The 54996-nt window shown below is 36.3% G+C and overlaps 10 protein-coding genes across 14 annotated transcripts; 5 read left to right on the top strand and 5 right to left on the bottom strand.

Annotated features, from left to right (window-relative positions):
• Positions 1 to 3792: 3792 nt before the first annotated feature.
• LOC133864137 (uncharacterized) lies at positions 3793 to 7098 on the bottom strand. 2 transcript variants are annotated; one of them, XM_062300371.1, is made up of 4 exons: positions 6084 to 7098; positions 5972 to 5990; positions 4832 to 4952; positions 3793 to 4568 (listed from the first exon to the last, which is right to left on the bottom strand). In XM_062300371.1, exons 1-4 carry the CDS (start codon positions 6725 to 6727, stop codon positions 4051 to 4053), a joined length of 1302 nt encoding a protein of 433 aa, XP_062156355.1. In that variant the 5' UTR covers positions 6728 to 7098; the 3' UTR covers positions 3793 to 4050. The 2 variants fall into 2 exon arrangements, with proteins under 2 accessions (XP_062156355.1, XP_062156356.1); XM_062300372.1 differs by lacking the exon at positions 5972 to 5990 and having other exon boundaries at positions 6083 to 7091.
• Positions 7099 to 9334: 2236 nt separating this feature from the next.
• LOC133862365 (flap endonuclease GEN-like 1) lies at positions 9335 to 13985 on the top strand. Of its 2 annotated transcripts, XM_062298150.1 has the most exons (8): positions 9336 to 9707; positions 10074 to 10250; positions 11038 to 11208; positions 11667 to 11848; positions 11995 to 12241; positions 12409 to 12544; positions 12767 to 13239; positions 13596 to 13985. In XM_062298150.1, the coding sequence occupies exons 1-8, from the start codon at positions 9513 to 9515 to the stop codon at positions 13836 to 13838; spliced, it is 1824 nt and encodes a 607-aa protein (XP_062154134.1). In that variant the 5' UTR covers positions 9336 to 9512; the 3' UTR covers positions 13839 to 13985. The 2 variants fall into 2 exon arrangements, with proteins under 2 accessions (XP_062154135.1, XP_062154134.1); XM_062298151.1 differs by lacking the exon at positions 10074 to 10250 and having other exon boundaries at positions 9335 to 9707.
• Positions 13986 to 16175: 2190 nt separating this feature from the next.
• LOC133862609 (two-component response regulator ARR14-like) lies at positions 16176 to 18285 on the top strand. Its single transcript, XM_062298449.1, has 5 exons — positions 16176 to 16317; positions 16613 to 16765; positions 16867 to 17262; positions 17363 to 17439; positions 17701 to 18285. The coding sequence occupies exons 1-5, from the start codon at positions 16176 to 16178 to the stop codon at positions 18283 to 18285; spliced, it is 1353 nt and encodes a 450-aa protein (XP_062154433.1).
• A 2032-nt stretch (positions 18286 to 20317) lies between these two features.
• On the top strand, positions 20318 to 23723 carry LOC133862331 (putative disease resistance protein RGA3). Its single transcript, XM_062298118.1, has 2 exons — positions 20318 to 23399; positions 23525 to 23723. The coding sequence occupies exon 1, from the start codon at positions 20810 to 20812 to the stop codon at positions 23375 to 23377; it is 2568 nt and encodes an 855-aa protein (XP_062154102.1). The 5' UTR covers positions 20318 to 20809; the 3' UTR covers positions 23378 to 23399; positions 23525 to 23723.
• A 2291-nt stretch (positions 23724 to 26014) lies between these two features.
• LOC133864236 (ribosomal RNA small subunit methyltransferase, chloroplastic) lies at positions 26015 to 32047 on the top strand. The gene is made up of 10 exons (XM_062300521.1): positions 26015 to 26325; positions 26496 to 26645; positions 27170 to 27226; positions 28416 to 28517; positions 28906 to 29001; positions 29151 to 29235; positions 29594 to 29646; positions 30898 to 30981; positions 31329 to 31439; positions 31557 to 32047. Exons 1-10 carry the CDS (start codon positions 26077 to 26079, stop codon positions 31620 to 31622), a joined length of 1053 nt encoding a protein of 350 aa, XP_062156505.1. The 5' UTR covers positions 26015 to 26076; the 3' UTR covers positions 31623 to 32047.
• Positions 32048 to 32794: 747 nt separating this feature from the next.
• Positions 32795 to 33838, bottom strand: LOC133864837 (uncharacterized). The gene has a single exon (XM_062301262.1). The coding sequence runs from the start codon at positions 33480 to 33482 to the stop codon at positions 32961 to 32963; it is 522 nt and encodes a 173-aa protein (XP_062157246.1). The 5' UTR covers positions 33483 to 33838; the 3' UTR covers positions 32795 to 32960.
• Positions 33839 to 34834: 996 nt separating this feature from the next.
• Positions 34835 to 38670, bottom strand: LOC133864317 (protein-ribulosamine 3-kinase, chloroplastic). Of its 3 annotated transcripts, none has more exons than XM_062300605.1 (9): positions 38485 to 38670; positions 37479 to 37643; positions 37222 to 37312; positions 37041 to 37115; positions 36864 to 36952; positions 36576 to 36694; positions 35834 to 35974; positions 35273 to 35349; positions 34835 to 35081 (listed from the first exon to the last, which is right to left on the bottom strand). In XM_062300605.1, exons 1-9 carry the CDS (start codon positions 38595 to 38597, stop codon positions 34935 to 34937), a joined length of 1017 nt encoding a protein of 338 aa, XP_062156589.1. In that variant the 5' UTR covers positions 38598 to 38670; the 3' UTR covers positions 34835 to 34934. The 3 variants fall into 3 exon arrangements, with proteins under 3 accessions (XP_062156589.1, XP_062156590.1, XP_062156591.1); XM_062300606.1 differs by having other exon boundaries at positions 37479 to 37632; positions 38501 to 38668; XM_062300607.1 differs by having other exon boundaries at positions 37479 to 37632; positions 38485 to 38619.
• A 1701-nt stretch (positions 38671 to 40371) lies between these two features.
• On the bottom strand, positions 40372 to 42974 carry LOC133863874 (RING-H2 finger protein ATL5-like). The gene is made up of 3 exons (XM_062299998.1): positions 42251 to 42974; positions 41193 to 41290; positions 40372 to 40977 (listed from the first exon to the last, which is right to left on the bottom strand). The coding sequence occupies exons 1-3, from the start codon at positions 42407 to 42409 to the stop codon at positions 40623 to 40625; spliced, it is 612 nt and encodes a 203-aa protein (XP_062155982.1). The 5' UTR covers positions 42410 to 42974; the 3' UTR covers positions 40372 to 40622.
• A 3816-nt stretch (positions 42975 to 46790) lies between these two features.
• Positions 46791 to 47705, bottom strand: LOC133863743 (xyloglucan endotransglucosylase/hydrolase protein 31-like). The gene has a single exon (XM_062299820.1). The coding sequence runs from the start codon at positions 47628 to 47630 to the stop codon at positions 46986 to 46988; it is 645 nt and encodes a 214-aa protein (XP_062155804.1). The 5' UTR covers positions 47631 to 47705; the 3' UTR covers positions 46791 to 46985.
• A 5173-nt stretch (positions 47706 to 52878) lies between these two features.
• On the top strand, positions 52879 to 53730 carry LOC133862608 (ethylene-responsive transcription factor ERF086-like). The gene has a single exon (XM_062298447.1). The coding sequence runs from the start codon at positions 52879 to 52881 to the stop codon at positions 53728 to 53730; it is 852 nt and encodes a 283-aa protein (XP_062154431.1).
• Positions 53731 to 54996: the final 1266 nt, after the last annotated feature.

Raw genomic sequence — 54996 nt, 5'->3', positions numbered from 1 at the left:
TTTTTTTTTTTTTAATTAAAAAAATGGTGCCAAGTCAACACAGAATGACCACGGTAGATGCTCTAGCATTTCTCAATTTTAAAAGCCATCTTATCTTTATGAAAATAAAAATGCCGGACATATTAATATGAGATAATTGTACCGTTGGTCCCTGTGGTATGTCATAATTATTTTTCACTCCCTATGGTTTAAAAAGTTTATGGGAGGTCCCTGTGGTATGCAATAATTACGTTTTACTCTCTGGGTTGATTTTCCGTCCACTATTTTGACAGAATCTGTTAACCCTACACGTCAGCGCCACGTGTCGCCAATAAGATGGCGACACGTGTCTATCTTAATAATAATAAAAAAAATTTATTGAAAAATAAATAAATAAACTTAATTTTTTTTTTTTAAAAAAAAAGAAAAAGAAAAAAAAGGGCAGGTCAGCCACTAGGGCCCATAGTTGATGAATCGCATTTGAATAGATAAACATACAAACAACAAGTACGGCGTCTTCTCAGCCGATCGAAGTGGTCCTCCTTTTCATTAGCTCGAAAAAGAGCGAGCAACCCGGCACGTGCCAAATCCAAAGAATCAAACAAAACCTCCATCGCTGTCTACTTAATCCAATGCAACTCAGCCTGAAATTGCTGAAAGTTTTCGTGTAACTGCACGTCACCGGCCGGCAAACATAGTAAAACCCGTTTTCCCCATTAATTGTTGGCCTCTCCGTCTCCGGCCAGTTTAATTTACACCAATAAAACTCATCCTCATCCGTACCTCTGATATTCGCATAACTATCACAATCAGTGAATCACTGCCCCGAAGATCGATCGAGCAAATCAAGTGGTCCTTTCTTTTTTTCTTTTTTTTCTGATCCTCGGTAAGATATCAAATTAATCACCTTAAGCAACAGTTAGAGACCCAAAATCGCAGCCTAACGGTAACATTTTGAGATTTAAGAGCTGTCAGACAAAGTTGTGCATGCCCATGAAGCAAGAAACGTGGCCACAAATATTATGAGCAGATTGAAAATGTTAGAAAATTAATTGATCGACTAAATTTATTAAATTTTTTTTTTAAAAAAAAAATTAGAACAAATAATAATTTAAAATAATATTATAGCAGAATTCGAGTTTGAAACTATGACATTTCAATTTACCCTGCTTAAACCAAAATTATAAGATTAATATAAGGAAAAAATACAAATTAGCCTCCCAAATTACCTCCATTTTTTTGGATGACCTCCCAATGAAAAAGATTCATTTTGACAAAATATCCTCATAAATTCATAATACCCATGCCATGTGTCATTTTTCAATTCAAAAATTATAAAAAAAATTAAAAAATTAGAAAAAAAAATTAAAAAAATATATTTAATTTTTTAAAAAATATTGCCATTGACATTGGGAAATAACACCACCTCAAATACTCATCTTTTTTTAAAAATAAAAATAAAAATAATAATAAAAATAAAATAAAAAATAAAATTTTAGTTTATTTTTAAAATTTTAAAATTTATAATTTTTCTTAAATTTTTTGAATTGAAAAATGACACGTGGCACGAGTATTATGGAAATATTTTGTCAAAATAAGCATTTTTTAAAAGTTTTGATAATTTGAGGGACCGGAGTGTAAGCATTTGTAATTTAAGGAATAATTGGAGAAAGAGTGATAGTTTGAGGGGCTATATTATATTTATCTCTTAATGTAATTTCATTCACTTGTTAAGGACAAATACCGACCGTTCAAACAACAAATTGCTAAAAATTCGCATCCATTTGAGTGGGGTTCTACTTCTTAATTTGGGGCACATGTGCAAAGAGAGGAGTGGAATGTATTGGGGAAAGAGTTTCGTACTCCTGTACTTGCGTGGAAGTTCTTCTACCTTGATAGAAAATTTAAAAGGCACGAAAATTGAGTTTTTTCTTCACCCCCTCCACCTTTTCCACTGTCGTTATTCAAGGAAAAAAAAATAAAATATATATATATATATATATATATATATAATGTTTATTAGTTATTTGAAAAGGTTTTCTGGTAAATGTCCAACTGTTTACTTCACTCTTTGACCCAAAACTTCAGGGTGGGTTGGGTTGATATAGCCTTCTGGTGCACTTAAAGTGTAATCATACTTCACACACAAACAAGACTACCTATGTGAATAGAAAAAATAAAAAACAAGAATACCCATGTGATCTGTATTTAGAGTATGCAATTCTTCGATTCATTTGCAATTAGTTTTGTGGGGTGCAAAAATTGGCTGGAAACTCATCGTGGTAAACACAAATTATAAATAGGTTTATGCTCTTAACTTCTGTTTAAAATTTTAAAAGAAATTCTTAGAGTGTCACATCAAAACCAATTATATTGCGACATGTGTCATTTACAATGAAAAATTAAGGATGGTCGAGCCACCTTTTTCGGCCAAATGGGGTGTGGCCGAACCACTTCCGATGAATAATTACATGTTCTATGTAAAAATTATATATTCTAAGAATAAATGCCTAATTTAATAGATTGAACTAGAAAATATTTTCCAAACCAAACATGGAAAAAAAATTTAGGCTGATTTCCGAAGGTTTTGAGAATGGATAGTTCCCCAGACCAGACATGTCACATGTTATAAGTTGGGGAGTTATGCCTGTGCACCATGCTTTCCTTGGAGTTGATGTACATGAGCACATGAGGATTGGTAAAGCCTAAAGTATCGATTAAGATTAGACTATGAATTCTAATTTGAAATATTTATGTAACACACCTAGGGGATAGGGCTTCACAAATTCTTTCTTGTATTTGGAAATTTGATTGTAATGGAAATGCTGGAATTTTGTAGAATGAAATGGGGTTACGAATTTGTATAAGAGAAAAAGGCTCCTTTAGATACAAATGGGCTAACAGCCCAACAATTTGAACCCATTACTATTAGATCCCTTACAATTTACTCATGCACAAAGGTTTTGCTAGCTGTGATGATGTGATATAAATATGAGTTTTGGGTTTTGAATTTTGGATTATTTGTTAATATTTTTGTTTTAAAAAAAAGATAACAAAATGGAGAAGGGAGAAGTTTTATCAATAAGTTTGGGGGTTTACTAGAAATCTAGAATGCAAGTGTATGGGCTAATGGGTTGGACATTAAACTGTTATTGGGCCTAACATCAGGGCACTGATTTGCCATGAAGATTGATCCACCACTGTCTAAAATCAAGCCCATTGGCATGGTACAATATTTATTGATGGTGCCATTTTCGGGGTTAAATTAAATCTAAAAATGGTCCTGGTAGTTTAATGTTTATTAAAATGAGTAATGGTACATACTCATCTTATATTCCAGTTTTATATTATTGGGCTGATGTGACAGTGTCCATCAACTTAGTAGTATAGGAGTGGGATGAGAAATAACTATTTAGACTTACAAACTCTTATTAAAACACTTATTGGGGTGGAGGTGGAGGGTAGATCGCAAGAGTTTATCAAAACACCAAATGGGATGGAAGGTGGGTTGCAGGAGTCCCTAGCGACCCATAGTCCAATATGGGAGGAGGTGGACGTTGGGGTAGGGGTCCCTTGCGACCCACTCCAGCACAGAAAATGGTGTTTTGATATACATTAAAACTATAGGGACTGTTTTTGGATTTAATCTTAATTTTTGAATACCTGCTTCTCTTTTTGGTTTTCTAATTATTAATTGTTATTTGTTATAGGACCAACCATAAGCACAATGCTTATTGTACATAGTTCATTTTGAAACTAAAAGGTCCATCTATTGTTCTATACTACCATAAAAAGAGGGCAGGATTTAACCCATTTTCACAATTACAGTCATATTAAGCATTTTGCTGGTCATTTAAAACATGTCTAAAAGAGCTGCCCTTCCTTATTTTTTCACAAATGTCTAGCATCAGAGACCCTACAAAAATGTGCATGAGTTATGCCTCACAAGAGTTTCTTCTCCCAATCCTCCCATGCCAAAATTCAAATGCCCTAAAAGACAAAGCTAGAACTCGATCCTCTCAGAGAGAAACTATTTTATAGTCTAGATTAATTTCACAGCATTTAACGGCGTCAGAAGAAATCAGCTAGAACCTCGTCCACCAAGCACCCTAAAATCCGAGTCTCAATTTCCAAAGCTATCTCCTGTTGCTCCTCCTCAAAGCTGCTCCACCTCTCTCTCCTATCCATTTCACTAACATAAGCCTCCCTCTTATGCTCTACCCCCCATTCATGTAACCCATTATGTTCCCCCTTCATCCATGCTTTTGCCATGCTTACCATCTGGCAATTGAACTCATCATCATCATCATCATGGCATCTCTTGCTACTCAATTCATCACTAAAGAAATCAAACAATAGTTTTTCCGCCTTGGCCTTGCCAATATCTACTGAACTCGTTGCTTTGATAGGATTCAACAGCTCCCTCACTTTCTTTTCAATCTCATTTTCTTCTTCTTCTTCTTCTTCTTCTTCTTCCTCATATTCTTCTTCAAATCTAGTATTTTCTTCCATTGACATCCATTCCTCCAGGTCGAAAGGCTCCAGATTCTCAAACCGCTGGATCTTTTGCATAAGATTTTGTCTTGCCCCTGTTAGAAAATCATGGATTCTTAGCATTCTATTCTCATATATAACCTATACATGATGTATACATGATGCAATGCCAAGGATTTGTGTTTGCATCCCTCCACATATATAGGAGAGAAACCCACAAGCATACACACAAATTTAAGGAAAGCATCATAATTCCCAGAACGTACATAGCTTTTGCTTTGATATATATCATGTTGAGTATTTATAATTATTTTAAAATTTAATTATTTAATTAATATTTTAATAAGATGGAACATACTTTGAATGGTGGCAAGGCTTCGGGTAAAAGAAGAGAATGGCTCCACGTTCTCTCCAACATGAAAATCAAGCACTGAAACTGGGCTTTGCTGTTCTTTCTCATCGCACGTTGTTGTCTTCACCTGTTAGAGTTTTATTAGGCCAATCCAAATCAGCACAATTTAAAACCGCTAATCTGCTACAACAGCATAGAAAAATTAAAGAATAATAATTTCTGTTCAAAGAATTATGAAATATTTTCCCACATTTGTTTTTCAAATTTCTATGTTGATCATCATTTTATTTTTTCTACTTATAAATCTAAAAAAAATCACTTCAAATAGAAATAGACAACCAAAAAAAGTTATGGCCTATTAATATATAGTTCTAAAATTATCCTAAAACATATTGTGATCGAGTAGAAACTTTTTTGATAACATGATTAGATAAAATGGAAACGATTAATTTCATAATTCAAATTAGAGTTTATATATAGATTTAACAGTATATACGTTGTTGCATGGTGAATATTTTACTACATTATTTAAAAGTTTTAAATGACATAACACAATGTATACTATTAAGTGTAAGAAAACAAATATTTTTATATTTTTTAAGGGTTTTTTCTTTTCAATTTTGGATTATATAAAACATGATGGATTTCCTGCTATTTGAGCTCCGACAAGTTGCATGTGCAAGTGGAAACAATATTATTAAACTAATTAGTATCCAATAATACTGAAGGTAAAGGGTCTAATTTTTAACGATCTATAATATGTTTGCTAATTGGTTTAATTTGGAGTATTTTTTTAGAAAATATTTTAATGTAACATAAAGACAAAAATTTATTTTTTTAATTTTAAAAAATATTTTATGTTTTGAGTTAATTATTAATATATTTATTTTAAGAACAGAAAACAAAAACATACAAATAAACATAGCCTATAAACAACTTAATTCCTCTCATTCCTAGTAACTTCTCTTTTGTATAATTTAATATAAACAAGCTTTGTCAATCTGTCACAAAATATGTGCCACGAGGGATCCCATATTTTATTATTATAATATATATATTATATATGTGATTAAAAAAAGTATTCAGAAAAAAATAATAAAAGAAAGAGGAAAAGACATGGGAAACCCAAAGTCAACCGAATCTTACCGGAAGAAAGACAAAGACCAGCACATAAAATAAAAGTAAATCATCCAAGGACCCTCACGAGCGGACACAAACAATATATATATAGATACGACGCAGTAAATAATTGCTCACCTCGGGGCCCACTGCAGCGTAAACCTTTGCCCCTGTTGTCGCCTCCACGTAATCCCTGCCGACACGTGGTAAATGTGTTTTACCAACATGAACCTCGGTTTCACCGCACTCCTGAGAATTACTGCCCCAGGACGGTAAATACTCCGAGGTGAAGTCACTTTCGCACCAACTTGAGCCATTGCTGCTACAAGTGGTAGGGGTGGAACCCGTGGTCGTGGTGCAGTGATGAGGGGAAGAAGCGATATCCAAGGACCGAGATTTCTCCTCCAGCAAGTCCCGGAACGATGCCCACCGCACGATGTCTTTGACTCTGACCGTAATTTTGATTTCACGTGGCTTGCTTGGGCGCCGGTTCTTTTTTGACAGTCTCCGAGACAGGCTTCTTGGGAAAATAGACTGGGATTTGATGGTACTGGTGAAGGGAAGTTTCTTGACGGCGTTAATCACGGCTTGGAAGGCTGAAAATCTGGTTGATGCAGCTTTTGAATTCAAATCTCTAGGAAATGATTTGAACCCAGTTGAGGAGCACGAATCTGGATTGTCATTGAGGAAGTCTTTTAGCTTTCTAGGCCTGTGCTGATCAGTTGGAAAATGATTTCTTTGCTTCAAGTTTGTCTTTGGGTACAAAATGCTCGTTGAAGCCATGGTTAGTTTGAAGGGAAAACAAGGCAATAGATTTGGCTAAGAAAATTCAGAACAAAAAGCTGGGCTGGCCATGAAAGTGTGAGAGGTTTGAGAAAGAGTAGTGATAGTGAGAGTGACCAGTGAGAGATGTGAATTTATAGAGGGTGAAGAAGCTAAAGAAGAAAGGGAGAGGTAGGTTCCAGGGGGAGATCTCCAGGTAGAGAGCTGCTAGCCATGAAAATATAATATGAGGAAGAAGACAAAGGAACGTAGAAGCGTGGATGCTTCTGGTTTATGGCTCGAAAATAGGAAGAGTAGGATTTGGAGATCGATTATCTTAATTTCTGCAGGTCCATGGACTTAATTTGTCACTTGAGAAGCATGTCGTCAGGGGAAAATGGGTTGACTCCTCAGAACTTAACTGTCATCGATCTGTGTCTGCTCACATGCATTTAATTTACTTGAGGGCTGGTTTTTGTGATCCATAATATTGCTTCCTTTTAGGGTGCGTTCTCTCTCTCTGAACATGCACACACCTTTTGTGGAAAGTAATAAATGTAACCATTGCATTATTACCACGTACAACTGCAAATTAACAAGAGCAAAAAAAGTCATTCAATTCCTATATTTAGATGGTACACTCTTATATGGATCGAATCTCCTGCGAGATAAGAAAACGACCGCCAAAATAATGCCGGTTGAGGGTGGGCATAAAGCCGTATGTGGTTAAGTACGTTATTAGAGCATTGATCGAGAGAGATTTTAGGAGAAATAGACTTATTTCATTTGGGTATGGTAACCCTCCTTAATTTAATATTAGACTATTTGTTTATTTGTCATATGGCATGGGCTTGTGAATATGTGATTGCGGAGGCCGTCAGGCTTTTTAGTGTTTTTAGTGAGTAAGCCTTTATGTTAATTTGACCCAAAGTTCTGAACTTATATAAGCACCTTAGGCTTATTTATGGTATCATTAATTTTGATGGAATAAATAGGTCAAGGTTGGACAAAGATCGAATGCAATAAAACTACAAAACAGACAAGTCATTGCACCTATAAAAATCGGTCTAAGTTGTTCAGGCCAGATCGATGAAAGTATTATCACTTTAAAATTTTAAATAGCATGTTGGACTGTTTCTGTTGCTTTATAATTGCATCTATGATTTATTAGATAAAGTTGAAAGAATTATTAATAAAACTTTTTTGTTTTAAAAAAAACTAAGCGTATTATCTTATAATTATAAAAGATAACAACACAAAATAAAAGAAAAAACTAGTCTAATAATATTTTAAATTCTAAATAGATTATGAAAAGTATCATGAGATAATCTTTTATATATGGGTAATCAAACTAATTATGCTTCTATTTATTTTGTCTAATAAATTTGAATCATAATTAATTCGATCAATCTACTAAAAAACAATGAAATTCTTTTGTCCATGGCCAGTAGACAAGTTTTTTTTTTTTTTTTTTTTTTTAACTATGACCTTCGAATTTTTATGCATATTATATTGAAAATTTTAGAAAATACTCACGTTTTACTCATTTTTCACTCTTATTAACCCCGCCAAAAAAAGAAAAATATTATAGATACATATGATATTGCATGGGGTCCTTCCCTCTTTAACATTTTGTGCTTTTTACATTAATGGGGTCCGGCCGGCCGTTTGGATGCTGGTGTAGGTTTACAAGCTTGCAATGAATCAGACAGGTCGAGTACAAGAACTCACAAGATCTTCCCCCATTTTTCGGTTTGTCCACTATCTCCTTTGCCAGGTCATTGAGGGCTTTGCACGTGGCCATTTCTGTTTTTCTTGCGACAAGAGTGCAGTACTTAGTTGCTATTTTCAGACACACGTAGACCCCACTGCTACAAGGGATCCGATGTTGTGATGTTAGAGTAGCATTTTGAGTCCATGGAAAATGATCGTCGGGGGACGAAAAACCGTCCCCAACTCTCCCACCCGGTATTTATTATAAACAAAGACTTTTTTTTATCAAAAGGGGGGCAAGGGGACGGTAACCCGTCCCCTGCCAATCAGCCCTCTTTTTCCATACAGTCGAGCCAATGTGACGGAGTTCTTACAAAACAAGAGAGGAATCGTTAGAAAATCGCCGATCTTTGATGAACGAGAACATTCCGACAACCGAGTTAGTAAAGGCTCGATTTTTTAGAGAAAAACTGAATATAAAGGGTAATGTAAAGGAAATTATCTCTCTAGGAAAGGAAGGACCTTCTTCTCTCCCTACATAGTCCGGTTGGTTCCACTATTGTTCTCTAGGGTGTTAAGGACTCTTGCTAACAATTTGTTATTAACGTCGAGATTTCCTTGCGAGAATATCGTGGGTGATCGCATGGAGTGAGCTGGAAATTAAAAAAATCGACTGCGAAGCGTTTCACTTGAGCAAAGGTATACTCAGGTCCGAGGCTGTTGGGCTGGGCCGTCGGATTTGGTTTTCGACTTGCTAGTCTAGGCATAGGCTTTCTAATTTGAACCAATTTTTAAAAACCAAAATGGGCTTTAATTACATGGGCAGGGCTCAAGAGATAAAAGAATAGGCATCATTTGGACCTAAAAGGATAGCCCAGAAACCACATTTTGCCCATTCAATCACATAACGGCACCAAATGTCTGTCCGACTGTCTGCTTCTCTCTTCGTCTTCTTCTTCTTCTTCTTTTATCCAAAACGATGAAAGCTATGCTGAACCTACTGCCTGTACTATCGCAATCATAGTCCGTACATCCCGAAACCCACCCTTTTGCCTACATTTTCTTAGGACCCAGTTCATTATTTCGAAAAGTAATGGGGGTGGGAGGGCATTTCTGGGACATGCTTAAACCCTATGCCCGACCCGAAGGCTCCGATTTCCTGAGGAACAAATGGGTCGCCGTGGACCTCTCCATCTGGATCGTCCAGCACGAGACCGCTATCAAGACCCATGTCAGAAACCCACACCTCAGGCTCACTTTCTTCCGTACTATCAACCTCTTCTCCAAGGTGCTCTTGAATTTCTATTTTCTTTCGACTGTGTTTTTCTTGCTTGGCTGCCAAGAAAGTTAAAAATTTTGGGCTTCGTGGTGCACGGTGTGTTTAGTATGGCCTTTTACGGAGACCCTTTTGTTTTTTTGTTTAAATACTTTCTGTTTGTTTTGAAAGACTTATCTAGGCCGAGTTAAGTGTTTGTGTTCTTTTTGGGCGTAAATTGTTTTAAATTATTTAAATTTTCTATTTGGCTGCGTTTAAAAAGAAAAATGTGAAAGAAAAATTTGGGTTTTTATCTAGTATCTGTTGTGGTGTTTTGAGGTTGCGAATCATAGTCTTTGATATTTTTTTTTTGAACAATGGCAATCGAGATTTTTGCAGTTTGGAGCTTTTCCAGTCTTTGTCGTTGATGGAACTCCATCGCCGCTGAAATCGCAGGCAAGAATTGCGAGATTCTGTCGCGCTTCTGGCATTGATTTGTCAGACTTGCCGGTGGCCGAAGAGGGTGTTTCGGTTGAGAGGAACAGTGCCTTTTCAAAATGTGTCCTAGAGTGTGTGGTGGGTTGTTTCGTTTATCGTAGTTACTATTGTCAGCTTATAAATGCGGTTGTAATTCTGGTTTTTCCTTTGATGTGCTTCAATCTGTATAGTTTTGGTGATGATTCTCCTTTTGATTGTTGAGGAACCTAGAAAACTGAATGAAGTTGCAACAGTTAAAAAATTTAGTTTGTTTTTATGTGTATATTTTAATGTCTAGAAGAAAGTCTGTGTGAACTAGGGAAGAAGACCTTTATGTATCTTAAAACAAACCCTCTATGGTTGTACTGTTACAAACTAAAAATCAGTAAAATACCTTATGATCAGAGGTTTGAAGGGTATTCTATGAGATTGAGGTTAAGTCACGGTACTTTTGATACAGAAACAGAAGGATGTTAAAAGTTTTCAGATAAGTTTAAAGCACATGTCACGTTTGTTTTCCTTCTTTTTCTTTGTGTGTGCGCTTTGGGTGGCATTATTTGCAAATTTTGCTATAGTTATTGCAGGGTTACTCTGTAAAGAAATTTGGTGATTTTGTTAGTAACCTAGCACACTTTCTCCCTGTCATTTAGTTGCGTACTGGGCAAACCAGCTTTCATATTTGTATTGCTTTATGTGTGTCTTCATGTGAATCATAGTGTAAGATCAGTTTAGCTCTTCTTGGAATTTTCATTTTATTGTAAATCTAGTATGGAGATCTCTTTCTACGACATGCCGAATGGTTGTTGGTTATATAGCTTTCATATTTGATTTGTTAGTGATGCTTTTGGAATCTTTATCCAGTTATTAACTAGTCGTGGCTTTATAGGAACTGCTGGAGCTATTTGGGGTGCCTGTATTGAAAGCAAAGGGAGAGGCCGAAGCACTGTGTGCACAGTTAAACAATGAAGGTTATGTAGATGCTTGCATCACAGCCGACAGTGATGCATTCCTTTTTGGGGCTAAATGTGTCATAAAATGCATTCGGCCCAATTCCAAAGTAAGTACAAGTGCTATAGGAGGTTTATTTGTGCCAATTGAGCATTAGGTTTCATTTTGAAGTGCCTTCCAATCAAGTACTTTTTAATGTGGTAGTTACATCTATGTGCTAATTGTAGTTCATGGATTTCTTTTTGCTTCTATCTATTTGTTTTGTTTTATTTTTAAATTTTTTCAAAATTATGGATACCGAGGAAAAAGGTAGAGACATTATGTTTGAAATGTTGTTTGGGTGATAGTTGTTTTTGAAAAAAATAGAGAAGAAAAGAGAAGAGTTGAGTTGGGTTTGGATCCCAAACATCCCCGTAATCTTTTAACTCTTTAAGTTTTGCAGTATTGTTTTTGTTACTTAGAGAGATTTGACATTGCATTTCCATTCTTTCTTTCCAAATTTTTGAAGCCAGTTGTTTTTTGCCATAGCGTCCTTTTTGGCGAGCATGAGAATCTCATTCTTTGCAGGAACCATTTGAATGCTACCATATGTCAGATATTGAAGCTGGTCTTGGATTGAAGAGGAAACACTTGATAGCCATCTCTCTTTTGGTTGGAAATGACCATAATTTAAGTGGAGTGCAAGGTATTGGGCTTGATACAGCTCTTCGTCTTGTCCAAGCTTTTAACGAGGATGATATATTGAATAGGTGTGCTTCTAACTGTTTTGATATGTCAGTTTGTTTTATTTTTATTTTTATTTTCTGTCGTTAAAAATTCAAGAACGAATATGTTGTGATGATGTTATGTTTAGTTGGGATTGATACCTTATAATGGAAGGTGTTATTTCTTGCAGGTTACGTGAAATAGGCAATGGAGAAACTCCATTGTTTCAAGGTGGTATCAAACCTTTAGATGATTGTGTACCCAGTTCGAGTGAAAGCTCACCTAGGATAAGATGTTCTCATTGTTCTTTCTGCGGACATCCTGGCAGCAAGAGAGCTCATTTTAAGCTTTCATGTGAATACTGCGGTACCAGTAAAAGTGAGGGTTGTATGAAAAAGCCAGAGGGGTTTAAATGTGATTGTGCCTCCTGTGATATGGTATGTCCTTATTGATTTCCATTTGTTTATTAGTCTTTTTGCAATTGTCATAGCAACATTTTGGGATAACTTCTGTTATACTTAAAAGTCCAAGAGTTTCTCTATTGTTCGTGTGCAATTTGAGTTTTGTTTCTTATTAAAAGCATTTGATGGTGCATGAGTGTCAGGTACAGAGAGAAAAGGAACAGAAGAAGCAAGAAAATTGGAGAACAAAAGTTTGCAACAAGATTGCACTGGAGTCAAATTTCCCCAATGAGAAGATTATTGAAATGTATTTGTGCAACAACCATGGTTATTTTACTGGTACGTTGGTTTGGATTGATGAGTCTTTGCTAGCAAGAATTAATTGGATATTTATCAGAAAATTAGTGTTATGATACTGACATGAACTTCCTGGAAGGCATGGACTGAATGTGATTTAGGATACTGAAATAATGCGTGAATTATGTCTCGTTGATGTGCTTTTCTTCTTTTTGTATACTATTTTGGATTATAACTGAGATTCTTGACTTTTTTTTTGTACAGCTAAAGATGGCCCTTGCATATCTTGGGGAAGCCCAGAAACAGAAATGCTGGTTGATTTCTTAGCTTTTCATCAGCTCTGGGAGCCATCTTACAGCAGGCAGATGATGCTTCCTATGTTATCCACCATTTTCTTAAGAGAAATGGCTATAAATCCAGTAAAAACTTTGTTATATGGGCAGTATGAGTTTGACTCTGTACTGCGTGTGAAGATAAGATTTGGACATCAATTCTATGTTGTCAAGTGGAAAAAAGCTGTGACTGCCCTGGACAGTGCTATGGATGCAATCCCTTCTGAGAAGTCTGATACGCAACAAGATGCTATAGAATTAGATGAATCTCTCGATTTATTGGAAGAGCCCGATGGCCCCAAGGTTCATTTTGATGAGGGCTGCTGCTACCTGTTGACAGATGAAAATATGGACCTTGTTCGGGCTGCTTTTCCAGAAAAGGTTGACCGATTTTTGCATGAAAAGGTATGATATTTTCGTATTATATCATGGCCATTTCATCTCCCTTTTTAACCCCCTTATTATTTGGAGTTTTTCTTAGTTATGATTGTAACATAGATATTGTAAAATGAAGCCATTAAAGTGAAGAAGTCTAGTTAAAATGTTGGATTTGATTTTCTGGAATATGTTATCTAGTGGCTTATTCTAGCTAGGAGGTGTAACAAGATGTAATGAAAATTGAGGCCCAAGAAGGATGGAGATGACCATTCCATAATATTTGTTTGATTGTGAAAGGTGGAAAAAAGAAAAAGTGTGATTATATTGATGCATGTGCAAGAAGTTGGTGATAGTTATTTTGTGTAATGAAGGAAATTTTGCAGGAACTTAAAGAATCAAAACGAAGAAAGAGTTCAAGCTTAAGATCTGAAGGGACCAATGAAAAGTCAGAATCAAAAAGATCAAGCAGTGTCCAGCGAAATATTACTGAATTCTACCGTTCAACCAAAGTACAAATTCAGGTAAATCCAGGAGAAGATCAGGGTGCTGGGACCTTGGAAGAGAAGAGGAAAGCATCAAGTCCAAATCTCTCCAAGTCTGTGAGGCGTCGCCTTTTGTTTGACTAGGACATTTTAAGCTTTTGGATCCTTCTCTGTAGTAGATATCGTGAATTAATATATAAAATTTGAGATGTGCTGTACATCATTTTCTGGTCCTTCTATTCTTCTTTGCTGATGTGGCATTATCAGGATACCTTTAGATCAATCATAATTTTTTTTTAAAAAAAAAATCAATGGTGAATTGATAATACCACGTTAGCAAAGAATGAAGAAAGAAGGACAAGAGAATACATAGTAGCATTTCTCATAAATTTTAGGCCGGGATATATTTTTGGAATTAAGGTGATACTTTTTGTAACTATGGATCCCAACTTTTTCCTCTCTTTCTAGTTGTGTAAAGCAATTTTGTTTTCTTTTTTCCTTTGTAAATTGTTATCCTTCTCAACTTTCAATAGCACACCTATGATTGAATCAATTGTGTGAAGTACTCCAGCTTGCGCAAATCCTTGTTGGCAGGGATTGGCTTTGGATGAAACAAACCTAATATCAATTCAATACAAAATTAGCGAGTTAAGGTTAAGAGTTTTGACTCGTTTAATTAAACAGATCGGGTTAAAGTTGACTTATATAATCTTATACTCATAATTCGATACAATCCGACACACTAGCACGAATCCTTATGGACCTTATCCTAAGGACAATTGTGTAATCCAAAATTGTGCTTTGGGTCCGAACTGCCCAACTGAATCCAACTCAATTATAATCAAATCAAATCAAATGCTAGCTTGGACCCAACCTTCAGCTTCTGACTTCAAATCAAACATGGTTTTACAGAAGAATAATATTTGATTCTGCATTTAGTATTGATGCCACTGCACCTCCACACCAAGCAAAGCCAGCTATATTGTGATTCTCGAAGACACTATAGCTGCTTGATTCTATGCATGAAAGGTGGCGTGCCTTGACAACACTTGGCACTGAGCAATGACATTTCAGGTGACATTCTATAAATTATTTCTTTAGTTTGAGGAACACCGTTAATCACATTATCTGTCTTCTACTTTGGTAAGTACATCTATCTCTCAGTATCTGTGAACTATTTTTTTTTTTTTGTTTCCTGCTTGTTTGTGCCCAGTAAATAATATTTTATGCAATATTGGGAAATCAAGTACCAAAATAAAAGTCCTTAGAGATTCATCAATTAAGGAGGATTTAGCAGTAAGGTTTAATCTATGCATGTTTTTTCTAATATAACCATTTTTATCAGTTTCAGGATTTAATTAATTTATAAAAGAGTTTGAACTCAGATACAAGCATGTATTCATCTATTACAGTATCTGTTTGTGTTAGAGCCTTATCAATCACAGTTTATGTAATAGAAATTGGGAAATCAGATGTCAAGATTTTATACACGCCTTTGAGATGGATTAATCACCAGGAAATATCGAAGTAGTTCTGATGATCCAATAATATCATTACTTCAAATCAGAGTTCTTAATTTCATTTTTCACTGTTATGACCTCATCTATGACAGTCTATTGGTTACAAAGTTTTTTCCCCTAATTTCAGGATTAATTAGTAAAGGAGATGTAAGTTAGTCTTTCTGTAATTCAAATATTGAGATAAAAATTTAATTACTTAGGAGAAAAATTTCCCCAGTTATTCTATAACAGAAATATTTAAAACAAAATGTTAATCACATTGGAAGCAGAATTTTCCTTCTAAATTTCAGTGTGGAGGTACATGCAATATCAGGAAATGTAGCTCTTTTGATTCATCTATCCCATCTTTATCATACCTATCTGTTGTTGATTAACTACTGTTGAACAAGTTAAGGTTTTGCCATTATAAAACTAAATGAAACAAATCTTTTAAAGTAAGGAATCTTTATTATTAAGGTATTAAAATAAATGTCGTTATATGTGCAAAATTTTACAATCTTCTTAACATGGAAGCTAATTAAGAACTTGACTCCCTCGTTATATGTAGCAGCAGCTTTCATTAGGATAAATGACATGCTAAATATTCTTTCTACCTTAGAGGACATTGCTTTTGAGAAGGCCTCCACAATCTTCAAAAGAGTTGAAAAACTATGGGTGCTCAAATCACTCACCAACTATTTTACTTTGTTTCTTTGCAGCATAAGAACTTTTTCTTGACTAATGCTTCTAGGTTTTAATTGCAGCTGCTGGCCAATATAACTACCATGCAATAGCACTAGGAAAGTTTTCTTCCATTGTTAACCAAACTGCAAAAACAAACAAGTTCAAAATAAACTTCCAGTTTGTAAGTTAGAATAGTATGTATCAAGTATATACTATATAAGCATCTTAAAGTTTAAGAATCTCTCTCTTTCTGCTCTAAACATTGTGGTTCTCAAATCAAAGATATCTTCCCTATAGCATGAACAGTGAGAAGGCCATCTCAATTGAGTCTATGATAAATGTCTGTCCATTGCCTGAAGCTGTCAGCATTTTGGTTGTGGACAGCGATTCTACGTGTCTTACAATCATATCGAAAATGCTCTATAAATTCGGTTATAAAGGTAATCAGTAGAGATTATTATAGGAAGAAACAATTCTTTCTTTTGTCATTATTTTATATGTTTATGGATTTTTCATTATTTTTTTGCAACCTTGATCACAATTGTTTCTTTTCTTTTTCATAAGTAGATATATTTCATTTTAGTAATATTAATTTTTGGATGTTCCATGACTCTCTCTCTCTCACACTTCCTTTCCTCTGTCTTACTTTGCAACCCAATAAGCATATCAGACTTTAGTAGTATCTGAAACTTACGTCTCATTTAGAGTGATTTTTCCTCATCGTTTCACCACCAGTTTTGACTGCTAAACGAGCCACTGCTGCATTGTCGATTGTACGGGAGAAAGAAGATGACCTTCACCTTGTTCTGGCAGAGGCTCATTTGCCTGACATGGATAAATATGAGTTCCTAGAGAGAATGGGAGAAACGTCCAACTTACCAGTTGTTCGTATGTATCACTCCTGATCCAGCTTTTGATCTCATTTTATTTTACTTTTAATGGGATGCTTTCTTTTCTCTGACAGCATTAGTCTTTTATTCCTATTGTAGTTATGTCGGCTGATGATAATGAGAATGGCATGTTAGGCAGCCTGTTCAAGGGTGCTATGTTCTATCTTGTGAAACCAGTTACCTTGAACAATGTTAAAAACCTATGGCAGTTTGCATCCATGAAGAGTAGAGAGGAAACAGTAGCCACTGATGGAGAAAGCAGTGTTCAGGGGGAATCATCTGAGGAGAATGCATCATCTTATATAGGGATTCAATCATTTGAGAACAAAAGGAAGCAGAGTCACAGAAAGGCGAAAAGAAAAGTGCTGGAAGCAATGGAGAAAGACAAGGAGGAAGACAATGATGATTCAACAGTCTTAAAGAAGCCAAAGCTAATTTGGACAAATGATCTACATAACAGATTCCTGCAAGCTATCAGAGTATTAGGCATTGACAGTAAGCATTTCTTGATTGTAGTTCCTTGGTTGAAATTTACCCTACTTGGTTCTGTCTCTACTCTTGATAATTATGGAAGTTGATTTCGGTCTTGATTTAGGAGCTCATCCAAAGAAGATACTTCAGCATATGAATGTCCAGGGACTACAAAAGGAAAATATTTCAAGCCATTTACAGGTTTGTACTCTATATCAAAGTGAAATATTATGAAAATTTTGTTTTTGATGTGTCTGCAGCTCAATCATTTTAGTACATCAAACAAAGTCCTAAATTGATGAGGAATTCATGTTTTTCCTTGTGACTTCTGCTGTATCATTTTAGAGAGATACAAGAAGTTGTCTAATATATACAATTTTTCCTTACATGTCGGGATCTGCTTATGGCACAATGGTGTGAGTACTGACCCAAAAGAACTTATCATAAATGTTACTGTTGCAGAAATATCGTCTCTCCTTGAAACGGGAACAAGATGCAACCCAAAAGACCATGACTAGAGATTCTACTGGATCAAGTATGGCATCAAACCAGCAAGCACCATTCAATTTAGAAGGACTTCTTCAATTTTCAAATCAGCAATCCGCAGTGACATCATATCAACCAGACTCAAGTTGTAGTGACATATCAAATCCTTTGTATGGGCAACTCATCCCACCAAGCAATCAGCTAGATTCTACTTATCCAAATTCTGGCCATGTTGGAATTTGGATCACTAGCAATGACTTGGCAGGCTTTGGCCAGACGGGAAATTCTAATGGTGAAGAAATCCTCAGAGGGTACACAGATCCCTTCAGTGTGGATAGTATTGGCTTTGGAAATGCTACACATTGCCTGACATTGCCGAGCGATTCCTTGCAGCAACAATTTCTGCAGCCACAGCTACTTCCTCCACCACCACGACCACCACAGGAGCCAGAAGAACATGATATTTTTGGGGTCGAAAGAGGAGAAATATACGAATTGTTTGACACTGCAAAAGACCTTACTAGTCTGTTCCATGATGAGGAATTTAATGATCTCTGGTAATTAAGTTTGAAGGTTTCAGTTTGCAGTTAGTGGTTTGGAGGAAGTAAGTTTATTTGATGTTGATGTACTTGCTTGCATTTACAATGAAAAATTGATTGAAGGATATGTATGAAAAAATCAATGGAACGAAGAAAATGAAGAAGAAAACCTTTAGGAGGAAAATAAGTTTTTGATTGTTGCAGACCGATTGTCCCAGGTGTAGAATTGCAGAAGTAGGAGTGTAAATACGGAGCTAGGTACCCTGGTTAACCGGGAGTTACCCAGTTACCTTGGTGAAATCGGTTATTTGGATCGGGTAGTGAATTTTTTTAAAAAAATTTAATGAGTAATTTGCACTGGATTATTCCATGTTATGATGACGGAGGACTACAATAAGTGCAGGTAAGGTATGCAAAGGTTGTGCTGTATAATTTGCAAGCAGACGCCTTGAGAATTAATACACCATATTTTCATAAGCAATCTTCTCACTCTCCTTGGGCTTGTTTGGCAAGGGAGAGAAAATTCTCCCTCCCTCTCTTTAGGGTGGGCGTCGGTTCGGTAGGCAGTTAAGTCGGTTAATTCGGTCGGTTAATCGACTTTTGTCGGAATGTAGTCGGTGAATTTATTTCGGTTAAGCGGTTAATAGGCGGTCGGTTAAGTCGGTTAACATTCGGTTAAAATGGGTAATTAAACGACGTCGGTTATGTCGATTCGGTTAATCGGTCGAAATAGAATTCGGTTCGGTTACCGCTTAAAAGGCGGTTCGGTTCGGCTGTCGCTTAAAAGGCGGTTCGGTTCGATTCAGCTGCCGATCCGACTTTCGGAATAAAATTTTATACCGACTACCGAACCGAAATTAGTCGGTTAAAGTCAGTAGGCGGTCAATGGCGGTTTGGTTCGGTAAGCGGTCGGTAGGCGGTAGGCGGATAATTTGCCCACCCCTACCTCTCTTCACTTTTTTAAAAAACAGTCAACTTCAAAATATTATAACTTTATATCACATCAATAATTTTTTTATTACTAATTAAATAAAAAAATTCACCATACTACCAAATTTTTTTTTTCTCACTTTTTCATTCAAATTCTTTTTACTTTATATTACATTTATCACTTCTTACTATTACCGCCAACTCACACTTCCTTATCAAACAAGGCCATTGTATCTTGTATGATTGAGTCAAATAAATTACGAACAATTAGCATAAAATATGTACTAATATTTAATGGTCCTCATAGATGTCAAACAATGGGTGTATAGAAATTCAACCAGACATAAAATAAAGAGTTAGAACAAAATCTAACTAGTGTTTGTCAATAATTCATGATGATGCCTCGAGTCCCAGAACCTACAACAGGAAGGTTAATACAATATTCATGATCAAGCATCTATATAAAAATATTCATGATCAAGCATTATATATTTCATGCAATTCCTTGTGCACCAGGAACAGCAGATTGTCCATCCGACAAAACATAGGGGTTTGAGATAACCGGTGAAAATTGCCCAAGTATAGCCACCGGCTCCAACTGCTCGGAATGTCTAGAAAATATATTATTATTGCCCAAGTATATTAATTTTTTGGGTTAAATATATTTTAACCCCCCAAACTACCACTCTTTCTCTGGATAGCCCCCCAAACTACCAATGCTTAGATTCTGGCCCCCCAAACTACCACTTTCTGATTTTTTGGCCCCATCCGTCTATTTATGCCGTTAATTTTAACAGAAATTGGTCAAAAACCCGAAAATACCATTCCCTTAACCGTGGGAATTTCAAAGTGTAAGAGGGGTATTTTCGGGTTTCTGTTTAAAATTGACGGCATAAATGGACGGATGAAGCCAAAAAATCAGAAAGTGGTAGTTTGGGGGGCCAAAATCTAAGCATTGGTAGTTTAGGGGGCCATCCGGAGAAATTGTGGTAGTTTGAAGGGCTAAAATATATTTAACCCTAATTTTTTTTTAATATATTATTATTACACACCTCCGGATACCCAGTTATTCGATTATAAATAATCGGGTATCAAACCGATTTTTCGTACTTGAAATCAATTTTTCAGCCGATTATAACTCGTCTGAAATTACATCCCAACACAGAAACTTCGGTTGAAAACCTTTCAGAAAAAGATGAAGAAGAAAAGAAAGAAAGGATTTGAAAAGAAAAATGTAACCATACCACCTACCTTTTAGTAGGCGGCATATTCTCACGGCCTAGATGATTGAAAGTGTTGCACGGCAATTGCGAGGGAAAGTCAGCCATGATTTCCTGCCATTTATGACATTTTCTATTTATAATATTTCACTGAGAGAGAGAGAGTTTCATCTATAAAGCCGTGCCCAGTCCCAGTCCTGCCCAGTCTTTGCCTACCTCCAGCTGCTCATCCTAGATTTCGAAGCACAGATACAATCGTCTTGTCATCCAGATAACCCAAAATCCCTTTGAATCCCACCCTTTAAGCTAACCAATCGGTTCCTCTCTTTATTTTTCTTTGCAATTTGTGACTTCCACAGACCACGACCATCTTCTTCCACCAAGTCAAGATCTTACATGGCTGAACTTGCCTCTGGCATCGCAGAAAAGATCTTGGAGAAGCTAGGATCCCTTGCTTACGGAGAGTTCAGCTTGGTACTAAACATCAAAAGTGAGCTGACAGAGCTTGAAGGCACCGTGACAACCATTAAAGCCGTGCTCTTGGATGCTGAAGAGAAGCAACCTTACAATCGCGCGCTGAGCATCTGGCTAAGGCACCTCAAAGATATTTTTTATGACGCCGAGGATGTGCTTGATGAAGTTGAGTGCGAAGTTCTAAGGAAGCAAGTGCTCAGAACATATGGGCGCACTAGTAGAGAGGTATGTAGTTTCTTTTCATGTTGTAGCGCCCTTGCATTCCGTTCTCAACTGGGTCACAAAATCAAAGACATTAGAGAGAGGTTGGGTAAGATTGCAGCTGATAAGGATCAATTTAATCTCATACCACGACTTGAAGATGGGCATGTGATGCAGAGGAGGAGGGCCATGACCCACTCATTTGTTCCTCCTTCAGATGTCATCGGTAGGAATGATGATAAAAACAATATAATAGATCTTTTGATGGGCCCAGATGCTGACAGAAACGTCAATGTAATTCCTATAGTTGGAATAGGAGGGTTGGGGAAGACAACAATTGCTAAGTTGGTATACGATGATAAACGTATAGTTGAACATTTCGAATTGAGGATGTGGGTTTGTGTGTCTGAGGATTTTGATGTTGCTACATTAATAAGAGAAATCCTTAAATCTGCAAGTGGTACAATTGATGAGAAGTTGGGTGTAGATTTGTGGCAAACTAGTTTAAGAAACTGTTTAGAGAATAAGAAGTTTCTACTTGTTTTAGATGATGTTTGGAACGAGGATCGTAATAAATGGATTGAGTTGAAAGGGTTGTTAAGTGGTGGTTCAGAGGGAAGTAGAATTGTAGTGACAACACGTAATCACTTGGTTGCATCCATTGTGAGAACTGGTTTCACATACACTTTAGAATGTTTATCCCATGATGATTGTCTGTCTTTATTTGTGAAATGGGCATTTAAGGAAGGGGAAGACAAACAATATCCAAACCTCTTGGAAATTGGGAAAGAAATTGTGAAAAAATGTAAAGGAGTTCCATTGGCAATAAGGACTTTAGGCAGCCTACTTTTCTCAAAGCTTGAGGAAGGGGAGTGGAAATTTGTGAGAGATAATGAGATATGGAAATTAGAACAAAAGGAGGGTGATATTTTACCTGCATTAAAACTAAGTTATGATCAAATGCCATCTCATTTGAAGCAATGCTTTGCCTTTTGTTCTCTTTTCCCAAAGGATTTTTTATTCAATAGTGATTTCTTGATTCAGTTTTGGATGGCGCATGGACTCCTTAATAAAATGCCTAATAATATTCAAAATCTAGAGTTTGAAGATGTTGGCGACATGTATATCAAGGAGTTGTGGTCCAGATCCTTCTTCCAAGATCTCAAGAATGAACTCTGGGACTATAGGTATTGGTTTAAAATGCACGATCTCGTCCATGATCTTGCACTTAAGGTTGCAGAAGAAGAGTGTTCAGTAGTCGACTTTCACACCCAAAACATTGCTCGAACCATTCGCCATTTGTCATTTTCACACAATGCTCTACAAGTTCCAAATTACTTTTACGCGTTAAGTACTGGTGTGCGGACCACTTTGTTCCCGGCCAAACTACAAGTGCTTTCCTTACTTGAGCAACCAATGTCGGCCTTAGTTGAAGCATGCATCTCAAGATTCAAGTACTTGCGGATGCTTGACTTAAGTAATTCGCCTTTTGAGCTGTTGTCAAGCTCTATTGGTAATTTGAAGCATTTGAGATATCTGAACCTAGCTTGGAATTATAATATCAAGAAACTTCCTGATTCAATTTGCAAGCTGTATAATTTGCAAACTTTACTACTTCATGGATGTTGGATGCTTGAGCGGTTGCCCAAAGATACAAGGAAGATGATCAGCCTTAGGTATTTGACGGTAACAACAACTTACACCTGCTTATTTGAGAATGGTGTATGCTGCTTGAATTCTCTTCAATTTTTGCGTATATCTGACTGCATGAGACTTGAAGTTTTGTTTCAAGGGATGGACGGGTGCCTTACCAAACTTCGGACATTGGTTGTTTCACATTGCAAAATGTTGACCTCTTTGACGTATGATACCAAACACCTACCCGCCTTAGAGACCCTGGTCATTGACAATTGTGAAAAGCTTAGTTTGACAGGAGGAGAAGACGATCGGGATCTAAAGTTGAGCCTTCGAAAATTGAAGATTACATATTTACCAAAGTTGGAGGTTTTGCCGCAATGGCTCCAAGGATCTGCTAACACTTTACAGCTCCTAAGTATTGAAGGTTGTGACAACTTCATGGCCTTACCTGAGTGGCTGCCAAGTCTGAAATCACTTCACACACTTGAGATTATTAATTGCTCCAAATTGTCATCTCTTCCGGCGGGAATGAATTGTCTCACTGCGCTAAGAGAATTGACGATCGAATATTGTGATGAATTGATTAGGAAATGCAAAGAGGAAGATCGGTCCAAGATTGCCCATATACCAACGGTTCGACTGGTAGATTAGCCCAAAAATGAAGAAATAGCCGGTAAGATTGCATTTCCTAAATCGTTAATACTATTTGTTTATTCAAGTTATATTTGTAATTTTCGCTTGCTTTGTTCTCATCTTAAGTTTACCTGTCTATATATATATATATATATATATTTGCAGCTTTCATGGCATGACTTCAGCAAGAGATTCAGTAACTATTAAGCCTCAATGCAGCTTAGTCCTAAGATATTTGTTCCTTGATTATGTTGTAAACATTTCAATCATTATAGTTTGTATTAAGAGATGTAGACAAATAAATAATTTTGTAAAAGTTAGAACATAGAACAATAAATAAATTCAGTATCTTCTCTTGTTCGTCGTAGTTATTGTTTTGACAAATTTTGGTTGTTCAATATTTTCATTGGAGATGTCCGTTTATAAAAGTAACTGGATAATTTTTAGCAATTCGGGAGATATTGTCGCAGTCTAAAGTTTGAAAGAACATTGTTAATTAGATAATAGTTCGAGGGGATGTAAACCTTTTTTTAACAAAAAAAAAAAAAAAAAAAGAAATAGAAAAGAAAGGCTCTTCGATAGGCAGGGCTGGGAGTTGGATAACACGGTTACAAAATATGTATTTTCCCATTTCGCACCGCCACGATTGATAAAGTCAACAATATTACCGATTTTTTTGGCCTATGTTTATTTTTCATCACAAGCATGTCAGATAAGGTGGTAGTCTGTAATGGTGGTTAGTAATTTTGGTGGAATGCTTATAGTCATCACAAAACAATGCTGTATTTTATGATAAATAAATAATAATTCAAAACGTCGTTTTGGAAAACAAAGTCGTTTCAATATGTAATAATGTCAGTTTGGTGTCGGTTGAAATATCAACTTTCTAAAAGTTATTCTGCCTACCAAACTGACTTTGTCAAAAATGAAAAAAGTCTATCGCCTATTGGCCACCAATTAAGCTATGTCGGTCAGTTCTTGAAGGATACTCAGCCGGTAAGTGGTTGGCAGTTTTTTTGCACAACCCTACCGATAAGTATGTGATTCTTTCATTTCAATTCTGATGCATGAATTGTCTTCAAGAGATAACTCAATTGGTTGAAGATCATGTCTCATGAAGCAGATGTCACTAGTTCGAATCTATCTCTCCCTCTCCCTCTTGTGTGTACATGTAAAAAAAAAAAAAAAAAAAAACCCACTCTTGATGCATGAATTGAAGTCTTTTTATTCCCTATAGGCTATAACATGCATCGATGGGGACTAGCGCTATACTCCAACGGCTTTCTTTTATTGAGGAATGCTACAGAACCCGAATGTTTTCCCGAATTTTTGTTCCAAACTAACGTGGAACTAGCCACGTCAGTTAAAGAAAAAAAATCAAATGAAATGGCTTTTGGTTTGGTACTACAGTAAAAGTCAAGAAAGTTAGCCTGACGTGATAGAAATGCAGAAGTGAGAAGTGTACTGTTGATTTGATTTTTTTTGTTGTTGTTGCCATTTTCGTATCTCTCTCGCCCCAAGTTGCAGCTACTCCATTTTCACTGATTTTCGTTTCTCTCCAAGTCCAAGCAACTTCATTTTCGTCTCCCTGTCAAAGCTGCTTCATTTTCAATGAAGATAAAAGATGGCAAAAAAAAAGAAAGAAAGCCGTAGCCCACCTCGCACCAACTGCCACTCGAAGAGGGACGGCTGAAATATACTGTAAAGTTAATGAATGGCCCCTGATTATTTTTGGTTTCTTTTAACTTAAACATCAACGTTCTTATACTTAAAGTTGTCTGAAGCACACATTTGATAGGTTTTCTATTTGAAGCCGTAAAAAGAGCAGTGGGTAACGTTTCTTCTCAATGTTATCCAGCTTTCAACCCCTTAAAACCACCATCACTGACCCCACTCCGAGCCCCACAACCACCACAATCACCCCGAACGGACGGCCGGCTGCTCGCCAGGGCAAGATCTAAAAGACTTTCGTCTGGGCCTTCAATATTGTTAAGCTGAGCCTAATATAATACAAGTATCCTGTAATTTCTTTTATAGTTGGTTGTTCTGTATTTTCTGTAGAATGGGTTTGTTGTCATTTTGGGGGGGTTTATTTGTTGCTCTGTTTTCTTGTATGCAAAGTGTTTGTTTTTTTGCTGTAATGGGGGAAAGCTGTTTATTAAGCAGCCAATTCCAGGTGTTTTCCTGGTATGCGTGAGTTTGGTTATGTTTTTTAATGAAGCTTATAAGTCTCCAACAATTTACTAGAATGCCTATTACATTAGAACATGCAACAACTTAACTCAAAACAGAGTAACACACAATACACTAGCAGACGCACCAATAAGACGAAAATGGCAGAAAGACTTGGAGAGAGACGAAAATCAGTGAAAATGGAGCAGCTTGGAGAGAGAGACGAAAATGGCATCCGGTCGCTTGGAGTGAGAGATGAAAATCACTTCTGCATTTCTATCACGTCAGGCTGTCTTTCCTGACATTTACTGTAGCACAAAAAAAAAAAAAAAGCCATTTCTTTTGGTTTTTTTCTTTGACTGACGTGGCTGGTTCCACGTTAGTTTGGAACCAAAATTCGGGAAAACGTTCGGGTTCTGTAGCATTCCTCTCTTTTATTTATTAAAAAAAGGGGTAAAAAAACAAAAACACCATTAATCAAAAGATAGCGTTGTTGTACATTGGCGAAATCACTTTCTCAAAGTTTCACCAGGAGACTGACTACAATGGGAATGAATCGAGTGACCACCGGACCTCTTCCCCTCCAATCTCTACCGCCAATACCCTCGACACGAACCCTCAAAGCTCCACTCCCGGCGCACAATAGCACCGCCGGCGCACGAAGAAGAAATAGTCCCATCCCGCTATACATAGCTTGCGCGAAGAGAAGCCCAAGCCCAAGCGCAGACGATTACCACGCCACTCTCAGAGCTCTCAACTCCAAAGGCCGCACCCCAAGAAAATCCTTCGGCCAGGTCTTTTAGCTTTCTCTTCTGTTTGGTTCCTGAGAAAATGTCAATATAAATTACAGTAGCTGTAGTCTTAGTAATTGCTTTTGCGACTATGGTGTCCGGGAAGGTAGTTGTTTGGTATTCACCAGCTGTTCGAGAAAATGTCCCAATGAAATGAACGGCTGTGGTTGCAGCATTATATGTTGAATAACGAGATCAATGAGCAGCTCGCGAGTGCGGCCAGTGTAGAAGATGGCGATGTTGTGCTAGAAATCGGGCCTGGGACGGGTTCTTTGACTAATGTACTCATCAATGCCGGTGCTATTGTTCTTGCCATTGAAAAGGTTAGTTGCTCAGAATGCAAGGCCTACCTTTTAGCTCCGCTGATAAACTTTATATGAAGAATGACCCAGTTGGAAATTTTCTATCATACAAGCATATGCTTGCTTGCACAAGCTTCCTTGACTTGTATATGATGCAATTTGGCATTATCTGAAGTCTGGGAAGCAAGCAAGCAATGAGCATGGAGAAACATTTACTATTTGTTGCTACAAATACCCCAAATGCTAGACACTGTGTTTTGAAATAACCTGATTATTGTTAATGAAAAAAAAATATAGTAATCTTCCTAAAATATTTTTTTGCCTTATATTGGATGTGGCATGAATTTTGTTCATTTTTTTTTTTAATTGAGGGCATTATAGGAAATCAAAGAAGTGTGAATTATCATTTTTAGAAAATAGCATATATTTTGAGACAACCAAAAAAGAAAAGGTAATCATTTATTTTGAAACGGAGGAGCAATAAGAAATATTTATCTTCTGTTTCGATATCAGACTTATTTTGTACATTTGTCATGACTTTTTAGGATCCACACATGGCCACTCTTGTGAGTGAAAGATTTGCAGGCACAGACAGGTTTCAGGTAAACTACGTTTTTGGTGATAAATTAAGCCCTAAAAAGTTTAATATGTTCTCACTAGTTTCTTCTTGCTTAAGCACATTTGTATGTTATTCTTCTCCAGAGCATTAATATAATTTGACCCCCATTAACTTTAAACAGTAACAACTTTAATGCATCATCTTGTTTGCACAATGGGGCCACTTCTCTTGCTTTTGAATGGAAAGTTGCAATAAATGAACAGATTTGAAGAAATCAAGAGAACAATTTGCTTCCGGTTTTGCTTTCTACAGCAAGCCTCTTCCAAAATGCTTATTGAACCATAAGTTTTCTTTAAGCACCAATGACAAATTGAAGCTTTACTTGTTATTGATTTCCCATATTGTTTGCGTTAGTTGTATATATGCAAATAAAATGCTTTTAAATAAAGAGCTATGGGATGAATAGCCCACAATCTACAGATATGATTTTGATTGAGAAAAGCATATAATTTGGCGTGGATACTAAAAAATTCCAATTCCTTATTTTAGAGTTGTGTTGAAGCATGGATTGCCTTGTCTCTTTTTATGTGTCTGTTTCTGCTTCTTGTCCCCATTTTCAAGCCTTTAACTCAGATGACTAACTTCTTCAAAGTTGTTCTGCCTTTTGTCTTTATGTGTGTTCGAATGGTGTCTTTTTCAACCATCGGTTGTATACTTAATTGTTACATTATGCACATGTGGCTTGGTAAAAACCAAAGTATTGTATGCATTATAGTTGTGTAAAGTTGACGTAGTTAAAAAATGTTTTATTGACAGAACTTAAGCAATTTCATTTAGTAGTTAACTTTTTTCATTCCTTAGTGAATGACTCAAGATGTCTTATGCTAAAACGATGCTCTCACTAAATTTGCAAGTTGCTTGAATACTATTCAAAACTGGCTATGATATATCGTTAGTTGTTCTGAACTTCTTATCCTAAACAGCGTGTCCACATGTTCCTGCAAGATTTTAATTTTCCCTTTTCATCTGAATTGCTGATATTATTTCAGTGTCTGAATTGTCATTTGGTATGTTAGTTTTCCATATGAATATTGAAGTGCCTGACAGTTATAACTATTAACATCAATGTGGGTACTTATTTGATTTATTTATATTGTTTTGTTCAACCTTTATGTTCTCATTGTCAATAATACATTGTGAATGATATTAACTTCTGTAGGCGAAATGTGCAGGTTTTAAAAGAAGACTTCGTCAAATGTCATGTTCGGTCCCATATGTTGTCATTGCTGGGAAGTATAAAGTCATTGGACCATTCAAAATCAAGATATGCAAAAGTGAGAACCCTACTTCATGTACATTTTCTGTGTAACTGATTTTTATTGCTCCATCATCTTGAATGTGATGTCTTGTTAACTTGTTATTCATTCAAAGAGATAAGTAATACCATGTGAAAAAGGATTTAGGACAAGTCTTTGTAGTGTGGACTGTTAAATCCATTGCACTTGTTCAGAAACGTGGCTCAGACATACCTGAACATGTGCCCAAGATGATATACTGCATGTATTTGTTTTTGTGTGTGTGTGCGCGCTTCTGATGGTGTATGTATATTTTAATTTTACACTCCATATCAGTTAAACACTAAAGACATCATAAATATGTGTTTCTTGTTCACTTGTAATTCTCCAATATATAGAATAATCTAGATAAGTTTCTCATTTACAGGTAGTCTCCAATATACCCTTTAATATTAGCACAGAAGTAGTCAAACTACTCCTTCCAATGGGTGACATTTTCTCGGAAGTTGCTCTCTTACTCCAGGTTAGCATACTTTTTTCTTTTCCTCAACCTCTAGCATCCAGGTGGTGTTTTACCTCTCAGATATTTACTCTAAGAAGATAAAATTTAGATCATAATTAGATTTATAGACCTGTCTACTTACTGTCACTACACTAAACAACTATTTTCAGGAGGAGACAGCAGTGCGAATGGTGGAATCATCCTTGCGGACATCAGAGTACCGACCCATCAATGTCTTTGTCAATTTCTACTCAGGTGTCCTGCAATACTATAGACTGTTTAACATGAATATAATAATGAGTTATTCCTGATTTTAATAAATTTATATGTACCTTTATGGTATAGCAACTGAGAATCTATAACATGTGGATAAGTTATCACTGCACCCAGTGGGTCTTGAGCCCATGACCTAGATAACTGTTATTTCTACCTCTGTTTCTTCTGGGCAACAATAATTTATACAATTAAAGGAGCCAAAACAAGATCATGTAATTAAGCAATCAAAATTCGTTGCTGTAGAGTCCTGTCTCTATCTATTATCGAGAATATTTTGCACAATTTTGTTTATGCTTCTTGATGACACGGGCTTTCTGTTTATTAATTTCCTTGTCAGATCCTGAATACAAGTTTAAGGTCCCAAGGACAAATTTTTTCCCTCAGCCCAATGTAAGTGATTTATATCCCATATATACAGATAAATGATTTCCGACTCCTGTTTTTTTCTTTTCTTTGAATGTGCATAATAATTGAAATAGAAACTTACCAAGTCCTCGTCAATCACAATTGGCTCTGTCTCTCCATGTCCTATCATGAGCTAACTCAGGATCCTGCAGATTTTAACAGAGCTACAGCGAGAATATTTCATACATCCATAATATAAGATACAGGAGATGTGCATAACAAGCTCTTTCCAGAAAGAAGTATTTGAAAGAAAATTATTACCACAGGCAAAAGAAAATATAGATCAATTTCCTTCACTGTGGAGAAGACTCGACATATCAACACCATAAAATGGCTACAACATAGCAATTCTTTTGCACTGTGAGCATGACATTACTCGGTTTCATGAAAGCATTTCACAAATCTCTCTCTCTCTCTCTCTCTCCCCCCCCCCCCCTCCCCCCCTTTTTTTTAAACATCATGTATTACCCTTGCTAGAAAGATAGAAGAATCTTTCTCGTCTACCTCTTAAGATTTTAAAAGGTACCCATAAGAACTAGAAGTGGCTGGGCAGCGCTGCTTGTACACTTTCTCCTGAAGTTGTGCTTTCAAATAAGTCCATCAGTTAGTGGCCAGATGAATCATTATCAGAATACTGGTGAAAGCCTGTAAACTCAAATGTTTGGTGTGTTAAAACTTTTCCGTCTCTATGGAGCAGACATCTATGTGTAACATACCTCATTATGCTTGTTATCATCTCTATAAAAAATAAAAGTTGACCTATCTTTGGTTTTTGGCACGAGAAAGAGAATCACTCAATTCAAACCTGCAGGGACACACAATAACCTGTTTGTTAGCATTTTTCTCTCTCTGTAACTGCCGTAGTTACTAAAAGATCATAGCTATTGTTTGGAAGCAGGAGCGGATCTAGGTAAGACTTTGGGGAAATTAATGTACCCCCAAAATTTTAAAATTACCCCTAAATTTAATGCTTTTTATTAATATCCCCTACAAAATTAACAAATGTCCCCCCAAAATTTTAAAATTACCTCTAAATTTTATGCTTTCTTCAGTTATGTTCCCCCACACTTCAATGTCTAGTTCCGCCCCTGTTTGAAAGGATACTTGGTGATGATTATCACCAACACCTATTCCTACATCTCATCTTATATACAATGCATGTCTGTTGAGACAAGTTTTTGTATCGATTTGTTGAATGAATGGAGATTAACCTGATCCTTTCTTATGTTTCTGTAGGTTGATGCTGCTGTTGTTACATTTAAGCTGAAGCAACCGGCGGAGTATCCCCAAGTTTCTTCCACAAAGAGCTTCTTCTCAATGGTTGTTTCAATTTCCATTGTGCAATTTATTATCCTTCTGACTTTTCAGATTTTTATCATATGAAGAAACTTAACTAGTTTTAGTGCTAGCTAGGGCAACAATTATTTCTTATTCTGTCTTTGATATGGCTGACATGCAGTAGAAAATTATCTGAAGATAAATTTACAGTTGAATTTTTGCCAAATGTTTATTTTGTTTATTTATTTATTGTTGTTGTTTATTACTAGAAAAATTTGAACGTAAGACCAACGTAACCCTATTCCTTAACTTTACAACATGAGCTATATCAGTCGAGACACTGCCTTTTAATTCTTAATGTTCATTTACCCTTTCTGGTTCGGATATAGGTCAATTCTGCATTCAACGGGAAACGTAAGATGTTACGGAGGTCGCTTCAGCACATATGCACGTCCCTTGAGATCGAAAAAGCTTTGGGAAATGTTGGTCTTCCAAATACCGTAAGTATTGGTAATTAGAGTAGTTAAGTTCAATCCTATATTCATTTTTCTTGCAAAAACTTGTTCATTTGGCAATAACTTTGCTAATTTCATCAATAAATTCGATGGGTTTTGCAGTCTAGACCAGAAGAGCTTACCTTAGATGATTTTGTGAATCTGCATAACTTGATTGTGAAAGTATAGTGCTTCTAGTTTGAGGTTTCCATGAACGGGAACTTAACGGCAAACGCCCACCAGTAGGCACGCACACAGAGCCTGATCTACTACATTGTTGGAATTGCACCAGATATGATTCAAATAGTTAAGAATGACAAAACCATATGATTAACATCCATGTCTGAAAGTGAACATCCATGGCTGAAGGTGAATCGGAGATGGAAGTGGGCTGTGGGCAACTCTCCTTTGAGTCTTTGACTGGAATTTTTTATGGGCTGTAGCAGCATACGTATAGTGGAGACCCCATTTTTGGGCCCAAAAATCAAGTTCATGCAATGCATATGATCATAATACTATCAAGTATCAAGAAGTAATATTACTCCTGTTTCATCTAAGACTACTCTATTGTAAATAAGAATGAATATTTGATTCAGAAAGTTTGAAGAATACCAGTGCACTGTTGTAATGATTTTATGATAAAATCACCTTCTTTTTGTAGTTCTTTTATTTAGGCATGTTCGTTTCGACAAAAAAAATTGTCTGAAAATGAACACATTTTTGGGAAAAAGTGGCTATTTTCACTATTTGTTTGCAACTTTGAAAATGGCTATAAAAACAGTTTTTTTGACGTTTGATTCATGTGAAAAATTGTCAAATATTTTTTATCCATATAATTTGAGGAGCTACGAGGAAGAGGAGCGGCAAATGAAAAGATTTGTGTGAGAATAAAAAGTTTTCGAGGGTGAAATTAAGATTCAATGAAATTTTTTACTTATATTACTTGTAATTTTAACCGGTAATTGTGAGGAAGCAGGTATTTAGGTAACTCGAGACTTGCTCAAGCAAGTAGGCTCCATATAGAACCTTCTCACAATAGTTTGTTCAAGGGTGTGAGATAGTGGTGAAAAATCGTTTAAACAAATAGAAAGTGTAAACTATTTTACATTTCGTGAATTTTATTTTCTTTGAAAATACTTCGTATTAAATTCAAGATCTAGCCTTTTGAGATTCCAAGCACAAAGGCCTGGAAAAAGAAAACCAGAATGATTTACTAACAAAATCCCAACATAAGGGTTCCCTAAGTTGAACATTTTGCTGCTCATTCAACATGTTCCTGATCTTGTATAATCTACACTTACCATAATTACCATAACCCCCCCCACCCCCCCCCAAAAAAAAAAAAAAAAAAAAAACTCCCATTCTTTTTCTTCTCCATTTTTATTCCTTCAAAATCTATATCCTGCCGCATAATAATAAACCAAAGTGGAGGAAAAAAAAGAACAAAATATATTATCTAAGCTCTTCATCACAAGGCAACCGAGAACCACTCTGTTTTGCTCTGTTTCTTCGACTTCCTCTGCTCCCTCAGCCATGAAACTGGTAGACAAGGTCCAAAGCCCTCAACCTCGTCGCACGAGGATCAAACCCCTTCACTCCCCCACCATACCCATCATCATACAGCCTCCTCTCCTCCGCCACTGCCACCGCCGAAGGCGATAGCCGCCGCTTGGGCCGCTTATTCTTGATAAAGCAGTTCCTCATCTTCTCCTCAACCCTCTCAACTATGCCCTTCGAATTCTCTTCAGCTTCTTCCACCGCATCGTCACTGTCCATGATTTGCATCGGATTGGTGTCGTTTTCGTCGCCGGCGACGGCACCGGTGGCGGAGGAGAAGGAGTTTTCGGCGGCGGGAGGCTGGGGAGGAAACTGGGTTTTGGAGAGGAAGGTGGAGAGGTGTTGGTGGGCTTGGTGCAGGGAGGTGTAGATTTGAAGGAGGTGGGTTGGGTCAGTGGTGGTGTGTTGGAGCTGTTTGGCCATGTTTGTCGCTTGCTCTAGTGAGAGTACCAGCTGCTCTGCCAATGGCGTTTCCTCTGCCATGCCCTCCATGCTTTTTTTAACTATCTGTCTAAAGCTTTCCTTTTTTCTTTTTCTTCCTTCTAGAATGTTCTCTCCACGGAACCTTGTGTATGTTGGGGGACAAGTGTTGGAGATTCTGAGTTCCAGAGAGTGGTCTTGGAAGGGAAGGTGTTTTCGGTAGTTGTAATTCCTAAATTCCTCAAAAACTGTGGACTAGTTAGTTCTTTTTTTTTTCTTTTTCTAGTGAGTACATAAATGTACATTCACAGAAACAAAGAGAAAACAACAAAAGGAACTTAGCCAAAAGGCCCAAAACAGAGGCTAGGCCACAAAATGAGTGTGGCGGCGGAGGATTTTACCACTACACAATGGGAAAGAGGGGATGAGGAAAATACATGGGAGTGCAGTAGAGTGAGATTTAGTTGCAGATCAATATGTCATATGATATATGATAGGCACACAAGTTTGCATTTCTGTAAATTTTTTCAACCACCCAAAAGGAGGAGGGGAAGGAGGAAGTAAGAAAATGGAGTTTGTAATAAGATTCACAATTCTCCGATCTTATACAAAAAAATGTTGTGGACTAGTTAGTTTGGTTTGGGCTTCTTCGGGCATTTCCTAACATGTCTCCTAGGCCTTCTGTATGTGGGAAAATTTGTTTTACCTTTTACGGAAGCAGCCCACACATCCATATCGGGTCCTTTAAAAATCTTTTTTCTTTAGAAAAAACGTATATTTTGAAGAGCTTCGCTTTAAAATGAGTAATGATATTTTTCACGCCTATTTAAGGAAGTAACATAAACAACCACTTAAACACACAACATTAACCGATGTGATATAAGTGTAAAGAGTAATAAATAGTAATCCTTTAAAATTATCATACATCTTTTCTTTTCTTTTCATCCTTTATTTTTAGGAAAGAATCATGTTATACGCATATTCCAACTCATCTCATTTTCAAATCCGTCATAAGAATATGTTTAGCCAATAGGAGGAAGGTGATGGATGTCCATCATTTTTCATAAAAGTCATTGTAAATCCTTTACTTTTTATTTTATTTATTTCTCTCTTAAATCTAAATAGAAAGCTCTTCGTAAAGCTTAAATATTTTAATGGAATAAAGAATGAAATAAAGAAAAAGAAAAAGAAAAAGAATGTAATGTATAGTAATTTTTAAAAGAAGCTAGTAATTTAAGATGGTATCAAAATCGATATTATGAACTCAAACATTAACTCTACAATTTATTTCTTGTTTCAATTAAATAATTTACATGTTATCTAATCCCATACATGAGAAAAATAGTAAAATATTAATTTAAATAATTAAATTTATCACTTTGAACTTTGAGAATAAATGGTGATTAAATACAAAACATACCATATGAAGAAATTGAATCTGAAGCAAATCTCTTACAAGAATATCTGCAACTTAACCCTGTTGTGCTGTTGTGTATGAACATCATGATCATTTTAGATGCAATGCTACGCATTTAACATCCTTAGATAGTCATCTATTATAGACATGGCAGATGAACGGTAGCCGGAACCAAAGAGGTTGTAATGATTCAAATAATGGTACAACATATAAAGATCTCTCCTCTTCTCAAAGCCTGGCTGTTTAGGTATCACCTGGAGAAAGCAGACAAGCTATTAACAAAAGATAGCTTTTTGAATAATATCAATGCAGATATTGAGAAGCTAAAGCTTACAAAGAAATATAGAGAAGGTTTAGATAGAATAATAACTTCAAGATGCAAGCATAGATCAGCTTGAGGTTGGGTTAGTCAGTTTTTTGATTGTATGTTAGAAGATGATAATACCTCAAAATAGGCATTATAGAATGATCCTCCAAAGCCGGCACACCATGACATTCCAAATTCTGCCTCATTATGTCCATCTATAAGAAAAGTTAATTAACAGTGTCATTGCTCTTAGTGCTTTAAATTATCAATTTCTATAACACGAAATCACCCTCATCTCAATTAAACATTGTTTAGTCAAACTTTAACTGTTACTGTAGAAATAACCAGATAAGATATCCAAGGATGTTAAAGGGGGGTAACTTTTTGTCTTATCATAAAAGAGAGAAAGTTCTGAAGAAACTTTGTTTGCATCTTTTTTATCCGGGCAGTTTTGAACTAAGAAAAGCATGCCAAATTGTACTCCTTGATTTCTTCATCTAGTGAACCCAGCCAGGATGTGTCCATCCTCAGATTTCAAATCATAAGTAATTAGATCAGAAGCTAACTCCAGGGACCAAAATTATTGAGGAACCAGCTTCACATAACTACTATCATCTCAAATTTCAATGCTTCAAAGTAACACATTTTAATTTCAAGCTGATATGTCCTGGCACAATATTTCAACTAACTTGGACTTACAGTAACACGCTGGGTCAAGTATAACAGGCTCGCCATTGTTATCAGAGCTGATATTTCCACTCCACAGGTCTCCATGTAGCAAGCACGGCTCTATCTCCACATTTTCAAAGAGAGGTCCCATGCTCTTCACCAGTCTTTGTCCTGTTATGTATGATGATCAAACATCATGTGCCATCAATCATATTCATAATTTTTTAGCTACAAATGAATATTATCAACAAAAAGTAATAATATCACATATTTCCTCTTTATTTATTTCTTCTTCTTCACATAATATTGTAGTCAGATATCATATATCAAATTACTATACATTTGGATAGTACTTACTCAAATAAGATATTTAAGTTTCCCACGGGAGTTACCTTTATAAATTTTGTAGATCCTAGAATTCCCACAACTGACACTGGTGCTTTGTTAATCTTTGAGGAGACAAGTGATATAAAAAGGGAAACTTTAAGAATCCTACAAGTATCTTGCAGTTGGCTTGCAGTTTTAATTGCAATATTAAAGTGAAACACAGAAGCATTTAACCATTCCATGGGCCATCACCTTCAAACAGGAAAAAGGTTCTGAAATATAATCACAACCATAAAGCCATCTCATATGCTTGCCATACATTTATTTGAGTTGAATTGACAGAGCAAATCATCTTTAATCGATGTATGTACAAGTGTATAACAAGCTATAATGTAGAATCATAGTAATCTGATAGAAAGAAATATTATTTCAAACGCAATCTAACCTTTTTCATAAATGGTTCTATCACCATACTGGTCTAGGGCCAACTTCAACTGGTAACCCAATCTATGTTCCCCATAAAACTGAATCCAATCCAAGGACCAAGAGTTTATCTGTGGTGTACTACAAGGTAATATAGATGATCTAGTTAGAACTCAATCGTACATCTCTATAAATTCCAAAGAATTGAAGATGTGTGTGCATGTGCATGTGTGCTTTGAGTGTGCGTGCGCATGTCTGTGTGAGCGCACATGTATGAGGACGATAAGTTCAACAACCCAGAATACTTTACCTGCCAATGGTGTTATTTACATTAAAGCCAAACCCTTTCTCGGATTTTCCAGCTTTATGCATTTCAGCAAGTTTCCTCCCTAGAACAGACTGAGGACCAACAAATAGTTAAAATTCTAATACAAGTTGTTATCACCTACATCATATTCATATAAATCTGCAGTCTCACGACTCTCACCTGATTGCCTCTGGAATAACCAAATTCAATGAATTCCATGATGATGTAGGAACCACCCCTAGGTAGGGGTCCAACCTACAATGCTTAACAACAGGCTTACTTAAGCTTTACTACCAAATAGGGAACTTATGTCAACAATAAACTATGCTACCTTAATATTTACAAAGTCAAACTTGCATACCTTAAATGGCTTAGGCACACGGATTGTTCTGGTTTCATACATGGCACCTAAACCAAGAGCCTCTGCCTCAAACATTGATGGTCCAATACTCCTGATCCAGTGTTTCAAATTCATAATGTATTTGTTATTTTGACGTGGAATTTAAAAGGATTTAAATTGTATATTCATGAGTACAAACCAGAAGCAAGCTTGCATCAGTTGGATGGCTAAATATAGGATTGAATCATCTGAATATCAAATTTGGCATACCACTCTACCTGTTTGTTTTCACAAAGAAAGAACCGGCATCGGTATCATAACGATTAGCAAGATTGATGCAACCACCGCCTATGGAACTGATTTTTGTTATCTGTGTTGCCTTTCCTTCTGAGAGAATCCACTCACGAACTGGATCTTCACTCATTGTGGCCACTGCCAAGCAACTGACACTGATTAATTTGACCAGCATAATTGAAACATAGGTTCCCTACAACAGAATTTTATGGCTCAAGAACACAGTTCAACAGTTTTTCATTTTAACGAGTTTAAGCTTTCTTAATCTCCAAACCTCAATAAATCATCTCTATTACAGTTCAATTAGACAAAATCCCTATAGAATTCATATCTAAATCATCATATAAACAAATCCTTGAATCAATGACCCAAGACCAACTACATTTTATGATTGCCTCCATTCCTGTACACAATTAGTACATATCCACTGCAAAAGCAATTCTTAGAAACATCAAATCACTAATGGGAAATCTCTTATGACCCAAAAGTTGCTCCATCACAGCTCAAAACCATAAGAACATTAAATAATTACATACCCAGCAAAAAAAAAGGAGAACATCGTATCACCAATTGGTAAATATCCAGAAACCCATATATTGGCTCCACAGCAACACACAAAGGCATCAAAGAAGCTCTTAGGGAAATTCTATATATTGGGGGTAATCTTTTCATTATATGAAATTTACTCCATTAAAGTTCAAATCAGAATTCTTTTTAGGAAAAGCAATATAATTTAATCTCACATAATAAATAGGCAGCTGAAAACTCAAGGAATTCATCAAACTCAATTATGGGTAATCAACAACCAAAACAACAAGAAGGTAATTCGATATCACCGAAAAGAGAAGATTGTTTCTATGATAACAAAAACCCACCAAAAAAACGATGTGGGGTGTCAAAAAGCTCGTATATTGACTACATTACACCTGAATTTAGTGACAGACAACTATAACTCAGCTCATACACATTAAAAAATCGTAACCTTCTTACTGATATTTGTACGTACTGGCAAATGGTGCGTGCTTGGGGGAGCAGGGCCGAGGAAGACGACGGAGAGAAGGGAAGCAAGAGCCGAGAGAGATGACTCCTACGTGTGCCACCATTATCTCTTTCACTCCAAAACGCTTTTACGGTGCCACCACTGGGTAGGACTGTATTAGATCCAAGTGCAACGTGTGTATGACACAGACTTTTTTTTTTCTTTTTTCTTTTTTTAACGTTTTTTTTTTTTTTGATAAGAATTTTTAACGTAGAATTTTTAACGTATTTGTTAAGGTTAAATACTTTAATGGTACTTGAAATTTTAGAATTTTTAAATTTAATATTTGAGTTTCCATTTATTTGATAAGTAGTACATGAATTTATGAGTAAAAACCACTTTGGTATTTCCGTTATATTTTTTATCTAAATATTAACGATCTGTTACGTGTCAACCGCTAGCACTATATAAAAAAAAATATAAAAATCTTTAAAAATTATTTAAAAATAATAAAATAATATGATTTTTTTTTTTAAGAAAAAAAAAAAAAAAAAAAAAAAAAAGGGCCAAATCACCCCATGGCCCTCGGGAGTGGTTCAGCTATCCCAAAAGGCCAAAACCCATCAAACAATTTTTATATAATACCATGTGTCAACCTTAGCGATTAACACGTGGCAAACCGTTAATATTTTGACGAAAAATGTAACAGAAGTATCAAAGTGATTTTTACCCCTAAACTCAGAGATCACTTATGAAACAAATGAAAACTCAGATATTAAATTAAAAAAAAAAAAAACTGAAAACTCAAGTACCAATAAAATATTAAACCCTATTTATTATTTAGGTAAAAGAAACTTTTGCCCCTCACTCAAAACTTTGATTTTAAGCTCTTTTCAATTCTCATGCATATTCTAAACATTTATTAAACATTAGAGTTATTTCCACCGGTATTTCTGCAGGCTCCCTGCTTGTATTTCTCCTATTTTGCAAGTATTCAACACGAAAAAAAAAGCTGTTCAAATCCTACTTATTCGATATTTGGATTTCTATTGGCGGCAGGATTGATTTGAGATTTGGAATAATATATATATATATATATATATATATATATATATATATATATATATATATATATGGGCAGGTGGTTAACAATTAATAATCACCTTTGCATTCTTCTAAAATCGTTAACCGCTGCCTTAGGTGGTTATTAAGGCCTTTGGTTTGAGCCAACGAATTTGAAACTGGGCAAAATGTTGTTCACAGTAGAGTCACCATGTGTCATAATATGCAGGGTGACTAAGCCCATTTGTATTGGCTTATCTAAAATGGGTTGTAACGTAAAATTAGAAATAAAATCCCCGAAGGTCATTTTATCTAAAATGGCTTCTCTAAACATAGAATTCTTGATTGTTTATTCATCTCTCTCTCTCTCTCTCTCTCTCTCTCTAGCTTCTAGAGGCCACCTTGCACAGCAAGCGTCGTTGCCGCCCATACCACGATTGGCTTGTGGTCCTCGACGAGCCTCCAGGCTCCAGCAGTCCTTCTCCTTAACCCTCTCACCCAAGCCAAGCTCCACCTCCCTCCACTCTCTGTCATTCCCAACATTGTGAGCTTCAAGATGCAATTATGGTGGTGAACGGGGTGACATTCGAGCTTTTGGAGACGAGAGTGATGAGAGAGAGAGAGAGAGAACAGTGGCAAGCTTTTGGTGAAGTGGGAAAAGCTTTTAGTTAAAAAAAAAAGTAGCATTTTAGCTAAAATTTAGATAATGTATGCAATGCTCCATGGAAGCTTCACTTTCTTTTTTTGGACATTATATGTATAAAGCCAGCCACAGTATACTGAATGCTTAACAAGATCAATTTATATAAGATGGATGCTTGGATGAGAATGCCAAATATCGATTGAACTTCATCTGATACTTCTTAGAATTTTGAGGATTTTCTTCACCACAAGTCCAAGTAATTGAGTCTGAGCCATGCAACAGAGGATAGGAAATTTCTGTAAATATAGGAATAAAAAATCTCCAATCATGTAATGCCTCAAAACCTAAAAGCTTCTCACCCACTGTATATACAAGAAAAAACATGGCTTGCTAGAAGCAGAGACACATTACGATCTGGAGCACAATAAATTTAAGTTGCTTTCATCATTGTCTTCTTTCTGCTTCTCCAGAAAGTGTTGGCTCTGGGGTGTTCACAAGAACAGGCTCAACATTCCCTTGGTTACTTTCATTCCCTACTGAACGCTGAGGGCCAGGTAGCAGCCACAGATGGGAATGATCCATTGAGACCTCAGAATCATCAAAAGATTGAGTGATGCTAAACACAGGTGGTCTTACATGTTTTGTTCCAAAAGAGTCTTGTAATGGTAGACGACAGACAGGACAAGTAGACTGTCTTCTGAGCCACACATCAATGCAAGAGAGATGAAAATTGTGGCCGCATTTGGGCATTATTCGTAATACTTCTTTCTCTTGGTACTCTGCCAAACATATTGAGCACCTGCAGTAGCAAAAGAACTAACCTTAATGTCTGTCTATCCGAGGAGAACTAAACATTTAATCATTAAACGGAAACAAGAAGTTCCTACACGTTGTAGAGGCTAAAGAGAAACAGAAAGCCTTTTTGACACATACCACTTAAATTTACATAAGATTTTAAGGTGAATGAAAGGAACTTTTTATTCAATGACTACAATTATTGGCGGCTAAACTTACTGTGGATCTTCCATAGAACTGAAAGCTTCATGGTTGAATTTCATGGTAGGGATCGCAGCAACCAGAACTGGTTCAAGGCCTCTAACCCCAGGTTCTGGCTGTCAGCAAATAGTGAAAATTTAATACCATTGCTCGAAGCTCAATTTCAAATACAATCACATTGAGAGAAGAAGGAAGACAGGAAGGCAAGTGCTGTTAATTTACAACTTATTTAAAAAAACTTAAGCAGGTAAGAATAGATGAATTTAATTATTTAATTTATATTCTAATACTCTCCTTCGCATGTGGATTCAAACCCCTCCTTTATAAGTGAGGCTCAATAACTACATTATTTAATTGACATGGGAGATGAATGACGGAGACAAAGTTTAAACTCTTTACTCTGATATCATATTAAATCATCATTTATCCCAAAAGTTTTAAGTAACAGAAATTGATGAATTTAATCATTTAATTTATATTCTAACAGTTGCAACCTTCTTGGAACCTGGTCCTATAAACAATAAAACCACTTAGCAAATTTAGGCTTAAGGTTGAAAAAAAAGAACCATAGTCGGTATTTTTATAGACAATGCAGTGTAGAACAATCTGCCAATATTAGAGAATGCTATCTTCACAAGTAATCATGACAGTTCAATATATATATATATATATATATATATAATGCAGTGTAGAACAATCTGCCAATATTAGAGAGAATGCTGTCTTCACAAGTAATCATGACAGTTCATATATATAGACAAAGTCAATTAGTCAAACACAGACACAGACACACGAGACCCCTAAATCTCCCCTAGATTTTGTTATTACCTCACTTTCAATCCTTAAGGTGCAAAGTTGCATATTGATCCTAGTTACTACAATAAGAAAGTGTGAATTAAAGGACAATCAAGAACTATCAATATACTCAAACATCTCAAGCACAACTCACTACAAGACTTGGCATAGATTCACAAATTGAGACAAATACACAATCAGTTAGCCTTACCAGTTACCAGCGAAAAATGAAAAAAAGAAAAGAAAAGAAAAAACCCATCATAGAGAGAATTAAATAGTACCTGTTCAAGATCAATCCTTGATTCAATCTCGAACATGGGCCGTGATTCCGCCCTGCGGAGCCTCCCACAGATTATTCTTGTGCAGACAAAGACAATAAATGTTGCACTCATCCCAAACCCAATAACAGCGGTAATCAAATTCATTCCTGAACCCCTCATCGATCTCCAACTTCCTACTTCCCACACCCAATTCTCAGAAAAGAAAACACACCCACAGCCACAGGTCCAAAAGCACAATACAAGATGAAGAAACAACAATAACAAGAACACCCACAAGTTCTAAAACACAGACGACCGAAAACAAAGAGAAGAAGAAGAAGAAGAAGACTGAGTTGGACCCAGATCAGGATTTTTCAAGAAATACCACTTTCTCAAAGCAAGATTGGCCCAATTTCTTGAGGTGGACTTGAAAGTCGAGAAGACTTGGGGCCCCGAACGGACGCTGGGGATGACAAGTGGGATATGTGATAGGAGGAAGAGGGCTGATTTTCTTTCCCTTTTGGAATCATATTCGTGGGGTCCATAACATGGACGGACCCCACAGATTTAAGAGGTTCTAGATCAGACGGTTGACGATTTTGGCGGCAAAGGAACTTAACGGTAAAAAGAAGTAAATTTTGGGAGATTCCTAAGAGAGTGGAGAATCTGCTGCTTTTTCCGGCTATGGTAACCTTGCCACTTCTGGATAAGGCCTAGAGGTCGGAGAAATTTTGAGAAGATTTTTTCTTTTGTCACGATGTGCTTGTTTTGATTCTTTGAATAATGTGGATTCACTCTTTTTTGCGTTTTTTTTTTTTTTTTTTTGACATTTCTTTGTATATTTTATAGTTGAACAGCTGGGGAGAGGAAGACTTTGGAAGCATGTTTCATGACGCAGGATTAGTCTAAGAATCGACCATTAATTGGGGAGTGAATGGTACCCCGTGTCTCTAGAATCTGCACAAGTTGTGCCGGAGTCTTTATCCTAATTCAAAAGGTGTGCCAACATAGGCTCTCCTCTAATCAAAAAGCTCTACAGGGTAACATCGTTCCCGGCGAATATCAACTATATCCTGTATATACACTTAGTGTGGCGGATTTAGGAACGGCCGGTTTGTCCACGGAGACAGACACCCACCATATTTGTTCCCATTGAATAGATATTATTTTTTAGATAAAACTTCAATCATTTTTGCAATTATTTTTCAAAGTTAAACAAGTTTTAATTAAATTTATTAAACTTTCAATTTTTTACAATCTCCCATCTCACACTAAGGTTTAGGGTTAAATCAAAGATACAATGACCCTTATACTCATGAACTCTAAAAAAAAAATTACCCTTGAATTACAATTACTTTTTAAAAAAAAAAAAAAAAAAAAAAACGAAGTGTATTTTAGGAATTTCAAAAGCATCCTAATGGAGAGATGAGATTGAAATTTTTCTTAAAGTTCAATACATTAAATTGCAAAAGTGATGGAAGTTTAAAAAGGGTAATTAAAGTTTTCTCTATTTTTTAAGGTCTCATCAGTCTAATAAATGAGCCTAAAGGCCTTTTAAATTTGGATTCCGGTGCATATTTTGGGGTTTCTATATGGGTCCGTCAATTTTAAGCCCAATTTTTGCACGTCTCAATTATGGCCTATAGATTATGTACAATATATATGTATATATAATAATATAACATTAATGGGTAGACAAGTAGTATATGCAATTGCATACTCTTAACCCGCTAACTGCCTATTTTAGGCAATTTTTTTAAAAAAAATCTTAACCGTATCCGTTTATCCGAAAATCGTTATCCGCACACGCATATATAGATAATGATTTTTGCTAACTGCATCTACATATAACGATGTGAGTAGTTAATATTCGCCCACTTGTTCACCCATAGTTATAACCAACTCACTGAACATCCAAACTGCCAAGTATATGTGATTATCACTAAAAATTTCTTCTTTCTTTTTTCTTAATGTCGGTGTGGTTAAAATGAACTTGAAAAGATAGAAGCATTAGTATCTTAATTTAAAAATCATGGAATTAGTTGGGCTATGCATGGACAGATTGTGGAGGATATTAAATTGGTCCTTAGTTGCTATGAGCACCTTATGCCTTAGGGGGGCCAGTCAGGCTCAAGGTGGTCCCCCCCCCCCCCCCCCCCCCCCCCCACAAAAAAAAAATAAATGAATTTTACCCCAAAATCTTTTTATTTTTTTAATTTTGGCCCCTCTAACTTTATTTATTTATTTATTTTTCAATTTCTCCCCCATCTCAAATCCTAACTCCGCCCCTCATCGAGAGACTTGTCATACCAAGCAATCATGAAATTGGGCTGCACATTTGTTAGCCAAAGAAGGTGTCCTTCATGATTCAGATTGGATTTGACTTGATTGTATCACTGAGTGTATTCAGAAAATTGTAGCATCAAAGTTACAAACTCTGGTTATATAGAGCATTCATGCTCTTGTTTGTTTGCATGTTTTAATGAAATCAGTATCTTCTTAAAAAATAATAATAATAATAATATTACAACATGACCGTTTAATATTTTTTTTTTTTTTTTTAACTCAGGAGATAAAATAAAATCCTTTTAGAATTCAATTTAGCAGTCATCACTTACTATTATCAATAACATGCACATTCTTGCCGACCTAGCAACAAAAGGAAACGAAAAATAACACGTTCTTGAAGTTGTCGACACCTTTGTCAATATGCATAGCAAATTCATATTGTTGGTAAAATTGTAATTTTACCTTTTAAATTAAGCGTTTTTTAAAACGCACTCTTTGCTTGAGATTTGACAATTCAAATTTTTTATACGTTTTCAAACAACAATTTTTTAAAAACACACTCCCTAATAATTCAGTTTTCATGATTTTATCTAAAATCACAACCAAACAGACTCTTAAGTGTCACATGCATACATTATATATATCACCAACTAATATTGAATTAAGAGAATTTCTTCATATCGTGATATGCAACTGTTAGACCAAGATCATTACTTGTGCCATCTGTTCACGTTATAAAAATAATTTGATATAAACTTTGGGTATAACTCACATTTGAAAACCGGCTTGCGAATGTGCCTAATAGCTTATATACACATGGTTAAGAATATACTTAAGCCATGTGGGACACTTAAGATCACAATATATCACCACACTCCGCAGCAGACGTCCATGGCGGCCCACTCTATTAATACTGACTTGATGATAGTCATTTCATTTTTTGCGACTCCACTCATTTATTAGTATGCAATAACTTAATTATGTTTATACATAGTACCATGACATTTTAATCAAAGCTAATAAGTCGTCCCCTTCGTAACTCAACTACAAAGCTGCAACCCATTCGATCTCATACTCGATGAGCTGTGTCCGATTCTATATTCAACGTGATGATTGGGTCTGATACCAAATGATACAAATTTTGGATAGAACTCAATTCTTAAAAACTAGTTTGCAAGGGAAAGATCAATGCCTTAAAGATCATAACACAATTGGACTCAATTAAACACAAAGGACTCATTTATATCCCATGTAAAACACAATGATTCTTATTCATCTCAATGCTATGAAGTTCAGAGCTAAGTTCTAAATTCCGCAACCGAATGACTTATGGTCTTGGAATGGCATATAGAGCATCATATGAGCTTAATATACATGACGAAAAAAACAAAAAATTGTCCCAACTTCCCCATGTATATGACCATGAAGTAACACATCATCAACGAGAAAACAATACAACAAGAAGACAATGACAATAGCAAATACGAAGTACAGCATTCATAGCATAAATCATGAAGTTAAAAACTGAAATGTGAGAATCAGTTGTTTCATATGAGAGAATTTAAATCCTATGCTGTCATGCTGAATTGATTGGGGTGATTCAACAGAGCTTAACCCTGCATATTATAAAACTGGCCTATCTGGGGGAACTGTGTGAACAAAGCTAACTTAAATCGAACGATATCTAAACCACATATCAATGGTTTCATATGTGTGGAAGACAATGGGACATATGGCCTATTACTTCAAAATGACTGATCAATGTGGGACTAACCTTCCCAAAATGGGACAACATTCTCATCAGACCCATTTCAATGTCCTAGGTAATCCCTAACGTCTTCGTCAAGAGACATGTCAGGTAGTGATTCAGAGTCTCAAGCAACACACAATCCAGATCATAATGCGATACCCAACTCAACAAATCAAGAACCTCGAGTCATTGCTGACTGGAATTCTCAATTGTAATTGCAACATGAAGCTGGATGTGAGTAAAACAGCATATATACACAATAAGCTCTAGGCGACCTCCTTGTTATATAAAATGGCTCTGACTCCATAAATTAACAAGATGGCTATCTGTGTATAAATCAGTCTGAACAAACATTTTTTAGAAGCAAAACTAAGCATAAAAACTACAATTTTACAACATAATTCTTAAGTATCAATAAGATACTCTTGTCGAACTAAACACTTCTGTACGTGTCTTGGTTACACTTTCACCAGTTCGATCACTTTTCATTCATCCATGTTCAAGTAAGCAACTCTTTAATACTTTTCTCAACCAAATGGAATTTCTTAGAATCTTTAAAACACAAGTTGGAAACAAAAAGCCATCAACAGTTAATAGTTATCATCACCAAAAAATATGAGTACAACAGATTACCCCCAAAATCAAACAACATCAATCGAAACCAATCATTTATTGAAATTTTGAAAACACCCACCTCAAGAAATCAGAAAGCCCAGATCACGAATCACAAGAACAATCCAGTGCAGTCCCTGCAGCCGGCACATGAATATCCTTGTAGACACAAACATACGGTGCATCACAACCCACATACTTCCCAGTCCACCTCGCCTCATCAATGTAGCTCGCATCCCAAACCGAAGCATACAAAAACATGGGCTTGTCAGGAAAATCCTCACCGTCCCTTCTCTCTTCCGTCCTCACAACCTTCCCATCAATGAGCCACTGGATCTCGTTCGGGCCCCACTTGATCACATACTCGTGGAACCCATCGGAGCAGTCGAAACCCAACTGGTGAATGCTCTCCCTATTGCCGGTACCGGTAGTGAAGTAGTTAGTTTGCACGATGGTCTTGTCCTTGCCCAAGAACTCGAAGTCGATCTCGTCCTGAGATTTGTCGCCCTCGAGGGAGGAGAGGTAGAGGTTGAAGTTGAGGCCGCTGGTGTTGCCTGTAGGACACTGAATGAGGGCGCTGAAAGTGCCGTAGAGAAACCTCGTAGTGGTGCGCCACCTAGCGCCGCCGCGGTGGTCGAAGGTGAGGGTGATGGTGTTGGAGTTGGGGCAGTGGCTGCAGGCTTCTGGGGTGTAGTCTATGGCGATTTGTTTGAGGAGTTGGGTTTCTGGGTGGAGAACTGGATCAGCCATTGTTGTTTCCACTTTCCCGAGAGAGAGATGTTGACTTGGAACCTGATCTTTTTGTTGTTCTGTAGCTCCAAAGTGCATGATTGTTTGATAATGAAGTCTGTAGGCAATACTCCGTTTTTTTACAAAAAAAAAAAAAAAAAAATGATAAGAATAATAATTTTAAAAAAATATCAAAAGTCTGGAAAAATGAGTACTTTTGTCATTTTTACTAAAAAAAAAAAAAAAAAATACAAATTGTGGTATTACATTTAGAAGTCAGCAAAAACATTATATTTAGAAGAGATAAATGTGCTTTTCCTGAATTTTTTATTTTTATTTTTTCAGTTCAGTAAGACTTTAGTCTTTAGTGTGGGTGAAGAGGAGTGAGATCTAATTAGGTCAATCTCAGCCGATCATTTTGACAATGGACCACGTCGGCAAAGATAGAAGAAACTAAAAATGAGTGGTTTTGTGGTGGTCCAAATCAAGAATGCAAATATTCATTTGACCATCTCGAATTAAGAATGCAGGCCTAGGCCGAGTAAGTTGGACTTAAATCGCAAGCCCTTACTAGTCGAATGAACCAACAAGCCATCAGATCGCATGTTGGGAGTGGTCGAGACTCTAGACCACCAATGAAGGAGGCTGGTCAAATTTTTCTTTTGGGCTGATGTTAAAGGGTCGCCTTGCACTATCATGTCAAAGAGTATAAGAGGCGACAATAAAATATGAGTATCTTTAACTACAATGTATTATCATGGATTAATGCTACTCTTTTACACTCATTCATCGCTTGCATATCATATTGACCATATGACACCACTACTTTACAAAGACCATACCTCACCGGTGAACAACACTCGACAAAACACATACTTCCATTAGAAAGATTCGGATTTGACATCACCCCTAGTCAAGGTTGTGCCAAATCAAAGGCGACACTTCTTTCATTTGTCTATCATTCTCGCATTAGAATATTCTTCTAGCTATCACTCACTTAAAGGAATTCATTAACCGTCCTTGCTAACTTAAGCATCAGATATATCTTTTACAGACACTCCCAACAAGTCTCCAATTTCATTCTCGCTCTTTTTACAAGCATTCGTTAGCTAAGGGTAGTTGTGCGATGAGTTGTGTTTGGCCTGCACTCCGGTCTCAATTTCTACTTAACATGATGATGATTTGTACAACATTTGGACTACATTACAAAAAGCACCTATCTAGGTTTTCTTTTGTGCTGGAGTCATCCAGGCATGCGATCTGGATACAAAAAGCCTTAATTATATATATGGAGCCTAAGCTCAAAGGGAGAAAATAAAATTTTGAAATCTCACTAACACAATGCCAATTCCCCCGATTTCTAGATATGATCATGCATTAAGAGTGCGTTTGGCACTGTCATTTTCAAACAAAAACGTGAAAAATATATCATTTGAATGTGTTTCAAAAAATGCATGAATTTAAAAACTAAATTGCGATTTTATCAAACACATAATTACGTTTTCAAATCGTATTTTTTTGAAACCATAAACCTAAAAGAACCCGAAGTATCGTGAAAACTTCCTCTAACGATCCAACCCACACTAAAGTGGGTCCGAAATGAAAGCATAAGAGTTTTTGTCTATTATCGTTTATGGACGCATGTACCTGTACTCTTTTATGGGCTTCGTGGGAATAGGTCAATGTAAGTGGCCGAAGGCATACACGGAAGAATTAATGATACTGTTTTTATATGATGAAGATGCCGTTTGGTTGGTAAGAAAATGACCAGTCAAGTAGAAGGATTGATTCAACTCCGCTGCTCACTTCAGATGACTCAGTCATTTGTAGATATCATCGATGCAATCATTAAATTTGGTACCCAACGTTAGGTGTTGGCGGGTTGCTAACAGAGTTAGCATGGATGGAGCCGAATTAGAATTCTTTTCAATTATTTGTTTGAATTTGAATAGGTGATTGTGAAAAATCACGTATGAAATTTACTTGACCGAATAAGTGGTTGGACATTCCGACTTTTATATGGTCAGATTGGTCCTATAAGTAGTATCTCACAAGAAATATGTTGCACAACAATGCTGATATATCTAACATTTTTATTTTATTTTTTTAAAACAAAATTTGGACACATCAATATTGTTGCACAGTTGTTGCGCATAACATATCTCATTTCACAATCATATGCCCCAATTTTTTCTCTCAAATTCGGACAAATAATTTAAAATAATCCTCATTCAAGGAAAACACCCATATGTAATTGAGACATGATAAGTTCGTTAATATATTTGGGTCATTCTCTTATTCTCTCATTTTAAAAATTAATCATTGAATCTGTAAGACTTAATGATTAGAGAATACAATAAAGCTTTTTTTTTTTTTTTTGAATAAAAATATGCAAAATTTAGATCATAAAAGGGATTTTGGGCAAGTATTTGTTAGTACCATCCATTTGCAATTTTACACCATGCCAATAGCTAGGAGATTAGGCATTTTTGGGACTTTGACTCAGGTATAGTGAAATGGACACGTGTCTTAATCTCAACGGGTTTAATTCCACCTGAAGCTCAACCCAACTACGTGCCTCCCTCCTCCCGGCTTTGTTTTTTAACGAGTGGAGGTCAATTTTTCTCTCAGTTAATAGGGTTATAGAGTTTTGTTTCTTCAGCCATAATCGGTGGTGGATGTTCTTCCTTAGTTCTTTTGGGCTACAGTGGTTTGTATTTTTTTTTTTTTCTTGTTTTTTCTTTCTTTCGATTATGGCAGGAATATTCAACTCAAGAAATCCAGTTTGGGGAGTGGCAGCGTCGGTTCTTCTGCTGGGTGCTTTCGGTAGCGGCATGTGTCCAGCGAAGTCAGCCTCTTTTCTCCACTACCGAGGACTTGTTTTTGGGTTTTTTCTGCCTTTGTGTTTGTATATTTTCCTTGTTTCTTCGGTACAGTCTGTCTTTGTATTACTTAAATTTTACTAGAATTTTTATTGACTAAATGCTAGATCGACACTCTTTTATTTTGAGAGTTAGCGTTAATATAATTAAAGAGATGCTCAAATGTAATTCTTGTAAGATTTGTATTTCTACTTTGGTAGTTGTTTTTTAAGTCAAAAATTCTTCTGATTTAGAGTGCGAGGGGACTTGTACCTCTTTTTTAATATGTAAACCTTCATGTCTTTTCAGCAATATATAGTATGTAGCATATGCTACAATATTCTTAAAAAAAAAAAAAAAAAAGACTGAGTCATCGATCTGTTGATATCATGAAGCAATGATTGAATTTGCTAACCAACATCGATCAATTAACAAACCACACTTTGCAAATTGCCAAGTCATTCCAATTTCCACTTTCTACATATCTGACTAGGCCTTATACGTACAAGCCGTTTTGATTTGAAGCATAGGATTATGTGGATAATATCACCCATTTGGATCATAAATGGTGCCACGTGTCTTGCTCACAACACCCACGTTGCTAACAGACAAATTAATCCCTCAATTCGAATGGAATTAATTTTGGGTATTAAAGGCCTCATGATTAGGACTAATAAGCGTATTTATTTTGAATACAATTTATAGACTTCATTAATAATATGTCGAAGACAATAGAGCTAACATAAGAGCTCTACATAACCAAAGTGTGTATCTCTGACATTACAATACTCCGAACACCTTTAGAAGTATTTGAATAATTAATTAATTAAATTGTTAAAAATTTGGACAGTAGTAACGAGAGAACACATATGAAACCTACCCATTTATCTAAATAAATTTTAAATTGTCTAACTATCTATCTCGATAAGTCAATTCTATATGAATTCTCTAACAATCACGGTCTAAATTACTATTAATTTATATAGCAATTTGATGGGGATACCGATTTATAATTAGTCCTAATCTGCATGGCATTGCTTGGACATCAAAACAAATAAAAATGGTTTTTCTTCCAATCAACCCACAAAGCCTTAGCAGTCCATATTTGAACGTTAAGAATTGCTTCAAATTTAAGGGATATATGATATTATTTCACCAAGAAATTGCAAACAGCACAAAGGACACGGTACGGAGTGTTGGAGCCCACAAATCATTCTATATATTTCCAACGACTAAAATCCAACGGTCACCTCCACGTCACAACAATTAAACTAACCTTTCCCGCCGGGTTTTAGAAATTCCGATCGCAACGTTTTAGGAAATTAATCCGTTTTTCATTTTACTAGCCGACGAACTCTGACCGCCTTTATCGTGTCGGCTTCTCTCTGTATTTTTCCATTGTTAAGCCGTTTGGCTCGGGTCTGATTGAGCCGCGGCTTTCGAGTTGGCCCATGCTTGGTCGCCTTTGCAAAAAGAATATTGAGGTTCACAAAAAACCATTTCAATAACCATGCTTTAAGAACTCATATGGTATGATCTTTGAGACATTAAAAGTCATCCACTAAACATATATCATATATGGAGTACTTTGAGATTTATGGTGCAGTGATTTAGTTAAGTTTTAAACGCTTTTCCCCATCCACGAGCGTCCTTAAACTCATCTTCAACAAATGAAATCTCAAAAGTAAAACATTTAATTGAAATAAGAATAAATAGTGAAGTTAGAATTCAAACTCTCTCTCTATTAATTAGTTTTCTCTTAGGAATACACCACTGACTTAAGCTTCACACAGGCTCTCTACCGGTGCCTTTCTGAGTGACGTCACCCTATGACCCTAATAATCTTCTCTTGTTTTTAAGATAGCCTCCAATCCAACAATCCGAAAATTTAGCTCTATCAACATAGAGCCGAAGATGCGGCAATTTGGAAGTACATTATGCACACGATTGAAGATTAAAAAAAAAAAAAAAAAATGGTGATTGAAGAGTTAATTAGAAAATTAGAATGAAACAAACTATGATAGAGACCATAGGCATCTGCCTGCACCTGCATTCATCACTCCTTGGAGCCGTCTAATACATAGAGCAGAGCTAACTTAGGCAACTTGGAAGCACATTATGCACACGATTGAACATTAAAAAAGTAGCCATTGAAGCTAGAATAAAAAATACGAAAGAAACAAACTAATAATAGAGATGGGTATATGCCTGGATCTATTACTTCAATTCTTGGAGCTATCATCAGCTATCTTATATATATATATATAGCGCCAGATCGTACCATCTATGCCTATGAGCTTTTCACATGCAATAACATATAAAAATTCCTCCCCTAGTCCTTGCTGAGCCCAAAAGAAAACTAGTTAAAGCTCAGTTTCAATCTCGATCCTTGCGGTTTTTTTGTGTCAATGGCAGGAGGTTCTGAAACCACGAAAACCACTATTGCCACCACCGTCAACACCAAGGTGCGGCAATCAAGCAAACCGGCAGTTCGTAGGTTTGTCGGAGTTCGACAAAGGCTGTCGGGGAGATGGGTGGCAGAGATCAAGGACTCATCTCAACGTGTAAGACTATGGCTCGGAACTTATGACACCCCAGAAGAAGCGGCCAGAGCCTATGACGAGGCGGCTCGAGCCCTCCGTGGGGAAAATGCCCGAACCAACTTTGCATCAGTTAACCCCAGTTCGAGCCTTTCGGGTTCGTCATCCCCCAGTAACGGAGGGTCACCATCGGAATCTGACGGGAGGCATGGGCTCAGCTTCTCTTCCTTGAAGGCTAAACTGAGCAAAAACCTTCAGAGTATCATGGCAAGGAATGGCGATCACAATAAGTCCTCGAAAAGTAGGGTAAGTGACCAGTTCACTTTTGCTAAGATATTTCACTTCAGAAACTACCAATACCAGAACCAAATGGACATGAACAACGTTGAGAAAGTGGCTGTGCATCCAAGCATTATTGTGCCCCATGTCGGGAATGAGGCGCCCTGTTCTTGGGAAAGCTCTAGTGTTTCGGAAGGCAGTGCTGAGTGGATCGGTTTCCGGCAACATGGGTTGGATTCGGATGGATCGGATATTGGAGAGGTTAGTTTTGGTGAGCAAGGGTTCATGGAGCGAATGATGGGGTGGAATATGGATAGCCCAGATCAGATAGGTGTTGATGATGCCGATGAGCAGGGTACGAGGAGTAAGAGGTTCAAGGTTTCTTCTTCTGTAGTGGTTCCTCCAACCTTTAGCGGGTCCCCATACAATGGAGAAAATTGAAGGCGCGCAGGCATGGATGCTACATGAAGGAAGTGGTTGCTAATCATGTCTTATGTTGTATAAAACTTCCATACAGTGAGGAGTTCTACGAAGTTGGCCGCTGTTGCTTTCCAGTGATAGTATAAGGTCTTCTTCGCTTGGAGAGGGAGAGAGAGAGAAATGATAACTTCCTTTTTTTTCTTTCTTTCTTTCCTTTTTTTTTTTTAATTTTTTTTTTAATTTTATGGTACACAATAATAATCGCAGTAGATGCGTTTTAGTGCTCTGCCATGTTGTTCATTATTTTTTTTTCTTGATTAATCACTTTTTAAAATTCATAAAATTATTTGTCATAATCTTAAATCACAAGGACTAAAAATATATTTATCCTTTAAAAAAACTACAATGCCACTCCATTGGATAGATTGATATGGTCTCGTACTTAAGGTATTGCTCATGATGCAATAGTTCTAGCTAATTTAGATCATTTATTTAAATAAACAGCCTAAAATACAACAGTATATAGGAGATATAAGAGGTGGCCGAATCACCTATTTTAGCTATAGGGTTTGGCCACCTTCAATGGTTGATTAGCGGTGGCCAAATTATGGGTGAAAAGGCTAACGGTTAGAAGTTTTATGAGAAAACGGAAAAAGTTAGCAGTTTTAAAAGACACCATATGTCTAGCAAAAAAAAAAAGAAAGCCCCAAAAAAAGTTAAATGAAGGCTCAACACCCAAAAATAAGCCTTAAATGCTAAAATTTAAAAGCGATTATGTTGTATGGTTAAAATTTTAAATAACTACTGACTGCTTGAGGTGGAGCGGTTGCTGTTATTAAAATAAAATAGCCGGTTATGGTAAGCGATTAGAGACAATAACCGTTCAGAATAATGTTTATTGTACAGCTCTTGTACAACTTTTACACAACTCTAAATAACTTCTTTTTAAGATCAACCATTAAATATTTAAGAATTGTGCAAGACACATTACTGTAATTAACTACTATAACTGCCTTTTCACCCCATATATGCCAAACCACCACTTTGACAAAAAATTGTTTTTAATTGAGTCTCCTACGTGTTGTCATGATTTGAAGCCTTCATTTAAAATAAATGGCCTAAATTAAAGGTATTGCACCCGGCCTGCAATAAATGCCCTAGCTATTGGATACAATGACACAATGTCGACCTCCCTTGGGTAATCATAAGGAGTGAATTGGTGAAATGAGGACATTTTTAAAGTTGACAGTTACACTCGGACATGGCTAGAAGATCCTGTTATAAGAA

The sequence above is a fragment of the Alnus glutinosa genome, chromosome 3 (assembly GCF_958979055.1).
Source record: "Alnus glutinosa chromosome 3, dhAlnGlut1.1, whole genome shotgun sequence".
Lineage (NCBI taxonomy): Eukaryota > Viridiplantae > Streptophyta > Magnoliopsida > Fagales > Betulaceae > Alnus > Alnus glutinosa.
The sequence above is the reverse complement of the archived record's forward strand: the minus strand, read 5'-3'. Positions and strand labels throughout refer to the sequence as shown.

Coding starts and splice junctions, on each gene's coding strand:
- LOC133862608 (XM_062298447.1), top strand. CDS start 52,879: ATGGCAGGAGGTTCTGAAACCACGAAAACCACTATTGCCACCACCGTC.
- LOC133864236 (XM_062300521.1), top strand. CDS start 26,077: ATGGGAATGAATCGAGTGACCACCGGACCTCTTCCCCTCCAATCTCTA. Junction 28,518..28,905: donor CAAAATCAAGATATGCAAAA/GTGAGAACCCTA, acceptor TCTCATTTACAG/GTAGTCTCCAATATACCCTT. Junction 31,440..31,556: donor ATGTTGGTCTTCCAAATACC/GTAAGTATTGGT, acceptor TGGGTTTTGCAG/TCTAGACCAGAAGAGCTTAC.
- LOC133864137 (XM_062300371.1), bottom strand. CDS start 6,727: ATGGCTTCAACGAGCATTTTGTACCCAAAGACAAACTTGAAGCAAAGA. Junction 4,569..4,831: donor AAGCCTTGCCACCATTCAAA/GTATGTTCCATC, acceptor ATTTTCTAACAG/GGGCAAGACAAAATCTTATG.
- LOC133862365 (XM_062298150.1), top strand. CDS start 9,513: ATGGGGGTGGGAGGGCATTTCTGGGACATGCTTAAACCCTATGCCCGA. Junction 11,209..11,666: donor GCATTCGGCCCAATTCCAAA/GTAAGTACAAGT, acceptor CATTCTTTGCAG/GAACCATTTGAATGCTACCA. Junction 13,240..13,595: donor ACCGATTTTTGCATGAAAAG/GTATGATATTTT, acceptor GAAATTTTGCAG/GAACTTAAAGAATCAAAACG.
- LOC133863874 (XM_062299998.1), bottom strand. CDS start 42,409: ATGAGGGGTTCAGGAATGAATTTGATTACCGCTGTTATTGGGTTTGGG. Junction 41,291..42,250: donor CAAGGATTGATCTTGAACAG/GTACTATTTAAT, acceptor ATTTGCTGACAG/CCAGAACCTGGGGTTAGAGG. Junction 40,978..41,192: donor AGTTCTATGGAAGATCCACA/GTAAGTTTAGCC, acceptor TTGCTACTGCAG/GTGCTCAATATGTTTGGCAG.
- LOC133862331 (XM_062298118.1), top strand. CDS start 20,810: ATGGCTGAACTTGCCTCTGGCATCGCAGAAAAGATCTTGGAGAAGCTA.
- LOC133864317 (XM_062300605.1), bottom strand. CDS start 38,597: ATGGTGGCACACGTAGGAGTCATCTCTCTCGGCTCTTGCTTCCCTTCT. Junction 36,953..37,040: donor GTTATTCCAGAGGCAATCAG/GTGAGAGTCGTG, acceptor GTTGGTCCTCAG/TCTGTTCTAGGGAGGAAACT. Junction 35,082..35,272: donor TCTATAATGCCTATTTTGAG/GTATTATCATCT, acceptor TGCTTTCTCCAG/GTGATACCTAAACAGCCAGG.
- LOC133864837 (XM_062301262.1), bottom strand. CDS start 33,482: ATGGAGGGCATGGCAGAGGAAACGCCATTGGCAGAGCAGCTGGTACTC.
- LOC133862609 (XM_062298449.1), top strand. CDS start 16,176: ATGAACAGTGAGAAGGCCATCTCAATTGAGTCTATGATAAATGTCTGT. Junction 16,318..16,612: donor CTATAAATTCGGTTATAAAG/GTAATCAGTAGA, acceptor TTTCACCACCAG/TTTTGACTGCTAAACGAGCC. Junction 16,766..16,866: donor GTCCAACTTACCAGTTGTTC/GTATGTATCACT, acceptor TTCCTATTGTAG/TTATGTCGGCTGATGATAAT.
- LOC133863743 (XM_062299820.1), bottom strand. CDS start 47,630: ATGGCTGATCCAGTTCTCCACCCAGAAACCCAACTCCTCAAACAAATC.